Here is a 72,089-nt window from a genome sequence, read left to right as displayed (position 1 = left end):
CTGCCACGTCAGAGCTCAGGGCTAAGCTATCAGCGTGACTAAAATAAACAAGAAGTGTCTCAGCCTTCTGGCAGATGCATCAAACCCTCTAACGGCTTACCACAAAGGCCACTTGTCTGTAAAAGCCCAGCATCTTTCAACCCAGGGAACTTGCCTCCATTCCCAGGCTTGCAGAGTCCAGATCCCTTCAGGAGCCCTGCTGCCCCCCAGCCAGGAGCCCTTCACTTCATGGTTGCTGGGGAAAGACTAACTGACCAGTGCAGGCTCTGGACTTGTGTAGCTCCAGCCTGTGCTCTCTCCGGTCAGGTGAGTCCCTCATTAGCTCCCCCCTGCCACCGCTTGCACCCCAGTGCCCTGCTATAAACTGCATTGGAAATAAATTTATTTACTATTTTCAATAATGACCTTCATACAAAAAGTTGGAATATGCTAATAAAACATTTCATGACACAGTATTGGGACACCTTGTCCCAGTGAACAAGATCAGATTATTATCCAACCAAAGAACCAAGCAACTTTTGGGCTTGGAGAGCTAGTAATGGGATGAAATTGGAAAATCCCACTGGCGTTGAAGCTCTCTGGAAATGTTCAAACAAAGTGGACAAGCTTTAAACAGAACTTTACTTGCATCTGGAAATGATGAGTTGCAGTAAAAGGGAGAACCACTATAATTTATCTTTTGTTTGACAATAGCTTCTTATCTGAAGTAACTGAGCTGTTTTACAGTTTTCACTTAACTCAGGCAGATGAGGATAACTTTAAAATGGTATTAAAGATATCTGAGGAGTTCAATATTTCCCACATAAATGGAACATGAGAAATATTTTAGTTTTTAAAATATGGTAAAACCACAAAAAGGATGCGTGTCTAAAGAGAGACGTTTGCAGTTTTGTAGGGCTGAGTTAGTGATAAGAAATTGTGATTAGGAGCTAGAACAAAACACTCAGAGAAAGATAACTGGAAGACCGAGAATTAACCTTTTACAAAGCGATTCATATTTGCCTCACGTAGGAAATTACCCTGCAACCCTGTAATTTGGAGATTTGTACTGAGTTGGAAGCTATATTTTTTCAGGGATAGTTTCATAGTTTCATAGTAGCTGGGGTCAGGAGGGACCTGAACAGATCATCTAGCCTGACCCCCTGCCACAAGCAGGAATGAATGCTGGGTTCACAAGACCCCAGACAGGTGATCGTCCAACCTCCTCTTAGATCGTTCAATACTTGTCTTTTCAAGAATCTACTTTGCTGAGTGTCTGATTCCATCTGACTGTGGTAACAAAAGCTTGAGGTCAGCCATCTAGAAACTCAGTTTGGGAAGCTTACCCCTTAATGGTACAATCCCCAACACCACAACTGGGATGGAGGGGTTTAATTCATAAATCATCTGGACTGAGATAGGAGCTTCAAGCCAATTCAGTAGCAGTAGGAGCACATGGCTTAGACAAGAATCAGAACCCAGGCATCAATGGGTTTGTGAAGCAGACTGGCATCTACTGCTGCAGCATATCACTAAAACGTAGGTGTAGGGAACCTGAAGCAATCATCTGATCTATTGCCCTGTCCTGAGGCAGGGTCATATACTTGAACTAACTCTGACAGATATTAGTCAAATCTGTTCTTAAATACCTCCAATGAAAAAGATTCCACAAATTTCTGAGGGAGGTTTCAGTATTTCACCACTCAACAGAAAAAAAAATCATAATACACAGTCTAAATATTCTTTCCTGTACACTAAGCTAATCCTTTGGTCCTTCCTTCAATATTCACAGAGAACAATTTATAACTTCATTCTTTTTAATAATTTTTTACATGTTAGAAGACAGGTAGCATCTTCCTGCTCAGTCGTCTTTTTTCTATACTGAATTAACCCAACTCTGATGCTATGTTGATTCATATGTGACTTACTAGTGTCCCTGACCCTGTGCTGCAGGACCACTGCCAAACCAATTATTCCCCATTTAGTATTTGTGTATGCAATTTCTCCTTCCTAAGTGTAGTACTTGGCACTTGTATTTGCTGAACTTCATCTTGTTAACTTTGAATTCTCTCCACTTTAACCATATCATTTTTCATTCTGATTCTGTCCTCTAATGTTCTTGCAACCCCTGCCAATGTGGTGTTATCCATTAAGTTTTTAACTGTATTTTCTATTCTATCATCTAAGTCACTGATGAAAATATTGAATAGTACCAAACCCAAGATAGAGCCCGATAAGACCACACTTCTGATGCTCTCCTGGTCCGACAGTGAACCATTTGAGAGCAACTTTTTTTACCAGCTGTGCACCCACCCTCAGTTGATAACATCTAGATCATATTTCTTTAGTTTTCATATGTGGGAAAGCTTTAAAAGCTTTAGTAAAGGCAAGAACTATCACACTACTGCTTAATCTTTAGCCACAAGGAGAGGCGGGTGAGGGAGCTCCAGGAGGAGGTTAGCAGCAGGGCTGTGCAAAGCTTCAGACAGAGCTTTGGATCCGGAGAAGCTTCAGACACTTTGGGGTCTGAAGCAGCACATCCAGGTCAAAGCGCTGGCCTCGTTTGGCTTCCTGGAGCGGTTCGGAGCTTCCAAAGAGCTTCGGAGCCGCCCTGGAGATCTGGCCATAGGGTATAATGGGGAAACAATAAAATATCTAACTTTATTGTTTTTTGTCTGATTTGGATTGAATTTTCAGGGACGGTAGACTCTGCAGAGGCCATGAAGCCTACCAAGTTTCAAGATAGGTGCAGGGGTTTGGGGGGAACTGCACCCCAAATTTTTGAAAGCAAAACTCATGTCACATCTATGTGTTACAACACAGGGGGGTCAAAGCTGCAGGGCTGGTAGCTCTTACTGAGGCCACAAAGCCTGCCAAGTTTCAAGGGGATAGGTGCAGTGGTTTGGGGTGAACTGTCCCTCAAGCTGCAGACAAGCAAAACTTGTGCCATGGGTGCTGTGGGACTGACTGTGTCTGTCTTGGGGCGTGGAGGGGAGACACTACTGCAGGCCTGGCTGCTAAGCTGCTGTGTTCCCAGTTACCAATCAATCAATCATGATCCACTCAGGGACCAGGGACTCAGGGACCAGCTCAATACACAGGACCTAGCTGCTACATAATGACTTAACGAGCATCGATTAGCACCTACAAAACCAGGCTCAGGAGAGGAAAGAATCAATACAGACAATCAACTGCCCCAAGACACACACAGTCTTGGCATGAGTTTTGCCTGTCAGCAGCTGGGGGTGCAGTGCCCCAGACCCCCCCTGCACCGATCTCCTCCACAGCTAGCAGGCGTCACAGCAGGGGCCACCATCCCTGCAGCTGTCACCCCCACTGCACCTTGTCGCGCAGTGTTGCCCATGGCACGAGTGTTGCTTGTCCGCAGCTTGAGGTGCAGTTCCCCCAAACCCCTGCACCGATCTCCTTGAAATTTGGCAGGCTTTGTGGCCTCAGTAAGAGCTACCAACCCTGCAGTTTTGACCTCCCTGTGTTGTAATACACAGCTGTGACATGAATTTGGCTTTCAAGAATTTGGGGTACAGTTCCCCCCAAACCCTTGCACCGATCTTCTTGAAACTTGGCAGGTGTCATAATCTCAGCAGGAACTACCACCTCTGCCCTCTGCCAGTTTCATCCAAACTGAACAAAAAACAACAAAGCTATAGATATTTTATTGATTCCCAATCATACCCTATGGCCGGATCTCAGAGGTGGCTCTGAAGGTTCGGAGCCACTTCGGCTGGATTGAGGTGGAAACCCAGTCTGGAGCTCTGGATCAGATTGTGGCCATCTGAAGTGGATGGCTCTGCAGCCAGATCAGATCGCTGCCGACTCGCACAGGCCTAGTTAGCAGGCTGAGGGGGATCAGGGAAGCAGAGGATGAAATTACCAGGTATTTCCTTTCCCTGCAAGGCCAAGCACCAAAGGGAGAAGAACCCCCAGAAGTGCCCTCCACAGTGGAATGGCAGACAGTTCCCTCCAGAGCCAGGGCTGCTTCTGGCAGTGCAGTACCAGTTCCCCCAGTCCAGCTGGGGAACAGGTATGAGGCCCTGGTGACATTGGAGGAAGAGGAAGGAGAGGAGGAAACCCCTCGAGAGGAGGCCAGTCCATGCGCAGAACAGGCTGAAGGAAGCAAGCTGATCTGGAAGAAGAGATGCTAGGTGCTCGTCATAGGCAACTCCATCCTGAGAGGTACAGAGGGTCTGCCCAAAGTGAGGGTTCAGAATGTGATGGAGATGATCCTGGCCATTATCTGGCCCGCTGATTACTATTCTGTGGTCCTTATCCATGCAGGCACTAATGATGCAGCCAGGAGCAGCCCTGATCACCTGATGAAGGACTGCTAAGCTCTGGGGAGCGACATGAAGGAGACGGGCACAGGTCCTTCATCCTTCCAGTGAGTGGATGCGGATGATGCCATGGGACCTGCATCAGGGAGGTCAACCTGCAGCTTCGGAAATGGTGTCTCAAGGCGGGCTTCAGCTTTTTGGACCATGACCCATACTTCAGGACAAGAGACATGCTCAGGTGGGATGGGCTCCATCTCTCCCCAAAAGATAAGCGCGTGTTCTCTTTCAGGTTGGCCAAGGTCCTCCAGCAGGCTTTAAACTAGGCTCATTGCGGGAGGGGGAAGATGGGGACAGAGGGAGCCACGGAGCACTGAACCAAGAGCCACCCACAAGAGCAGCCCAGCCAAGACAGGCAATGAGCACCAGAAATATCCAGGTATGAGACAGGGGCCCAGATAGTCCTGGGATTAGGCAGGTGGTGCATACACCTCCAGGAGGCCTTAAATGTCTCTACACTGATGCTCATAGAATGGGGAACAAGCAGGAGGAGCTTGACCTTCTGCTAGCTAACACTCACCCGGACATAGTGGGGCTCACCAAAACTTGGTGGGATCCAGTGCATGACTACATGGTGAACATCAAGGGCTATTGGCTGTACAGGAGGGAGGAAAGAACAGGGAGGAAAGGTGGGGGTGTGGCGCTCTATGTCAAAGAGCAATACACATCCTCAACAAATAGCACTAGGTCAGAGGAGGGGCAGACTGAAGTGTTCTGGGTCCGTATACAAGGGGGCCAGGGGGAAAGGGACTTAACGTTAGGGGTTTACTACAGACCACCCAACCAGGGAGAAGAGCTAGACCAGGAATTCTCAGGTCAGCTCGTGAAGGCAGTTAAGTCAAGGGATGTGGTCATCATGGGTGACCTAAACTACCCAGACATCTGCTGGGAAGAGCAGTCAGCCAGGTCTGACTGATCACGTAGGTTTCTAGCTGAGTTATCGGATCTCCATCTAACCCAGTAGGTGCACAGTCCCACCAGGGGAAAAGCCTTGTTGGACCTGGTCCTGCCCATGGGAGACAACCTGGTGAGGGGACTGAGGGTTCTCAACCACCTGGGCAACAGCGATCATCGCCTACTGGAATTCACCATCCAGCACAGGGTGTCAAAGGCCTGCAGAAAGGCACAGCCCTAGACTTCAGGAGGGTGGATTTCATTGAGCTAAGGAGACTATTCGGGGAGGCACTGAGGTCCGGGAGGGGAGGGGACTTGGGAGTCCAGGAAGAGTGGTTGTTCTTTAAGGAGACAATCCAAAGGGTGACAATCGCAATGCGGATCAAAGGGAGCAAGAGTGCTCAAAAGCCTCCATGGCTCACCAAAAGCATCCAGGAACATCTCAATGCCAAAAAGGAGGTGTACACCCAATGGAAGGGAGGGGCCATCACCAGGGAGTTTTATACCTCCATTGCTCAAGGAGGGCTGTTAGGAAGGCTAAGGTGGAGATGGAACTGGGACTAGCGACCTGGATCAAGGATAACAAGAAGTCCTTTTTTAAATACATAGGGGGAAAAAAGAAGATGCTGGGTAATGTAGGGCCGCTGCAGGATACGCTAGGAAATCTAGTGGTCACACCAGATGACAAAGCTAACCTATTTAACAGTTTCTTTGCCTCCATCTTTTTGAGCAGGGACCAGGGCATCTCCCCACATTGGGATCCCCAACAGACCCAGAGGAGGTGCTTCCAGGCCCAGGGTCAGTGAGGACCTAGTCAGGGAACTTCTGGAGGCACTAGATGTGTTCAAATCAGGAGGTCCTGACGATCTCCACCCCAGAGTGCTGAGGGAATTAGCAGAGGTCATTGCAGGACTCCTGGCACAGCTTTACGAGCACTTGTGGTGCTCTGGTGTGGTGCCAGAGGACTGGAAAAGGGCCAATGTGGTCCCCATTTTCAAAAAAGGGGGGAAGGAGGACCCAGGAAACTACAGGCCCATTAGTCTTACCTCAGTCCTGGGGAAACTCTTTGAGAAAATTATCCAGGAGCACATCTGCAGGGGAGATTATGCTTAGGGGCAATCAACATGGGCTCATTTGAGGCAGGTCCTGTCAGACCAACCTGGTAGCCTTCTACAACCAGGTCACAAAACCCTTGGATGCAGGTGTCATGGTGGACGTAGTCTTTCTGGACTTTAGGAAGGCCTTCAACACTGTCTTTCACCCCATTCTCATTAAAAAATTAGGCAACAGTGGCTTCAAAGCCTACACAGTCTGATGGGTCGCAAATTGGCTGGAGGGTCACACCCAGAGAGTGGTGGTGGGTGAGTCATTTTCGACCTGGAGGGATGTGGGCAGTGGGGTCCCCTGGGGCTTGGTCCTCGGGCCCGCACTGTTCAACATCTTCATCAGTGACTTGGATGAGGGGTGAAAACCATCTTGTTCAATTTCACAGATGACACAAAGATGGGGGAGAAGTGGGCACGCTGGAGGAGAGGGACAGGCTACAACTAGATCTGGACAGGTTACAGGGGTGGGCAGATGAGAACAGGATGGGATTCAATACTGACAAGTGCAAGGTGCTGCACCTGGGGAGGAAGAACCAGCAGCAGACCTACAGGCTGGGGAACTCCCTTCTCGTCAGCACAGAGGCAGAAAAGGATCTTGGTGTCATTATTGATTCCAAAATGAACATGGGCCGCCAATGCGGGGACACGGTCAGGAAGGCTAACTGCACCTTGTCATGCATCCCTTCCCCCTCTATGCGACACTGGTCAGGCAGCAGTTGGAGTACTGCATCCAGTTCTGGGTGCCGCACTTCAGGAGGGATGTGGACAACATGGAGTGGCCCAGAGGAGGGCCACCCTCATGATCAGGGGGCAGCAAGGCAGGCCCTACGAGCAGAGGCTATAGGACCTGATCCTGTTCAGCTTCCACAAGAGAAAACTGAAAGGGGATCTGGTGGCCATCTACAAACTGGCCAAGGGGGGACCAGCAGGCTATGGGAGAGTCCCTGTTCCCTCGAGCACTACTGGGAGTAACAAGGAATAATGGTCAGAAGTTGACTGAGAGTAGATTCAGGCTAGACACCAGGAGGCAGTACTTCACTGTCAGGGCAGCTAGGATCTGGAACCAACTTCCAAGGGAAGTGGTGCTGGCTCCTACCCTGGGGGTCTTCAAAAGGAGGCTAGATAATCACCTAGCCAGGGTTGTTTGACCCCAGTACTCTTTCCTGCCCATGGCAGGGGGTTGGACTTGATGATCTGCTCAGGTCCCTTCTGACTCTACCTGCTATGAAACTATAAAGGCTAGTTTTCCTGCCATAGAGGGAAATTAGATTGGTTTTGCCATAATTTGTTCTTGAAAAATCCAAGTCAATGTTTTAAAATGATCTTCTTATCCTCTACATGCCCATCTTCTCTCACTCTCTCACTCATATCTTCCCATTGTAAAATTATCAAATCATACAATGAATTTAAGGTATTCAGTCACAAAGAGAAGTTTCCTCAAACCTTCTCTACAGATGGTGCCAAATATCTGTATATTCTGCCAAAGGTGCAGTAGAGATCATTGTTCAGCTCTGTGCTTTTCTTCTGAATTTGTTGTGCATTGGAGATCATGTTTGTTGTTCTTCCTTCTCTGAAGTCTTGTGGGCTACTGGAGAAAAAATTCTCATCTAAGTAACAAATGAAAACCAGTTTAGCATGATTTTTGCAAGAATCTTGCTGGCATGTGAAAGATGATAGAAACATTTTAAAGAGTATTTAAATGCAAACCTAAAACAATGCAGTGTTGAAGTTCTGAGCTTCGAACAAGCTCATCAACACTGGATATGGTATCGAGTGGTCCATTATGGTACAACTGGCTCTGAGAGCCAATGAAGAATGCTAATGCCTGCAACAAAAGTCTTCATATCAACATCAGCCCTCTTGATTCACCTACCATTGTCTACCCAGTCTGTAATATTTTGTTCTAGGTAAACATTGGGGTTCCATGTCACCAGAGAACCTGTCACTGAATGTCTTGATCATGAAATGAAATGTTGCTCCCTCTCCTCCCTTTGCCACCTCCCATTTGGAAACAGAGACAGGCTGGGAGAGAGGAGGGTTGTGGCTAGGAGAAATGGGCTGCAGGCTTGCAACCAGAAGCTAGATTTCTTTTCCCCCTGGAATCAATGGTGAACTTCTGTTTGTTCCAGGGATCATTATAACTCAGAACACTTCCTGCACAGCATTCGAAGGTACAGTGGGGAGCTGCACTTCTGTTACACAGTATATCAGACAAGTCAATCATTATTTTCCCTTCTGGCCTTAAAAACCTATGAAGCACAGTATTATCCTCATACTTGTCAACCAACCTGAGATTGTGGGACTTTATTTCAGGTTACACTAGGTGTGTCTATACAAGATGCTATGTTGCCGTAGCAATGCAATACGGCAATGCAGCATTGGGGGTCACAAATCCTGGTGCCGCAGCTACATCGTGCTCCCTATGTGCATTGCTATTGTGACACAGCAGTGAAAATAAAATATGTGCACCCAGCATGGCACTGTATGGGTTGTTAGTGCTAAAAGGAAGTCCTAAATGACGGCACAGTAACAAAGGTGTCATAAGGACATATGTAGACGCGCTCACTGAGGATAAAATAAATAATAAAAATCTATGCCACACTCAATGTGCTCTAGCTCCCAGAATCAGCCCACATCTGACACTGTGGGAAAGATCATCTGCTGGTAAGAACTCAGGCTTAGGAAAAAACCTGCAAGGACTCATTCCTATATTGCAGAGCTATGCCCTGTGGTTTTGGGTAAGTAATTTAGCAAGTAAATTTGACCACAAAAGTTTGGATGCTTCCAATCTTAGGTGTTTCCATTTGAAATGCTGAATTAAACTGATATTCAGAAGTATTAAGCAGTTAAGAGTACGGCTCATAGCCATTGTATCCCAGTGCCTTCCATTACCTACTCCAAAATTAGAGAAAGCTATGTTAATCTGAAGTTAGGCAGAAGACAGGGCAGGGTGACCATAGTTGTATTAATGAACAGGCAAGCTGGATACAAGCCTAGGGGCCCCTACCAATTTGTGACCCTGGCCCTGGGATCCTCATCAGCAGGGAAGCGAAATTTTTGGCACCAAGTTAAAAACTGTGGCTTTCACCTTTGCTTCCCTGGGAGTGGGAAGCAGGGCCCCTCCACCAATGGGGTGGAGTTGGGCCAGGCTGGGAGTGGGATGGGAGAGCCATACCGTGCCTTGGGGAGGGGGGCAGGCATCACATCTGGGGGGGAGGGGGCCGAGCTGGGCTGGGAGAGCTGTGCCCCACCTGATGAAGGGCAGAGATTGGGGCTGGGCCAGGTGTGCTGCACCACACTGTGCCTTTGTGGGCAGCAGTGCTGGGAGGGCCGTGGGGACTAGAGACCCCCAGAATTTATCTTAGCCCCCAGCAGCCACCCCTCTCAGCACTGCTGCCTGCCCTCAGAGACACAGCACTCCCTGCCTGGCCCAGGCCAGTGGGCCCTCTGGGCAGCAGCTGTGTAACAGGGGCCAGGCGGGGAGCGAGACCAAGTCCCGGGCAGCTCACAGCAGTGGGGCGGAGGGCTGCCTCTGTGTGATCGAGAGTGCGTGAGGAGGAAGGTCCTGTGAGGGGAAAGTGTGTGTCTGTGTGCCTGTCTGGATGCATGTGCATGTGTGTCTCTGTGCGTGTGGCATGTGCCTGTGTGCGTGTGTGCCTGTCTGTATGACTGCATGTGTGTGTGTGTGTGTGTCCATGTGCAGAGAGTGAGAGTAGAGTGTGCGCACCTGTGTGTGTGTATGTTCAGCTGTAGGGGGGTGGGGAGCAGGGAGAAGAGGCAGGCATGTGCCCCGCAGTCCAGTGGGATCCACCCAGCCTCCCCCACCAGCACCAGGAGAGGAAGGGAGCCCTCCCCCCAACCTGCAGCCCAGCTCCCATAGGGGGAGGAGGCCTCCAATTTTGTGCTTGCCCAGGGCCCCAGTACACATTAATCTACCTCTGAGGGTGACACCCTGCCTTGCCTTCTATTGCAAAATTAAAATGGCAATGTGCTGGCAGCTGCAAATCTAAGGGGCCATCTCTAAGTACTGCTTATACAGGTTTCCCTCTTTATGCAGGTTCTGTATACACAAATTCACTCTTATGCGATAATCCTTTTTGTACCCAAAGTTTGTTATATGTGAGGTAAATTCACTCTTATGAGATTGGGATAGGTGCCCCCCACCAAGCAGGTAAGACTGTGGGGGGAGGGTAAAGGGCTGTGGAGCCAGGGCCAACTCACCCCAGCTCCTGCTGCAGCTGCTCTGGAAGCAGCCAATGCCAGCTGCCTGCAGACACTGGGCTGCACCATGCCCCAAACCCCCTGGGGCTTGTCCCCACTCACCCCAGCTCCTGGGTTGCACCATGCCATGGTGCAAGCAGGTAGTATCGCCTGCTCCTGGGTCTACTGCAGCAGGAGCTGGAGTGACTGGGGACAAGCGGAGCCCTGGGAGATTTGGGGCATGGTGTAGCCTAGTGGCTGCAGGCAGCTCGCGTTGGCTGTTCCTGGGGCTGCTGCAGTAGGGGCTGGGATGAGTGGAGAGAAGCAGAGACCTGGGGCTGCAGCAGGGAGCAAAACAGAGGGAACTGTCAGTGGGTGTGGGATGTGTCTCTTGCTGCAATGTGCACCCTGGGAGGGCTGCAGGCTGGAGGGCTGTCCTGGGCTCTTCCTGGGGGGCATGTGCCCCTGGAACTGCACATGGGACGAGAGCAGGCTGCTACTGCAAGCTGGGGCCAGAGGTGGCACCGGGCTCTTTCCGGTGCTTGACGGTGGCACTGGAAAGGCAGGTTAGGGGGGCTACAGAAAATTCTGGGGTGACAGCAGCCCCCTACCCAGTGCCGCCCCCTGCCCTGAGTGCTGGGAAGACCCCAGTGCCCCACTGTCCCCAGCCTGCAGTGGCAGCCTGCTCTCGTCCCATGCTTAGATCCAGGAGCGTGTGACCCTCAGGAAGAGGCAGCAAGAGCCACACACCCCCAGTCCTGCACCCTGCACCCATTGACAGTTCTCTCCACTTTGTTTCTGGCTGTAGCTGACAGGCTGTGCCTCACTCTTCCCCCCACCCCTTCCCTAGTCCCAGCCTTACTCCCTCCTTCCCTCACCACAGTGGGAACATATCCCTATTTGTTACATTGTAAACTGGGTTCCCTTTATGTGAATTCAATTTATGCGCTGTTTTCCAGGAACACATGTACCACATAAATCAAGGGAAACCTGCAATGCTGTTTTTAACATCAGGGTATACAAATCTCAGTCTAGCAATATTCAAAGTTAGGACATTCTTAGGACATTCCAAGTCCTAAGGTAGCTACCGTGTTAGAGGAGAGTCCTTCAATAGGCACAGAGATTGAACAGGGCTTTAATGGTGTTCAGAGTCAGGGCTAGAGTATTTCTTCATAGATGCATGTAGTGGGGATTGGCTTGTATTTGCACACGGTTGCTGTGAAGGAATAGCAGTTGGTATATGTATAGGATTGTCCAGAGGCTATAATTAGGGAGGTCCATGGATGCATACTTAAGATGGATATCTGCTGTGATTATGAGATGGAATATGTTTGTAGGAATGTGTCAGGTGTGTATAACAGTGTGCTATGAAAGTACAGAGATCTGAAGGAAATGTGAGCTGGACTGTATTTATATAGGTTTTTATGGGCCCCTCTAGATGCTCAGGTAAAGGCGTAATAGGATCTTATGTGTGATCCACACAATCACACCTCCTGCCATTCCACATGTGCATGGCAAGATACATAACTGTGTGATCAAGCATCAGATCCTATCATGCCTTGGTGGTGGCGCAGGGGGAGCCCGTATCACAATCCAAGGCTCTCCCTGTACCAGCTCCCACTGCTATGAGCCCCACAGCTGACAAGGCTCTCAGTCATGGCAGCATTCCCCCTGCAGCCCTCACTGTGAGCCCTGCAGCTGGGGAGTCTCTCACACTGCCACCACTGTGAGCCTTGTCAGCTACAGGGCTAGCAGTGAATGGGTGATGTACCCTTGTGCCTTGGAAGCCCCTCAATTGATGGGGCTATAAAGTTATTGCGCATTTTTTGTGGAATTATTTTGTAGCTTATTACTTGTTTTATCATGCCATTAATTGGTTGAATGTGTAGCTGGGTCATAACTTAAGGCAAGATTAACTGGTTAAGTGTAACGTGAAGATGGGGCCTATGGGAATGTCAACAGTATATTTATATAGAGTGTACATGGGAACTTTTTTAAAAACAGGTTGTCTGTATGGGTGATTGTTTTAGTGGGGTTGTGCATATATGTGCATAGGGAACTAACTGTATGAGGCTGTGTGTAGTGAGATGCCTGTGTGAACTGCTCAGAAGTGGTGCATGTTTCAGGTTGAAGAGTAGAATTCAGCAGTAGAGGGGTCCTTAAGGTGTGGATAGGTGTTATAAACTATTGGGAACAAAGCTAGGTGTTCTCTGTATAGAGTGTAGGATTGTGCAGGGGTAAGTGCATTTCTGTGGAGTAGAAATTGTCATGTAATACAGCACAGTAGTTGTCAATAGGGTAACATAGAGGGAATATTTAGGACATAACAGGTGCTGACATAGAAAGGTATGTATGGATGTTTATCTATGTGGGGTATGAATAAGGGGTTTGTGTGTGTCAGGTGTGTAGGGTTTGAGGTTAGGTAGATGTACAGGACCTGTTGTGGGGGGTGTACAGTTGTATGTTAAGAGGAGATAGGGAGGGTGTGTTTGTGTCTGTGGAAGGGGTAAATGGGGCTTTGTGTGATGGGTATGAGGTGGGTAGGATGGCTAAAGATAATACGGTGGTGATGTGCAGATAAGAGGGTGTTTTGAGTAGTGGTGTGTGTTTGTGTTGGGTAGTTAGGCATGGCTAGGGTAATGTGTGGGCACTATGAGGGTTGTGTTACTGTGGGATGTGAAGACCTGTGTGCAAAGTTAATGTTAGAAGGATGTGATGTTGTGCAAAGGGGTTGGGATCATCAGAGGGGAGTAGGGCTTGTGGCAATTGGTGATGAGAAAACTTCATTAACAGAGAGTGAAGTTAACCCAGCAGTATCTCATGCCCTTTCAGAAATTCAAGATCAGCAAAGTTCAAGCAGACCACGAAGAGTGAAGGTACACACCTGTGCAGCCTTAATTCTTTTCTCTGGAGCTGACAGTAGCCACCAGGAGTTACCTGCAAACACTGTAGTTGGATTCAGTCTCTCAGATGTAGTTTATGGAGCAGCTGAGAGATTTGCTGGAGCATGGTGAAACTGATTGTGATATGAGGTGATCTGGTTGGGCTGTGTCCCTTGGGCGGGGTGTAAGCCCCTCTGCCTGACCCCATATGTGATTGAAGGAAAGAGGAGCGTGTGTACTTTGAGAAATCCAACCTGTCTCATTTTAGTGATGCATTGTGTAACGTGTGTCAGTAGCAGTTGTCTTTTTGTTGTTGTTGTCAGCAGAGTGAGTTGAGTGTGGCCGGTAAGTTTTAACGATAGATAAGTGAAAGTATAATATTAGATGGCATCATGGGGAATCGGTGAAGGGTTTGTGAAGTGTTAGAGGTGTAGTGTTCTTTTAAGCTGTGTTTACTGTAAGGCAAGAATAGGCAGCTCTTGTCCAGTGCAATTTAAAAACAGAGTAAGCATGTTATGGGAAATCATATGGTTGAAGTTGCATGGGTGTGTACTGTAATGCTGTATTTCTCAGTTCTTCAAAGTTTGGATTTTGCTGAATTCAAGATTCTAGAAAGACAATGACACTAAAAGGGAACCTCACCTCTATGTTAACAAGGGTTTTGTTGAATTTCTAAGGAATTTCAACAGAAAGAGCAATGTCACTGTCACAACCCAAAGTTGTGATTTTTTGTTTGTGTGTGCTTCGGCGCTGCTAAATTATGTTCCTGCTAAATTGCAGCTTCCTTGCACGGTGGAGTTCTCTGCTGCAGAAGAGAACCCCGGTGCAATGAGGAATTTCTCGCCAATTTGTAGCTTTCTTTGCATGGTGCATTTCTTTTGCATCTCAGAAATGCACGGTGCAAATGAGTTCCCGCCATTTGTATGAAGATTCGTGCCACATTATTGGCCGATTCTAATACATGCACACATGGCGGCTAGCGACTGGCTTGCTAGCCGTATAAAGAGCTTGAGTGGTTTCCGCCCAAGTTGGAGAACTCCGAGGAGACCCCCGCAAGGGAGGACTCCACGAACACCAAGAGGAGGAATTAGAGAACTCACCAGGAGGAGGAGACTTTGCGCTGTGTGAAGATCTCTAAGTGCTGTGGATCCTTACGGACCCGACGCATTTCTTAAAAAGGCAACAGAGGTCTAAACAGCCTCTGGCCTCTCCCCATCGCCGAGCGGAGTCCTAGACGTATCCCTTTCCTATATACTAAGGATTCGAACCCAGGGAGCTTTAACAACTCTGCGGCCAGAGAACCGAACCGAACCCATGGAGCTTCGACAACTCCGTGGGAAAGAAATTACCGAACCCGCGGAGCCTTAACAACTCCAGGGCCAAAGAACCGAATTTGTCGTAGTCCTCCAATGAGGATTTAAGCGGAGCTGCACCTGGAAACTGTCCAGCCTACACTGCGACCATCTTGGGTGTAAGTAAATAATCTTTAAATCAACCATTATGCCTCTGTAACTAATTCTAGCCCTTGCGTGCCTTGCCGCCGCACGGTCCTTTCCGGCCCCGCGTGCCCGGGCTGCTGGCCACAGCCCGTGTGTGCAAAGACGGGCCCGGCTCGCCCCCGGCCCACACAGTCACTTGTATGATGATTGATGCAGTTGTGGTTATCCTTTTGCAAATGAGATGTTACGTGGTCTAGGACAGTGGGGGCCAATATTTTTAGCAGGTGTGACATAAATTAGCCCCACACCGTTCCTAAGTGCTACCTTGATTTACTCTGCTTCCTGCTTCCTCCCCAGTCTACTGCTTTGCTTCCTGCCCTATGTGCCACCTATCCCTTTTCTGACCTCTAACATGCCACACACAGAAGCTGCATATGCCACTTGTGGCAGGTGTGCTCCAGGTTGCCCATACCTAGCTAGGTAAAGGGATCCTTTGTGATTCCTAAATACTCCTCCTCTCCTTATCTGTAGATTTTGTTCTAGTGGAATGGTGATAAATTGATTGCAATTTTAAAGTTTTGGAGTATGTGCTTATTTATTAAGTTTACTAATAGAAGTCACAGTGTTCAAAGCAGACTGGTCACCAGAATCTTCCAGCTAGGGATATTGGAAAAGAACTCCAGTTCTATTTTGTTAATTTTGAGAACTGGGGCTATGACTGAGAAAGGTGGCCAGGGGCATTTGTATGGGGCTGGTAGAGGTAAAATTCTTGGGTGGTGTAAGATGAACTATAGTAAAAGAATTTGCCAAGAACTTTGTCATTAATTAAATAAAAACCAGAGGTTCAAAGATGATCAGATAGTTCTGACCATAAACGATGTCAACTAGGGATCTAGGGTGTTGTTTCTATGACCTGCAGGGAAGCTTCAGGAAAATCAAAGTCTTTGGTGCTGGGGGAGTATGGCTGCAAAATGGAAACTTAAAGTAATTGACAGAAGAACATCACCAGGAGTGGAGCCAGTGGCTTAATTTGACTCACAACAGAAAACCCCACTGGGAAAGAAGGGTGGCAAGGATTGACAGATTGATAGCTTTTTCTGGATTGTGTGGGTGGTGCTCTTAATTGATGGAGGGTTGGTTGCTTGTTGTAGCCCTGTTGGTCTCCGGACATAACCAGACAAGGTTTTTTGGGTAAATATGATATCTCTTATTAGACCAACTCAATAGTTGAAAAAAAAAGTTCTTTTTAAGCTTTCGGGCACAAACATCCTTCTTCAGGCATAGGGGGAGTCTGCTGGTGTTGTCTTCTCCACGGTGAAATAGAAGTCATTATTACACCATGGAGAACACACAACACCAGCAGACTCCCCCTATGCCTGAAGAAGGGTGTTTGTTCTTGAAAGATTGCAGAGAACAATTTTTTCAGCTATTTAGTTGGTCTAATAAGAGATATCACATTTACCCAAAAAACCTTGTCTGCCTTAGTTGATGGAGTGATTTGTCTGCTTAATTCCAGTAATGAGTGCCATGCTAACTAATGCCATGCCCCCCCAGCAGTCAGCATCCAGCTTCTGAGAGGGGAGTAGTGTTCAGCTACCTGAGACTGAGCAATGTCCCTGGAGTTTAACACTTGTATTATAAGATCGTTATTATAGTAATGTTAAACAAGTGGAGAAGAGTGGAGTGGCTGGTGTCCCCTGCTGCAGGTATGTATTACAGGCAACTCTTTCCTGAATAGTTTCATCTCTCACTTCCTTGGGTGTGATAATCCCGGCTCCATGCATGCCCTGTTAGCCTTTCCCCAGGGGAGTGCCATGCAGATGCATATAGTTTATATCACTTAATGGTATATATCTTAACTGTGTGTTTCCTGGGGTTCAGTGGTTTAAATGCAGATTCAAAAGTTTGCTTAACTCTACTCCAACTGTGCAGTTGATCCAATAAAAGCTGCTAACCCCAAAAACCGTTGTCTCCCAATTTCTGAACCATCACGGCAACACCATCCCTCTGAGAGCGCTTCCCAGCCGAGGTGCTGTGCCAGGCACCCCGAGGGGCCTCGCGAGTCTTCCGGGGGCGCAGTGCAATGCTAGGTGTAGCAACAGGATTCACACGGTAAACCCGGAGGTTTCAAACGGGCCCCCACCTGCTAAACGCATCCTGACCCGCTGTGGGCTGAGTGCGGTGCCGCTGCAGAATTGCTCTATGGAGTCAAAAAGGAGCCGGCACGTCCCGAGGGATGCGGGTGCCCTGAGCGGGGAGCGGGCACATCGCAGCAGGGCGCTCGGGGCTCCGTCCTGCCGCTTGCTGTTCCGGTCCCGCTGGGCGCTGGGGAAGGCGCGCCGAGCCCCCGCCCGCCCGCGCCTGGGCGGGCTGTCCCGGCCCCGGGGAGGGGCGGCCCGGGCTATATGAGGCGGCGGCCGGGGCCGGCGGCGCTCGCGCGATGCCGTCCTACACGGTGACCGTAGCCACGGGCAGCCAGTGGTTCGCGGGCACCGACGACTACGTGTACGTGAGCCTGCAGGGCACGGCCGGCTGCAGCGAGCGGCACCTCCTGGACAAGCCCTTCTACAACGACTTCGAGCGCGGCTCGGTGAGTGCCCGGCCGCGGGCGGCGTGTGGCCGCGCACGCCCAGCCCAGCCCAGCCGCTCCCGGTGCTGCGCGGCGGGCAGGACCCCCGGGAGCGGGGCAGGCAGGCGGTGCACGCGAGGGGCGCGGAGCTCGCAGCCCGGGCTTGGCTCCTCCGTGCTGCTGCCGTCCCGCCGGCTGCTGCTCGCCGCCTTTTCTCTGAGGTGCGCGCCGAGGTTCCCCTCTGGGAAAAGGCTCCTTCAAACGTGCCGAAGTGATCGGTCCTTTGGGTCAGTCTGGGATCTTTCGTTCGACCAGCTACAATAGTGGGGAGAATCCTTCTTTCGGGTAGGAAAGCCTCCCTCGACCCTTCTTCAGGCAGAGGGTTGTTTTATTCGCTGGTCCAATAAAAGAGCTCGGATTGACCCGAAGAGCCGTGTCTGCCGGTGTCCGGAGACCAACGCGGCTACAACCTACAGGCCTGAAATGATTTAGGAGCCTTAGTTCCCCATTTCACTAGTGACTGACGGGGCTGGGGTGCTTGTGAGTGCCGCCCCTTGGCTGTCGCCTCGCTGGTTCGGCAGACGCCGCTTCCCGCCGGATTTGCAGGGGAGAGGCGCGCGCCGCGGCCCTGGCAGCCAGGCAGGCGCTTCCCTGCTCAGGTGTCTCCTAATGGCAGGCTCAAAAGCCAGTTTGTGGGAGGGCAGCGGTGCTTGAGATTGCCAAGGGGAAACGACAAGGGGCGCAGGGAGGAGGGGAGTGTTTTCCAGCTCTGCCCTTTAAGAGAAGCCCGTCATGCTGGGTGAGAGGGACTGTGAGTCAGTTGTAAACCCATTAATGCTAGGCATCTAAGCTAGGTTAGCCGCTTTTTCTTAAAAAAAAGAAATAAAAGAGGGGGAGACTTGTTATTGCATTGTGGCTTGATGGCTCGAGTGCTCACCTGATTTGTGATGGACCAGGTTCAAATCCCTTCTCTACCTCATTCAGGGCACTATTTTGAACCCACATCTCCCTCTTTCCAGGAGACGCCCCTGACCACTGGGCAATGGTGTATTCTGAGCAGGGATTGGCATCCAAGCCTACAAACCCCTGTAAGGTCATTTGTCTCTCTAGCTAGAGAGAATATTTAAGTATTTTACACAAAATATTTACATATTTTATACAAAATGAAACAGCTTCCTCAGGAGAAAGTCAGGGAGTGCCTGACCTCAGAAATCCTGAAAACCCAGCAGCGGGTACCCTCCTGGCTGGTAGAAAAAATCTGGTTTAAATCCATGGTGTAAATCAGGCACATTTGAACTTCTGTCTCCCACAAGCAGAATGAATCTCTTAACCATTCAGTTTTTGGCTGTGAGATGGGGGTTCTGCCATTATCTGCTTTCATATGAAATTACCAAATGGTCTCTTGCACAATAGGAGCAGGGGGTGAAATCAGGATTGAATCTGTTGCGTGCGTGCCTCCTGAGAAATACTGAGGGGTCTAGGGGTCTTTACTTGCAGAGCAATAGGGTACATCTATACCTTGTTCCTGGCATGTCAAAGGTGGGACTCTCCTGAGTACACCTGGCCCATCTCTACCTGCTTGCATGCACAAAAACAAAAATTGCATCAGTGAAGCTGTCTTCATTTTCACTTACCAGACCTCCTCCTTCATTTCACTGTAGGGACACTTCTATAGCAGTTTCACTGCCACATGGACAATAAGCTGATTATGAGCTGGCAGTGTGCCCTTGTTTCAAGAAGGGTAACGGCATACTGGACTGCATTGGTAGGAGCATTGTCAATAGGTCAAGGGAAGTGATTATTCCCCCTCTTCCACATCTGGAGTACTGTGTTCAATTTTGGGCCCCCCCACTACAGAAAGGATATGGACAAATTGGAGAGGGTCCAGCAGAGAGCAACAAAACTGGTGGGGGGGCTGGGGGACATGACTTCTGAGGAAAGACTGAGGGAACTGGGCTTATTTAGTTTAGAGAAGAGAAGAGTGAGGGGGGATTTAATAGTAGTCTTCAACTACCTGAAGAGGGGTTTGAAAGAGGATGGAGCTAGGCTGTCCTCCATGAGCGACTGGTGCCACCTTAGTCGGGGGGGCATGTGCCTCCCCTGCAACCAGTCCTGCAGGGGTCCCCCCGCCGGCAATCCTGCAGGTGGGGGGCGATTGGCACCCCCATGCACCCCCTATGCCTTGCCACTGCTGTTCTCAGTGGTGGCAGATGACAGAACAAGGATCAATGGTCTCAAGTTGCAGCAAGGGAAGTTTAGATTAGGTATTAGGAAGAATTTTCTCACTAGGAGGGTAGTAAAACACTGGAACAAGTTACCCAGAGAGGTGGTGGAAGCTCCATCCTTGGAGGTTTTCAAAACCTGGCTAGACAAAGCTTTGGCTGGGATGATCTAGTTGGGGCTGGTCCTGCTTTGACCAGGGGTTTGGACTAGATGACCTCCTGAGGTTCCTTCCAACCCTAACATTTTATGATTCTATGATTTCTGAGATTGAGGTGTGTGTGCATGTCTGCAGATTTGTTCAGAAGCATCCCTCTGGGAACAGACTGGAGATGTGGTGCAGATGACACTGGAGTCTATAGAATCATAACATCATAGAAAATTAGAGATGAAAAATGGTCCTCAAGAAGTCATCTAATCCAAACTCCTGCTCCAAGCAGGATCACCCCTGTCTAAATCATCTGAGACAAGTGCATGTCTAACTTATTCTAAAAACTGCACAAACAACCCACTTGCACAAGTATTAAGCACAATGCTCCAAAACGCCAAGAATATCTTTAGTTGCCACAGGTAAAAAGCAGGGGGGATGAGGATACTGTCAGTGTGGATTCTGGGGCTCCTGTTATTAAGATACATTTGAGAAATCCCAGGAAACGGGCCGTGCCCTCCATTGCAGAGGAAGGCAAAAATTCCCACAATTTCTGCCAATCTGACTATGTGGTAAAATTCTTTCATGGCCCCACAATGTGGCAGTCGCTGTGACCCTGAGCAGAGAAACAAGACCTAACCAGGAACCTCTGGGTTTTTAAGTCCCCGCAGGAGTATTGTCATGCCTGCAGCATTAGAAGACAGCTAAGCAGGGTTACTATGAATGTCAGTGTTAACTTAATGATGTAGTAAAGCACAAGAGGGCCTTTGGTATATAGTGCCTATTCTTGAAAAGTTTACCCATCCTATATTTGATACAACGTGCACCTTCAGGGAGGATAGAAATTTTCTGTCTTTTGTTACATAGTTATTGGGCACTTAGCACAATGACTGAAGCTTTTGGGTGCTAATGTAATGCAAATTAGTACTTTTCTCCTCATGCAAATTTACTTTTCCAAATAGTTTTAAATGTTCATCTGATACCACATATATGTTTCCGATTTTACAGCATGCATTTAATATATATGGGATATTAGAAACATTTATATAAGATGCTATGTTTGGAGTCTGCGGTTAGGGTTAGCATATTTTCATGTGAAGAACTGTGTGCAAAGATCGCAACATTTGTGTATGTGACTGTGAAGGGGAAAATAAAAGAAAAACAAAGAGACAGGCATAGAAAAAAAATACGTTGTGATAGAAAAATGCTTGCTTTTCAGTACATGGTGAGAAAAATTCTACCCCAATTTTTTTTCCAGGAAATCCCTTTTCTCACAGCAATTCATGATTACTCCAAACAGGGTAGTCACAAGCACAGTCTGTAAAAACAATCAGTTTGGTTCTTAGAACAAAAGTTGCAGGGTATAGTCCATGATTCCTTGTGACCTCACCCATTTTTACAATTTCTTTTCCATTGGTGGACCAAGTTCACTGATTCTGCTGTCTTCATAATGTTATCCTCTGCATTCATTAGGTGTACAACACATGAGGCTGTGGATAAATTCTGAGCAAAAGATTTGCATGCCAAATATTCAAAGAGGGTAAGGGGCATGGGATGCTCAAAAGCCCTGTAAAATGAACACCAGATTCTGATTTTCAGAGGGCTTACTCTGTCTACTGGACACACACTATTCATCTTTTTTAATAATGATCTTTTTGAGTAATTTCTTGTTGGTGCATTGCCCCTTATTCCATATTTTATTTTTATTTGCAGCTTAAGCTGGCTCTTTCTTTGCTTCTGTTAAGAGAACTACCTTATGAGCATGTCCAGAGAAGAAATGCATTTTTCCAATCTAAATTTATATTTGCAAAAGTTGTTTTTTTTGTCATCCCCTCAGGAGTTGTTTGGACATAGGTCCTTGAGAACTCAGTCAGTTGTGAGTATATTTCAAGCCATGCCTGACAGAGCCAATAAACTGTTTGTTCAATAATTTAATTCTGAGTTTTATTGTGTGAAGGCTTTTAGTTCCCCATGCACAAGATTGTCCCCAGTACAAACAGCCTTAAAATAACATGGTAGCAGCATGTGCAAGAAGAAGAATAATCAAATTGCACATCTGGCCATTTCTACAGCTTGCTGAAACCCACATATGGACCACAAAGAACTGATATTCAGACAGACTTACTGTAATCACATACATCCACACTACGTCATAGATATAATCTCCATGTATGCAGTCAAGTTACCAAGCACAAATGAAAATATTGTATCTAAATACCCAATCTTGTACACTTAATTTACTGCCTTCTGCTTTGGAGTTCAGCTTCTTAAAATGTCCATGGGTACAGTTTAGTGTTCATGGGGACAGTATGATCATTCCCCTAGGTTGCATACTTTGGAAAGTGCACGTACCAGGAGAATTCACTCAATACATGTGGATGTAACAACTCTGAGCATTCAGTTTGGGAGCCAAAGCATTTACCATAATTTTTCATCCCCCCCCCCCGATAAATTAGCTTATTGTCTTTTTTGATGTACTTTAACAATGATCACAATCAGCTCACAGAACCAAGGGGGGAAGAATAAAAGAAAGATGAAAAGACTGAGAGGCAGAAAAAGGGAAGTGAGAAGACACTGATGCTTATTACAGAATTTGGGTTTTCATTCCAGTTACATTAAGTACACACCCATATTGTTCTGGAGGAGAGGAAGCTGGGTTTCCATGGTGTGAAAGACAACAGAGGACTGAGAATAAAGTGGGGCATCCTGAGGAAACCTTTGAGGCATTGGGGTGCAATTCACTCTGCAGCTTTGACAACCATAAAAAGATTAAAAATAATGAGATTCTTTTTGGATAAATGAGTAGCTCTCAATTGCCTGGGAGACCCCTTGCAGTCTTATGTTTCTAGATTCCTATTTCTGGGATGGTGGGATAGAATTTTATTATAGCACTCCCTCTGTAAGAAGAGTTTATCCATTAGCTGAGTGATTTGCCCCAATGGATCAGGCATGGTTGTCCTCTTTTCTTTTACTTGTGTCTGCTTTGCATTGGTCTATCATTTTAAGATTTTGATCCTCATCTTTATTTTATGTAGCATTTTGATATTATGGTGATGGATCTATTGTGCTGGGCACTGTGTAAAAAAAAGAGATACTACTCCTCCACAGAACACGCAGTCTTAAAGAACAAGACAAGAAAGAGGAGGGGGCATCTGGCTGGCACATTCTACCAGGATGTGCCCATCACATTCACTGAACGTTGCTGACACATTTAGCATGTGTGTGCTGCATGTTCAGCTTCCTGGCACTGATACTTGGCTGTACGTGGTATCATCAGCCATGGACTTGTCTGTAATGTTTGTTATAGAGGGATCCCCACTTATACATCTAGGAAGGGATTTTATTTAAAAAACCCTCACTTCTTGTTTTCATGACAAGAAAGAGAAAGAAAGAGCAAGACAGAGAAAGAGAGAGCGAGAGCAAGAGACAGTGAAAGAGAGAGAGTGTGAGAGAGAAAGCCAGCCAGCGTCCAGGGCCCAGCATCACCAGGTACAAGTCAATAATAATAATAATAGCCACAATTCGTATCGTTTGCGATAATTTAAAACTTGGCTAGACAATCTACTTGAAAATTAACTTGCAATTACTGAAGGACATGCAAGAAGGTTTGAAAGGCCTTCTCCTATCTTTAACTTCTATAAGTCAGTTCTCATTATATTTGGCCAACAGTGGTTATGGTCTGACAGTCGCATGAAGTGGATTGTGGGAGAAGTATATGCCACCAGCTCAGTACATAATGGACAGATGTTCTCATTACAAAATTACCATCCCCAGCTGATATTAATGGACATTCAGTGGTCTAGTATTGCAGTGCTCAGGAAGAGCACTGAATATTGGTGCTGAATGAAGTGAGGAGGGAAGAGGCTTCATGGCTTAAATGCTTCCACGTGTTGGTATCAAGATTGAGTTCATGTTGCATGAATTTGAAAAATAAATGCAGTCTGAAGGCCTTTCAGATGTTACTATTTGCTTTGGCTTTTCTTTCTCTGTTTTCTACACTTGTATTTTTTTAATTTCATTTTCCTTTTAAATCAATATAGTAATAATGAGAGTGGGCCTGACCACAGTGACTATATGTTGATGGGAAGCATTGGTAAGTGACAGAACAAGAAATGTATGGTTAACCACTAGTGGGCAAAATGACAGAATCCCTACATGCAGCTTAACTTCAGAAGGCTGTGGCACACGGAGACATTCAGCATTTTGACTACAGCTGGTCAGTTCCTAAAAATACTAAAAATGTTCAAAACCACAAAAGAGGAAAGCACCATCTTGCAGCCACACGGATTTGCAAATTTAAATGGACGAACAAAAACCCTTCTGTTCCAAAAAGCATTTAACAACCTCATGCTTTGACTAATTGTCTCTGTGTAATGTTACAATGCTCTGTATTAAAAAGATCTTTTGCTGAAGTGCTTATTCTAGTTGACTGGGCTCTGGCTTCTAGTTTTATAACTCGGCCAATTCAGCAGTGCCATGATATGGAGCCTGATGCTTCTTTACCTCATACCTTTGTAGCCTTTATGGCAATACAAAGGATGTGCCAAATACTGCTATTCTGACTCACTAAACAGATCCCAGTTAAGGCTTTGTCTACCCCTTTGCTTCCAGAACTTGTGCTAGCAGCTGCCACAGGTAAATCTGTAAGAATGTATTCACATCTGCACAGCTCCTGGTGGCTTCATGTAGTTCTAGTAGAGTGGCTGTAGTAGGAGTAGGGCAAGGTACATCCTGGGAAGGCACCAGCTGTCAAAGGGAAAACAGCAGCTGGCAGAAGACATGGGTGTGTCTACATGCACCTTCTGCTATCTACTAGATGGCAACAGAAGCTTTATTTTGGTCAGAGAGATGGTGTTTCTCCACTGTTTGAATGAAGGGGTTCTTCTGTCACAGAAGAGTTCTTAATGGAGACACCCACAGTTTTACTGGCAGAATCTGAGTTCTGCAGGTAAAATTCTGCAGTATAGATCTGATCTAAAGCCAGAGCCCCTTATTTTGAAACAAGGGAAAAGACGAGAGGTGATTTGCATTTTCCTCTACTCATATACCTACGTTTACTCCACAGTAAGTAGAAGCTAAAGTGGGAGCTTAGCTTTGAATGGAATAGAATAGATGTCACAGAGCAGGGTGGGCATATCAAGTTACCGTTGGGGGCAGCTGATGTGTGTTAAATCCTGTCCCCTTTTAACTTGTTGTGATCTGTACCCTAGTGTCTAAAGATAGAAATGTTGGATATGGACAAAGGAACAGATTACTGCCAGTATTCAAGACACAGGGACTTACTAGAGGTGAAGAAAGAGCTCCGTGGTAGTTCTTCCTGTGCTTACAGTTTGTCCTGTGGGATGTGGTTCATTCAGAGCTAAGGTGTGCAGCTTTAGGTTTTACTCTGAGATGGGGGGGAAAAGTAGGCAGAGGGGCAGTTACTGCCGATGTGGAGGAAGTCACACACCATACATACCTGCCCTTAGTCTCCAGGTTTCTATTTTCAGAATAATGCTAAATGTTGACAGGGTGGAAAAATTCTGTCATAACCAGATCTGTACAGTCATCAAGGACTGGAAAAGGCATTTAGAGCAATGGATTTTGTTTTGGTGAGATCCATTTGGTATGCTTTCTTATGCGTACATAACCCAGGTTTGGAAATATTTTCATTGCACTGGAATTTTTGTTAAAAGGGCTTTGTTGCAATAATATTCCACCTGTAGTTAATACTTCTTTGCACCCTCAACAGATTAGTTTCAAAATTGCAAAGAGCCGTTACATCATAATATAGATTCTTCATCTGTTCCATATTTCTGGAATACTTGTATTTTGCTCTTCTTTTGATTTTGTTCTGCCCATCTTTCTATTCATTTGTAGTCTAAAAATAACCCATTCTTTTTCTCTCCAGCCTAAAACAAGAAAGTTCCTTTTTACTTGTATCCACATAATTTAAGGGTGCAGAGGAATGGTAAAAGGTGCCATTTAGATTTGGTTGTGCCTTCTGCGCATTCTCTAGGTCACAGAGCACATCTTTTCTCTGTAGGTTGACTCCTATGATGTTACTGTGGCAGAAGACCTGGGAGAAATCCAGCTGATAAAAATTGAGAAGCGAAAGTATTGGTACTTGGATGATTGGTACCTTAGGTATATTACTGTGAAAACACCAATAGGTGACTACCTGGAGTTTCCCTGTTACAGATGGATCACAGATGAAAAAGAGATTGTCCTCCGAAATGGAACAGGTAAGTACCGCAACAGAATGTACAACATGTAAAACACAGACTCTTTTCCATCTTTTGCTCTCCTCTTGTTGGGATCCTAGCCTTCTTTCCAATTGCTGTTCCCTTATTTCTCAGTTGCAAACCCAACGCACATGCTTGACATTACTTCCTTTCCTGACATTGTGGGATAGGCTTTTCCAAATGTTCAGGCCCCAAATGCAGATTTATGAAGCGTTTGCCCAGTCTGGAGTTAGCAATCGGGCTGGGTAGTTTTGAGAACATGGGACATAGGCTAGGAAGTGGTTCTAGATGTGGGGATCCTCAGCACACTACTACTGCTTCTTCACTGCTGGAAGACCTTTTAAGTCCTTGCACAAACATTCCCTTGTTGCTTAACCTTGAGACCCTAAAGCATGCCAGTTCTCTAGGTATTATCCACCATGAAATTGTCCTACTTTCTTAGGGTTCATTTCAAACCCAGGAAACTGTTGCTTACAATGAAAATCCAATTTGCAGAGCATCAGGGCTAGCTGGCAATTAGATTCACCAGAAAAGAGGTGTCTTTATCCTGTAAGAACCAGGAAAAAGGATGACAGGGTTAAATGTAGTGAAGTGAATGGTTGGTATTGTTGGTGGCAACTGATTTGATCTGGGACCTATGCTTTAGCCTGATCAGCTTACCACTGCTCTTCCTTTGCCATTCCAGTGGCCCCATAGTTGTGCCTCTAGCAATGTCTACACTGTGGCAGCAGGGTCACACCGCTAAGGGAATAAACTCCACCCTCCTGCTTCATGCACTTTAACCTTGGAAATGCAACTGTGAGGACATCCCAGGGACACCCAGGCTCTGAGCATGCTATCAGGCTAGGTAGGTTACAGGTGTGCTGCTGACTAGTTACTGACAGGAGAGGCAGGCGACAGTTCTATAGCCTGGCCTTCGACTGCTTGCACCTAAAGCAAAAGACGCACTTAATCCAGAGCCTCTCTGGCTGCCCATTATAGTAGGACTCAACTGCTTGCCTGCCCCTTGCTAGGGGCAGACTGGTGTGGGGAAGATGGGATTATGCCAGGATCAAGTCCTTTCTGGGACTCCCTGGGCTCATCTACACATTCATTAATGTGCTATAATTATGACGCATTAAGTTTAGTACCTTTGGGCATCTATACGTATGCTCCAGGATGGAGGGGGCTGCTTTAATTAGAGTGGCTCTGAGAGCCATTTGAGTTAAAGCACCTGCAGCGTCTTGTGTATTCAGGGTCCTGTGCTTCAAAATGATGGTGGGGCACTTTAACTAAAGCTCATCAAATGAATACACGTGATGTAGAGACTGCTGGAGCATGCTGATTAGCATGCTCTAGCAGACTCAATTAATCATTTAATTGAGTCTGCTCTGACACATGCTAATTAGCACGCATTGGAGCAGAGGTCCGTTGTGTATAGGTGCTCTGTAATAACAGGTACTAAACCTAATGTGCTATAATTGGTGCTACTGTGCATCAGTGCAAATGGATGCTTTTTTGTGATGCTTAATGCTCATTGGACTAAGTCTACTGCACATTAGTGTAAACAAACACTTTTTTTGTGATGCTTAATGCCATTTGGACTAATCTGTGCATTAGCACATTAGTATGGTTTTTGCCACCTGTACTAATGTGCAGTAGAATTAGCGAAGTATCTCATGTAGATGCTCCCCCTCTTCTCTATCTCACCTTCCCTTTTGCTCAAGCCCATATAGAGATACATTTAGCTCTAGCACACATCTTCTGATAGGCTGGTTTCACTTCCATTTGTCTGTCTGGTGCTTCTGGGAATCCACCTAAACCACCCCTTTAGTGACCGTGGAATGTACCAACTAACCAAAACTTGTCATTGTGAAACTGAAGGGAGGCTTTCTTATCCCTTGTTTTATTGGCCTGGAGTGTTGTCTTATTCTTTTCCTGCTTTCCTTTCCTTATCTTGTGGTAAGAAAAGATAAGGAACTGCCTGCCTTTATATTTATCTGAAGCTTCCAACAGTTCAAGAAACCTAGCATAAGCATATAGATACAATATAGCAATGCATAAACTACACCAGGCTACACAGTTTACACATCGTTATTAATATAATAGATAATAAGATAATATAATAGAGCACATGTAGGCTTTGTAAGCAATTTTGTTATTCATCAGTCCATTAGTAATTAAACCTGATGCTAAGACCTTCTAGCAAGTGGTTTCTTGTTATACCTGTCTTGCTAAACCTAAATTACCATTTGCTTAGTTGGCTACTGTATTTATTTAAAACACGCTACTGAACGTGCCATTTGGAATACTTGAAGTACTCATGCTATGATCACTTGAGAGGAAGTTGGGGCCTTCTCTTCAGTTGTGCTCTTGCAGCCTGTTTGTGCCTTTAAAAATGGCCAAGACTGGTTTCTGGCACCTAGGGCATTCTCATCACCTCATTTCCTTGAAAGCATGAGGTATGGGAGCTGGTAGGTGCACATTCCTCAGTGGCATGACTGAACACTGCTGCCCCTGCATAGACATACCATCACTGAAGTTTGATTGCTGCAATGTGCCACAGAATAATGAACCACTAAAAATGTTGGTCTTGTGCCTGAAGATATTGTTGGAAAGCTGGGCTTTCATTTAACTGCTATCTCTGCATTTAGCTCACTGAGTGTCTAATTAGGGATACACTGAGCCTAGGAGTTTGGTTTTCAGTGGACATATCTGCATGTGGAATTAATGCACCTGAATTTTCTTTTCAGAAAAAAATCCAGCTCATTAAAGTGTTCTAGGGCGTAGGTTTACACATATACCCCATCCAGAGCAAATGGCTCCTGACAGGAGCAGCCTAATCCAGCGCTGTTTCTGTCCTGCTCTGGCCTCCCTGCAGCAGCCAGGGGGAACTCCAGGCTCCCCCAGGTGTCAACCCCAGGGCTGGCAGGGGGTACAGGGCCAGTCCCAATTCCCATGTGACTGGGAGAGTTGTCCCCACTGAGTGGGGACACTATCTGCGAGCCATGTGGGAATTGGCAGGGTCCCAATTCCCACATGGCCGGGGATGCTGTCTGCCAGCAATGTGGAGATTGGGAGGGTCCTGATCTCCCTGTGGCTGGCAGGCAATGTCCTGCCAAGCGGGACAGGTCTCCCTGCCCCCTGTGGCTTCTGCTGGCTAGGTTGACCAGGATCAGTTTGCTCCCAGTCAGCATTTATACAAGCACTACTGTGCAGTAGCTAATGTGCCATTAATCTAGTACCTGTAATTGTTGGTACCAGCAAACTGTGCATTAGCTTAATTTACTGCACAGTAAATCCCACACACGTGTAGATGCTGACACTTTATTGCACATTAGATTAGTCTTTTGTTAGATGCACCCAGTATGGTTAAGGCCGTTAATGGTCTGGGCCAAACTTTCTTTCTCAGCTCTGGCTTACTGCAGAAGTTCTTCTCTTTAGGAGCATGGGAAGGGCTTTTCATGTCTATTATTTTCAGGACTGTCTTTCAAGGACAAAAAGCAGTGTGTGGCTTTTGGTATGTGAAGAAATAAAGGATTAAACTACTGAGATCTTGCTAATATTAGCAAGTTTGCCAGCCATATATAGATTAGGTTGTTATCAGCTGCATTACTTCTGCCAGCATTGTCTCTGAACCTTAAACAAGCATTTCCTTAAGAGTGCTAGTGGCTGCATTCACATTTCCTTTTGTGTATGTAAAGTACGTTGTCTGCTTTGCTTTTCCTTTGGTCTGATCCATAAACTTATCTTTCCTAAATGTTCCATTTATTTTAATTGGTCTCTACCTTACTGAATAACATCAAAGCTACATGTTCAGAGCATCAGTCCATCAGTGATAAGAAGTCTGTCTTTCATTCTTCTCTTCCTTATTCTCCTACTATTGTTTTTCCAGATCCATAAAAGACCGTGTGATTCTAGGATAGGCTGCCTTTTTCTAGAGCCATTCTTCCATGTGGAATGTTTAACAAGGCTGTCGTTGAAGCAGAGAACTCCACTTGTGTCTGACATGCAAAATCAATTCACAGATACACTACCTATGAAGTTATAAGGAACAGTATAAGGACTGTGCAGTAGATCTGATCTATTTAGATTTAAGCAAGGCATTTGAGAATGGACTTCACAGGAAATATTTAGTTCAGCTTCAGATGAGTAGCTGGCTAAAAGCGAGACTACAACAAGTTATAGTAAAAGGACAGTTACCTGATCAGAGAAAGGTTATTAGAGGTGACTTTAGGGACTGGTCTTAGAATCTATTCTGTTTACTACTTTCACTAGAGAACTTGGCTCAGGAACTAGATGTGTCCTTATGGACTTTGTGGATGACAAAATTTGGGACATACTGCCAATACAGAGGAGGAACAGATTATTATATAGGAAAAAATAGATAATCTTGTGAATGGAATAATAGAAATGGGATAAAAGTAATGGTATGAAGTGCAAAGCCACTTAAGGACTAATACAAAGAACTTTTGCTATAAGCTACACTCTGGTTGGAAGTGGCGGAATACATTGGTTACGTGTGGGATGACCGGGAGCTGCAAATGTGAAACAGATGTGAAAAAGGCTAATGCAAATTTAAGGTGTATTCTGTGGGATATTTTTAGCAGAGACAGGGAAGTATTCATATCTCTGTGCAAGGCACTGGTTAGACCTCATTTAGAATACTGTACATAGTTCAGGTCACCTTTATTTAAAAAGATGAGCTTAAAATGGAGCAGGTGCAGAGAAGGGCAATTTATAATGATTAAAGGAATGGAATATTTATCTTAACTTAATTTATCTTAAGAGAGACTAGTTTGTTAGCAAAATGCAGGTTGAGAGGGAATATGATTACTTTCTGTAAGTACATTTTGGGGTGATATCAGGGAGAGAGAAGAGCTATTTGAAGTAAAGGACAAAATCGGTACAAAATTAAATGGGTGAAAACTGGTCACAAAAAGTTTTAGACTATAATGTAATTACAAAGTTTCTAACAATAAAGGAGTGAGTTCTGTAATAGTTTCCTGAACAAAATAATGGAGACAGGGAAACTGAATTATTTTAATATGGGGCTTAGTAAGTTTATAGAAGGGACAGTAAGGCAGGCACGCTCCTGGAATAGTAATCAAAGCGTGGGATATGAGGTCTGTGAATGTTTGGTATCTTCATGACTGAAGTAAAAGGAAACTTGATCACTGTTTGAGTTGCTAATATATGTGGGAGGTGCTTGGGAAACCTGTGCTTCAGGGCTTCTGTCACTTGCAGCAGAAAAGAATATTTTTCTCTTTGAATGAATTATTTAGCTTCTCACTGACCCCACACTTCCTCTAAAGCTTTATACATTGACTGTGGCTGGAGGTAGGAGATAGATTTGGGTGTGCTGGTGTTCACTGACTGTAATCTTGCAGGGGTCTGCATGGTTTGGACCATTGGTGTTTTTGTTTTTTCTTCCCTGGTAGCCTGGGGCATGGTCCACTTCTTAGGATCATCTGACCATGTGCTAGCCTGACAAATACCCTGTTGTTACAGTAGTCAAGGCATTGTTGATGCCTTTGTCTCCCCAGCTCTCTCCCAGTGGCACACTGTAGAGATTTGTCTATACTGACTTCTTTTGCACACCACAACCACAAAACAGTTTTGTGGTTGTGGTGTGCAAGAGAAGCCAGTATGGACAAAGTCTTTCTTATCTTGCCTGCAGTCACAGAATCTGGACTGGACAGCCTGGATGGTTCATTCCTATCTTGTGTAGTTCTAGGGCTGGAAACAGCCCACCTGAAGGTGTGGGCAATGAAGAGATCTCACATCACAGTGTGCCTCTCCTTCATTTCACAGCTAAGCTGCCCCGGGATGACAAGATCCAGATCCTTAAACAGCATAGACGCAAAGAGCTTGAAGACCGTCAAAAAATGTATCGGTGAGTATCTTTTCACATCCCTGCTTTGCAGTGTGCGCACCCAGAGAAGCCCCATTCCCTTTCTGGCAGCTGAGTGCTTGTGGCACAAAACCATGGAGGTGACTGTCACAAGCTGGCTGTCTTGGCAGTGAAGCCAAGCATTGAAGCAAAACTGTATTCCCCTGGAGGTCAGGATTAGAGCAGAGGGGAAGGACAGCATCATGGTGTTTACTTTGCTGAACTGGGCCTGTTCATCTTTTTCTCCTGTTGGCTGTACACAACTTTCGCTGAGGCTGGATTAATTAAAGGTATAGTCCACTGTTGGTGCTGAGAGTCAGCATAGTCTAGCATTGCCATTTAAATCTCAGGTAAGACCTTTCTTAGGAACAGAGGTATGTAGGGCCAGAAGAGATTGCTCAGGTCACTGAGGCCAGTCTCCTGTCATCGCAGGTAACTGTGTAATTGACAAGTCCAAAAGGTTCCACAGGAACATTCATTCCAGCCCTCCTGCATGCACAGCCAGGCTCTGTCTAGCCTTCCCCTAACCCCAACAAGCTTACGATCTTCAGAAACAAAAACCCCGAGCTTTAGTAAACTACAATGTACCATAAGAAGAGAGCAGGAGAGGCCAAGGGAACTCAGTGCCATGGAACCGTGCAGCGAAATGGAATTTGTTAAGTAAAGTATGCTCAAATATTTTAAACAGTATGGGAGCATCTACATGTATGCTTTAATGTGCATTAGCCTATTTAATGCGCATTAAAGTGTCATTAAAACTGTGCTATTTAGCTAATGAGCCCTAAAATAGGTTAATATGCATTAAGCATCCCTTAAAAACTGTGTTCTTTAGTTAATGCACATTCATCGATTCATAGATTCATAGATGCTAGGGTCGGAAGGGACCTCAATAAATCATTGAGTCCGACCCCCTGCATGGCAGGAAACAGTGCTGGGTTTAGATGACCCCAGCTAGATGCCTATCTAACCTCCTCTTGAAGACCCCCAGGGTAGGGGAGAGCACCACCTCCCTTGGGAGCCCATTCCAGACCTTGGCCACTAACTGTGAAGAAGTTCTTCCTAATGTCCAGTCTAAATCTGCTCTCTGCTAGCTTGTGGCCATTATTTCTTGTAACCCCGGGGGGTGCCTTGGTGAATAAAACCTCACCAATTCTCTTCTGTGCCCCCGTGATGAACTTATAGGCAGCCACAAGGTCACCTCTCAACCTTCTCTTGCAGAGGCTGAAGAGGTCCAGGTGCCCCAGTCTCTCCTCATAGGGCTTGGCCTGCAAGCCCTTAACCATACAAGTGGCCCTTCTCTGGACCCTCTCCAGGTTATCCACATCCCTCTTGAAGTGTGGAGCCCAAAACTGCACGCAGTACTCCAACTGTGGTCTGACCAGCGCCTGATAGAGGGGAAGTATCATCTCCTTGGACCTGTTCGTCATGCATCTGCTGATGCACGATAAAGTGCCATTAGCTTTTCTGATGGCTTCGTCACACTGCCGACTCATGTTCATCTTGGAGTCCACTAGGACTCCAAGATCCCTTTCCGCTTCCATTCCACCAAGCAGGTAATTTCCCAGGCAGTAGGTATGCATTTTTCCTCTCTAGGTGCAGCACTTTGCATTTCTCCTTGTTGAATTGCATTCTGTTGTTTTCTGCCTATTTGTCCAACCTGTCCAGGTCTGCTTGTAGTTGTTCCCTGCTCTCCAGCGTGTCCACCTCTCCCCACAGTTTTGTGTCATCCGCAAACTTGGACAGAGTACACTTCACTCCCTCGTCCAAGTCGCTGATGAAGACATTGAAGAGTATCGGTCCAAGGACCGAGCCCTGTGGGACCCCACTACCCACGCCCTTCCAGGTCGATACCAACCCATCCACTACGACTCTCTGGGTGCGACCCTCTAGCCAATTCGCCACCCACTGGACTGTGTAGTCATCCAAGTCACAGCCTCTTAACTTGTTCACCAGTATGGGGTGGGATACCATATCGAAGGCCTTCCTGAAGTCTAAGTAAACGACGTCAACCCCTACTCCTGTGTCCAGATGTTTTGTAACCTGGTCATAAAAAGAGACTAGATTAGTCAGGCATGATCTACCTGCTACGAACCCATGCTGGTTTCCCCTTAGCATAATTTGTCCTGCCAGGCTCTCGCAAATGTGAGCCTTGATAATTTTTTCAAAGACTTTGCCAAGGATGGAGGTGAGACTGACTGGCCTATAGTTGCCCGGGTCCTCCTTCCTCCCCTTCTTGAAAATGGGGACCACATTGGCCCTTTTCCAGTCCTCCGGGACCTGGCCCGTGTGCCACAAGTGTTCAAATATTCCCACCAGTGGCTGTGCAATGATGTCGGCCAGTGCCTTCAGTACTCTCGGATGGAGCTCATCCGGGCCTGCCAACTTAAACGCATCCAGTTCCTCCAAGTGACTCTGCACCATCTCAGGGTCTACGCATGGCAGTCTGGCGCCTTGCTGCTGCCTCTCTACAGTCCCAGTGAGAAACTTGTCTTGCCCCTCACTTAGGAATACAGAGGCAAAGAACTCATTGAGGAGTTCAGCCTTGTCCCCCCTGTCTGTCACCAATTGCTTCTGCTCATTTAGTAGGGGTCCTATTCCACCCTGGGCCTTCCTTTTACTCCCTATATATCTAAAAAACAATTTCTTGTTATCCTTTACTTGGGATGCCATCCTCAGCTCCATGGTAGCTTTGGCCCGTGTAACTGCCTCCCTACAAGCTACATTAAGACAGGCTAATGTGCTTTTTCCTAGTACCTCACAATGGAGGTACTAGATTTAATGCACGTTAACTAATGCATGTTAATGCACATGCCCTATATGCCCAGTCCTATAGAGGAAGGCAAAACAAACCCCATGGTCCTTGCCAAATTGTCCTGAAAATTCGATCTTGACTCCACATCTGGTGAGTAGCTGAATCTTGACAATGTGAATAACTCCTACCAGCCAGTCCTCTGAGAGGTTTGTTAAACTACTGATAGCTGCCATGCCACACATGAATGGCAGGAGGCATGATTGTGGGATTGAGCATCAGATCCCATCATGCCATACTGCTGGTACAGGGGGACCGTCCAGGCAATCTTTGCACCTGCGGCTGGGGGCCCTGTCAGCTGATGAAACTCAGCCACAGGAGCGCATGATGCACCCTGGTGGCTGAGAGCTTCGATCACTTCATCAGTTTGAATTCCCATCCAGGGGAGCTCCACTCCCCCAGTTGGGACCCCTGATCAGCTGACCAGTGCTCCCAGCCTCTGGAGCATTTGCGAGTGTTCCCTGGAGGCTGGGACCACTAGCCATATATTCAATTAAAGTTGTGATAGGAACCAGTGACAAAATTATTGCACATATTTTGTGTAATAACTTCGTTTTTTATTCTTGGTTCTATCATACCATTATTGAGTAAATATGTGTCCAGGTCACTACTAAAATGTGATTAACCAGTCAATCACATTTTAAGTGTAATGTGCATTGGGGGCCTCAGTGCCACTATGAATACCATGGCTGGAGGAATTCAGTGGTGTAGTCTTTGTTTGACCTTCAGCACAGAGCTGAATTTCACCCAGAAGGAGTAGAGAAAATTTCCACCCCTCTCCCCCGTTTTTTTGTCCAATCCCTTTTAGGATTCTGTCTTCATTTGGTAAACTGGAAGAATGATGTGTCCCTTCCACATCAAAATCCTTTGCCATGAGCGTAAGGGTGAGAGTGACTTTTTATAACTGATAGATTAATGTTCCAAACTCAGGTCCTAGATGTTATTTAATCAGACAGAGACTTCCTTAAAAATGATGGTAAACCAACCACAAAGAGAAGCTAAAGGGACAGACTAATAGGCGAGTGATGCAGAAGAGCTGATTTACATATGCAAAGGAGATGCAAATATAGATCCCTTTAGAATTCTAAGAAAATGACTGTTTACCTTTTGGAAGTAGAAACAGCAGATGTAACACAACTGAGAATAAACAATAGAGTCTGGCAAAATCTTTTAAAATTCTTCTTGTATTTCAGAAATTGTCTGTTTTCATGTTGAAATTTAAAATAGTCACACTGGTACCACAAATCAAGCTTTGTGGAAGACAAAAAACATATCCCATTGCCATTAGGAAACACTGCTCTTTGGCTGAGGCTGAATTGCTAAGGGAGTGCTGTTTCTCTAGGGTTGTTAACTTAAGTCCACTTTCCTCTGGAAGGCCTGAGTACTTTCAGCTGTTAAAAATTCTGTGTGTCTTTTTGTGAAGACAGGAGGCAGGGTTGCCCTGGCATCCCAGGTAGGTTGCACCCCACTAAATGATAACCCTGGTTCTAGCTGGGTATGCTTCTATTCATCTTTCTTCTGGAGAAGCAATGCTATTTAGTACACTGAACATTAGATTGGAAGTCAGGGGCTTCTATGTACTTATTTCAATGCAGAGCCTGGGACATGTTACTAACCCATTTTATGTTTCCTTATTTGTAAAATTTGTAACTATGATTTAATAAAGTGTTGCATGTTAACCAAATCACAGCTGATCTTCTCAGTCATGGCTGCATTTTAGGGTTGAGTCAATGAGCCTTATACCTAGGCTTGGCAGGATTTGATTGTTAGTGATAGACATCGATAAACAATGATTTCACCAGGCAGTCACAGACCAATGGAAAAATATTTCTTTTGGTAATCATCAAAACTTACAAAAAGGAAAAGTAAAAAAAAAAAAAAAAAAAAATCTGGGATGGAGGTATGGAAATCTGGGGCAAGGGGTGTGCGCGCGCACACACGCGCACACACACACACACACACACACACACACACACACACACACACACAGAGGCTGCGACGGGGGCTTGGAGGGGCAGAGCTGGTAGCAGTGGGGAGCCCAGTGCTGCCAGCCACTTGCTCTGCCCAGGTCCCAGCTGTGGCAATGAACAAACTCCCGTGGAGGCCAGGCCGGGCTGATCCCACAGTCTTGATCTTGTGTAGTCATTTACCTTTGTGTGTGGCAGATATAGGATTCTATAAATTGGGACTGCTAACGTCTTGTAGCACAGGTGTAAGTCACTATACAGGGTAGGGAGGAAAGAGACCCACAGTGTGCTTATAAAACTCTTTGGCATCTTTCAGTGGAAGGAATTATTACAAAAGTCACTATCATTACCCCAGCCAATCTGCTGCAAGCATTGTCCATGGTACTGAGTCATACAATTCACAGAAGTAGACAGAACTGTACAGTTTATTTATGTTGTTACCATGACTCCTTTTCTTTTTAACTTCTCTGCCCAGGTGGAAGGAATGGCATCCTGGCTTCCCCTTAAGCATTGATGCCCATTCTCACAGTGATTTGCCTCGTGACATCCAGTTTGACAACGAGAAAGGAGTTGACTTCATTTTGAACTACTCCAAAGCGTACGTGTTCTTGGGGCTCTTGGAAATGTTAAAAAATTAATTGGGAAACTAATGAAAAATGTCATGCTTTGCTTTTGGTTCCTTTTTAAAATTTAAAATGAGAACTGTCATTGCAATGTCAATATATGAAGTGGTCCTACATTATTCAAATACCAGGAGAAAATATGGTGAAAAAAATTAATATGTTTTTTTAATTTCAAAATGTGCATCATTCCAACTTTGGATCTGGAAGACAGAGTGACTGCTGGGCCCAGGCTATGCTGGTCATGCCATGTGGAACACCTAAATCATAGCAAAGGACTAGTATGAAGCAAGTGGATTGATGGAATTTCTAGCTAACTTATTAGTGCTCATATCAGCTGTTTCTTTCATGAAACATAGTCCTTTTGGTTTGCTCTGAAGAATCTATGGATCTTTTTAACAGCATGAATGGGGAGTGAGACAGATTGGGGATGATGGACATTGTTTGGGGTAAACCTGTCCTAGAGTCTAATTGGGGAAAGGATGCCACATCCCAGGCTCTGGTTGAAAATTCTTGATGGTGTAACAACCATGACTAATGGCAATTCACGCTTGGCCTTCACCACCAAAAAGGAGATAAAACTTCCATTGCATAATTTGTGGAAGAAAATTTCCATAGGTTTTTTGAGTGTCCATCCCATTCAGCCCTTCTAATCCCTCCCTGCCCTTTTTTTTCCCTTCTAGGAACTGCTTCTCATAATGGAAGCAGACTTTGCATTAAACAAGGGGTTTTAAAACAAATACATGCATCTATTATTATAAGTGAAGAAGCTGTATCCTAATAGCAGTGAGTCATTCTAGGGTGTTCATGAAGAAGGACACTATATTTTCCCAGCAGCTGTAGGCATGTGGATCCAGCTTCCCAACCCTAAGGAGCCCCATTTCAGAGCCTTTGGCGTTATAACACAAGCATCCACATGTGATAGCCAGTGGCGGTGTTTGCCACATGATATTTAAAGTCTTGCAAAAGATATGTGCAGAGCATTTGAATTGGGGGGGTGGGGGGTGTCAGTGACAATATTCACAGGATATTCACTTGATAGGAACCCAAAACTTATTTTAGCATTCTGGTGGACATTCTCAAGAAGTAATGTGTTATAACAGCTCTTCTGAAGAAAAGCAACTGGGTGGCAGGGCAGGGCTTCCTTCCTGGCATGAAGGGGTGAGGAACTACTCCAAAGCGCATGTGTTCTTGGGGCTCTTGGAAACGTTAAAAAATTAATTGAGACAAAAAATTTGTTCAGATTACAGCTGAGATAAATGTAGTGGCCTTCATTTATGTATTTACCAGTTATCTTATATTTTCATATAAGAAATAAACCACAATGTTTGAAGGCTAGGGTTTTACCTTTGGAATTAAATGGTGCCCAGAAGTAGAAACCCCATGGGGTCAGTGTTCCTGCTGGGTGTGGTGGTGATGATGAGCTCACAGAGTTGGAGATAGACTGTTAAGGTACAACTGGGAATAATGGGAGTGAACCTGAACCAAGTGGAGATGTACAAACTTGTGGAGAAGGGTTGTGATGTATTCCTCATTGCTTGGGACATTTAGAAGTGAACTCAAATGCAGGAGAATACAGTGGGAGGGTGCCTGCTTGAGTGGTAGTCAACCTGTTTTGCTAGGTGTGCCACAAGTTAAACCCCCCCCAACCCTTCCTGAGTGTTGCTCTGATGCTTGCCTCCAGAGCCAAGCTCGATAGAATTAGCTCCCTAGCACGCTGGAATGGAGGCAGGGGGGCATGAGCCTTGAGTCATACAAGGTGGAGTGGAGTAGGGTGGGAAGATGCTGCAAGAGGGAAAGTCACTGCCAATCCTTTCCTGGCCCTGTAACCAGCACACTTTTATATTGGGATGGAGGATCCCAAGCCCTTTTAATTTGTCAGTGGCCAGGGAGGGGTTAACCTGGCTCTTGGTAGTGACAGTTGACACTTCCTCCTGCTCCATTCTGCCTGGCCAGAGGCTCAAACCCTTCTGCCTCCGTTCCAGCATCTCCCTTTACTGGGTGTCTGGGGCTTGCATGTTGCACAGAAGCTGCCCATGCCACTTGTGGTATGTGTGCCCTGGGTTGGTCACTTTTGGCCTATACTGACAGTAATCTGTTTCCTTGAGCTCACTTTATTGGGATAAGGTTCATCTAGAGTGTTTGGAGAGCCCGAATCCTTACCCTAGACTTGCTGTTGCAGATGCCTAGAGTGTATGGCTATGCTGGGCCAATGGCATAGAAGTACAGATAGCATGCATTTTGCTGTCTCTACCTTGCTTTTCTTTCCGGTGTGTGGCAAGGTTCCTATGAAATGCCTGAATTGCTGAATGGAGAATGATTTCATTCTGAGTCTTTTACAGAATTGATAAAAGAGAAGGAAGCATTGTGGTTTCCTTTCTTCAGAGTTGACTTTTGAGCAGCTAGACATGCTTTCATGCATGACTCTCACTGTGCTAAAGCAACAGCTAGTCTGAGATCCAGTATATGTGGAGTTGAGTAGATCTTAAGTCTCTTGTTTGATTTGATTGAGGTAACAGTCACATAAGCACCATAGGCTCAGAAGGGGAATGGCCATGATGAGTTCAGTGTATCATGATTTGCTTGAATTCAGTCCCAGAGAATTGGTGAGCCCAAGCACCTGCTGGCAGTTCTCTCACACAAGGCTAGCTTGTCTGGCTTCTCATTACACAGATAAATCCCGAGCAGTAATTCAGAGCCAAGCAAGTGTTCATTGTTTTATTTGTATTTCTGCTTTCCCTCTTGCTTTTTCTTAAAACTTTTCCATCTGATGAACTTCTGGGGAAGCACCCCTTCCTATTATCTGGCACATTTTCCATTCTTGATGCTCAGAAAATGTTCTTCCCTATGATACTTCTTGGTCTCTGAAGACAATGATTAGATATCTTTCTGAGTGTACTAGCCTTACTCCATAGCACACTATACTACATTGCTATATACTACTTGCTGCTTCATCTGGGCTAGGTGCAGACCTTAAAAAAGCCAGAGGCAGAATCAGTGTGTGATTTATGTGGTTAAGTTAAGTTATGTGGTTTTCTGCACACGGTGTAGTTTATATTGGTAGTGAACAAAACACACATTCACCTTTTGGTGGGAGGTTGGCAAATCTTAGGCTGGGTTCCATCATTTTTAAACTATTTTTTATTCTGTGCGTTGAACTTCTGGTCTGTTACGGGTATAGACCAATTTCTGATTGCTTATACCAGTAAATGTGTAATGTCTGTACTTGTTCCTGAAGTTGCTACTGATCTTACAACAAATGAAGCATTTCATATCTGTCTGGCTTAGGGTCAGTTCTCCCTAGATTCACGAAGAATTCCCCTCTTGGTACCACCAAGCACCTTTTATTGTTGCCCCCATATTCTAGGGCCCTCTTGCAAAGGATTACTCACTGATACCCCTAGCTCTTTCCTGCAAGATTTTGCTTCATATGTTCCTGTTGACTTCTCAGCTCTTTCTTGACCACTACTTACCCCTTTCCTCTTAGTGTTATCTGCAAACATTAACTCAGCAAACCAGGAGTGCCCAGGCAAATCCCCTTTCTCATTTGAATCTATTCCAGTCTCTCTGGATTTTTAGTAATATTTGAGGTTTGCCTCTAAGCAGTGCTTTACTAACAGCTAGTCACACTCACGTGAGATGGGCAAGTATTATCCCCATAGAGGAGCATAGGTTGAGGTACAGGGAGGTGAATAACTTGACCCAGACTAGAGAAATTTCTGTCCACAGTGGAATTAGAACTCAGACAATTTTGACTCCAAGTCCGGACAGTCTCTTAGTCTTTATTCAGATTATTTAGTTTCTGAGTTTCCAGTTAAATGTAGTGGAATATCAAAGTATATTCAGCCACTTACTGAATATAGTGAAAAGCTCCAAAGTCCTGATTATCTCCCCATTCTGTCTCATCCTCATCCATAACACTATGTTTTCATATCCCACTTTTTATTTATCTGGTCATTAATGCAGTTTACCAGTCTGGCCCTGGTCTGGTTTGACCATTGACCTTCCTGTATATGTTATTGGATATTTCAGTAAAGCTCTCAGAGATTTCACCCCCAACATTATCCCGTCCTCTCTCCCATAGGCAGATCTAGGATTTTGAAAAGGGGGGTGAAGATGACGTGGCATATCACCACATAACACAACACACATTTTTTTTAATTTAAATAGAAACTAGAAGCTTTATTAATATGCTAGGGGGCTAGCAGTATATAAGGCAGTTTAAGATCAAAGCAAAAACATATATAAATATTGGAATGTGCACTAATTTGCTAGAGTATACAGTTCTAAAATTCACAACAAACTAGGCAAAAAAATAGCCAAAAGATATTGTATCATTAATCCTGTATTCATTACAGTTAAATGTGCATCTCTTATTCAGATTCATAAAACAAAATCTAGCCTTCCTGTGTGTTTTGAAAGTGTCTCCAACACTTCCCTGTCAGTGATGCTACACCTGAGTTAATAATACTACACCCAAGTTAAGATTTTTAGCTAGAGCTAAAAACTGTCTGCACTGCTGTGAAATGGTGGAGACATTAGCAGGAATGGCTAACATACAGCAAAATTGCAAAAGAAAAGATAGTTTGACTAGTAAAAGATCAACTACATTCTCCCTGGATTCATCCCTGTCTTACTCAGGGCTCAGATTTGTCTGGTGCTAGGTTTGGGGGTTATTCTCATAAGCATTTTAAAGTGGTATGTAGCAATCTAGGATTTCTCACACCAGATTAAGACTTGTGATCCACTGAGCCCAGTGTTCTTCTTCCAACCATTGCAAATGCCCGTTCTAGATGGAGGCAAAACAAAGTGCTAAATATTCCTATTACTCTAGCACCATCCTAGAACTTCTGGCCAGAGGCCCTTTGTGCTAGGTGTTTTATAAACTCCTGACAAAGGGCGTTTCTACACTGCCTCTGTGCCATACCTGGGACCACTACCAAGGGGCACAGCCTGCCCTCTCATTCCGGCCCTGCGTGTACCAGATCCCACAGATAAGGCAATGCAGCCCCATCAGAGAAGCCTTGAGCAAGCACCAATAAGCATGCTGGACACAGAGAGTGCAATAGTGTTGCATGCACCCAATAGTGTTGGGTGCATGCTCAGTACTACTCAAAAGAGGCTACCTGCCCACATTTTAAGGAGTTGAAGTGCCTGGAACTGGGCATGCTTCATGGAAACACTCCTACCCAGGGCACAGAGGCAGTGTAGATATACCTGGTAGGCCTGTGCGAAGTGGCTAGTATTTGCTTCGGATTCGGATGATTTGGGGGACAGTGATTTGATTCGGTGATTCGAATTACTGTCCCAATTCGATATGGCCAAATCTGATTCGGAGATTTGGTGGCTGCTGAATCTCTGAATCAGCCAGGCCTATCTTCTACCCGCTCCCCCAGCCTGGCAATGGCTGCCCCACCCACCCCTACTCCTGGCACTTTGGAAAAAAAAAAGCCCCAACTCAGCAGGTGCAGCTGGGGGAGGGGGTGATGCCCGCTGCCCCCCACTGCACCACGCTGCATGGGGGGGCTCTGCATGAATGCCCTGACCGCCCCCCCCGCCACTGTCCCAGGTCCTCCACGGCTGCACCGCCTGCTGCGGCTCCAGCCCTTTAAGGGGGGCGGGGAGGGGGAAAGCCCTAAACTCACCCTTCCTGCCAATGTGGGGAGGCGATCCCCACTGCCCCCAACTGCCCTGTGCTGTGTGTGGGGATCTTCCATGAGCCCTCCGACTGCCCATTGCCCCCCCCAGCCCTCCCATGGCTGCCCCACCTGCCATGACTCCAACCCTTTAACAACCCCCTCCAAAAAAACCTAGAAAACCCCCAGATTCACCAGTCCTGCTGGTGGGGGGGGGCGATCCCCACTGAACCCACTTCTCTGCACCATGTGGGGCACTGTGCATGAGCCCCCCAAAGCTCCGAGACTGCTGCAGGAGCAGTGGTTCGTTTTTTTGTTTTGTTTTGTTTTTTTTTAAGGGCTGGAGCTGAGGTGGGTGGGCAGACATGGTGGGGCTGGGGGAGCGAGGTAGGGGTTGGAGGGCTCATGACAGAGTCCCCCATCCAGCATGGGGCAGTGGGGGGCAGCAGAAATTGCCCCCCTCTGCTTGGCAGCACCCGGTAAGTTGGGCTTTTTTGTAAAGCACTGGGAGCTGGGGCAGTCAGGGCAGCCATGGGGGGGCTGGGGGAGTGGGCGGGGTTTGGAGCCTGTTAGGGGTTCCCCCATGGTCCCAGCCTCTCTCCCCCACTCCGACTTACCAGATCCAAGTCCGGCTGCAGCTCCATGCTGCAGCCACGAGGAACTGTCCAAATCATCGAAGCTCTTCGAATCTTTTCCGAAGATTCAGAGAGCTTTGAATCGATTTGGACCTTTTAAATGGTCCCCTGATTCGATCTGGAGACTGAATCAGGCCAAATCTCCTCCGACCTGAATCACCACCCGAAGCTTCCCACAGCCCTAATACCTGGAGACAGTCCCTGTATGGGGGTGCTCTTGGTCTGCAAGTGCAACAGGCAGGTGAAAGTGAGAAATGTGTGGTTTGGGAGGGGAAAGTAATAATACAGGAAAGAAATGGCTAGCAGAAAAATACATAATGATCTGCTGTGTGATCTGGGAGGGGGCAAGATCCATTTGGGCTCCTCCAATGATCACCCTGGGCCCAGACATGCAAAGTTTAGATGCTGTACGTACTTATGAAGAATGAGTGTGATTGTCATGTAAATGTAATTCCCCAGAAGACAGCTGGACACTACATAAAAATCTACTCCTACAATCAGCGTCCTGCTTGGGAGTCGCATCTGGGAAGTCAAGTACTGAATTTGCTTGAGTGAACTGCTTCTCAACCATAATAGGTTCCCTGCACCCAATGCCTCAAGGTCATTGCCAGAGCACTGCGGGGAACCTTGCATCGCTGACATGGAGATGAGTCTGGCCCAGGTTCTAAGACGAGAAGGCTGGCTTAACACAGAGGGATAAGACTTAGGGAACCTGATTCATGCCTTTGTTCTAATACAAGCTTCCAGTGTGACCTTAGACAGGTCACTTAACCTCCATTTGCCTCCATTTTCCTCCTGTAGAATGAGGCTAACAACACTCCCCATCTACTTTGGATGGTGAAAGGATATTTAAATGCATTAAGAGCTCTGCAGTCCTCTGATACTGTGGGAATGGGACCATATAACTATCTTGCATAAATTAAATCTTCTCTTCAAGAGGGTGTTTTTGTTAGTTCTACCAGTGCTCCCTCACGCTAGCAATGACTGGAGCCCCAAAATACTCCCAACACAAGTGTTTTTAATAGTAATTCCTAGTTCTTACAACATTTTTACCCCAAGGACATCTTGACAGAATGGAGCTTGGAAAGTTTGTGTAGGACTATCTAACGTGGTACTGGGGACAGAACTTGATCATCCATCCATACCCCTTCTGGTGCACTGTGCAAAGGTGCAATCTATTGTGTGGATAATCTCACACATTTTACCACAGGAAGTTTATTATTGGTGGGAGGGGGTGAAGTGTTTAGAGGAGCTGCTGAGAAAGCAAAATATGATTTCCTTTTTTTAGCACTTTGTTTTTTTCTACAGGATGGAGAATCTATATGTCAATCGTTTCATGCACATGTTCCAATCATCCTGGAGTGACTTTGCAGATTTTGAGAAGATCTTTGTCCGAATCAGCAATACAATCTCTGGTAGGTTTATCTGGTCACGTTTGCTTCATAGAATAACTAATCATTCATTCACCATCTAATTACTGGGTGGAGTGGAAATGGCTAGCCTTGAGCTCCTAAGCAATTCTGACCTACGTATGTAGAAATTACCCAGAAACTACTTGGTTTCCAAAAATAACTGAAAATTAGTTTCATTTACTACATCTACTCACAACCAATGTTTGTGGTTTCACAAATATAGTCATCTCTTTTTAAAAACTTCTCTCCCTTTTCTGCTGCGTGAGAAATCTACATAAGCTCAGGAACCTGCTCCAACCATAGAAGAGAAACAACCCTCATTAAATAGGGACTGTTTGATGTGATGCCTGTGATAACAGAGGAGTAAATTCAGTGAGCCAGGCAGGCCCATGTTCCAGTACAAAGTGATTCTATACAAAGAGCTGACAGAACCAATGCAGAACCCTTTTTTCTCTAATCCATTTTAATTAATTACAGCAAACTTAGCTGTTACTTGAAACAGTTGTATATAAAGGGTATTCAGAGAAACTGATGGTGTTCTTCTAATCTCCTTTATGTGCTAGATAAGACTTTTTAATAAATATCAGTTCCTTGAATCTATAACATTTTTAGTTGGACCTAGAGGGATTTAACAAGAATAGAAGTACCTCTTGATCTCTTAAGACTTGAAACAATGGCCCATGGGACATGCAGAGCTGTTAAAACTGATTACAATAATTTGATACATGTAATGAGAGTATTTCTTCAAAGTGCAATTAGATGAATTGCAGATGTAAGCCATTCTAACTTAACTGATAACATTTCTGTCCTGGTAAATAGGGCTCCATTTAATGCAGACAGTTGCAAATTCTTAACTTCAGACATCACTTCCAAATCAGTGTGACTATTCACCTGTTTACGCATCAGGGTTGGCAGAATTGCAGCTAATAAAAGATCAGTTCAGTTTACTTTTCCTTTTGCAATCCCATGGTTTCTGCCCAAGGATGAGCAATGTTGACACACTCAGCATAGACTTCAGGAACAGCTACCTTACCCATCGTGTACTTTGCAAATATAGTGCAAATATGAATTCACAGAAATCCCTAACCTTTTAATTGTGTTACAGTGTAATTATGGTCTGATGATAAAGTACTTTTCATTTAGCACTATATTTCCATATGCCTCTTGTCTTCCTGCTTTGAGATAGGGAAGAAAGCAGCAGCTTTCATTAAAAAAGTTCTGACCTGGCTGAAAATAGGAACTACTGGAAAGCAGGGTTTTTCTTTTTTTCTGCTATAAGGCATCTACTCGATTTTCACTGAGATTAAACGTATTGAAATGTGATAATGCATTTGCCTATTTCAGATGTCATAGACTGAAATGGCAAAGTGACATTATAAAATCAGCAACACAGTGTAATGGTGGGAAACACATAAAGCTACACAAATGAAACAGCGAAGTCAAAAAGTAACTAAATGTAATATTTTGTTAGTTGTGTTTATCTGATCTAAGTGTAAATCCAGAATCTCCACTAATGGATATTATTCGTTTTCACATTTAATTATCTCCTTAATACCTTAAACAATGCCACACAGAGCATGCAGAACTGTTAAAACTGCTTACAATGTTTTGCTGCATATAATGAGATTGCTTCCTCAAAGTACCTTATAAACCACCTTCATCCAAAAAGTTCCCTGAATCTTTGGCAGACTTTCTGTACCTAAAAATTGCTTCACCGCTCCTGAAATATTGGCTTCTCAGTGCAGGAATACAGTTGTTGTTTAATAATACATTTGCAACAACTTAGAAAGAAAGTTATGAACGTATTATCCATGTAAGAGAAAATTTTAAATCCCTACTGCACAAGGCTGTAAAAAAAAGAAAAGGATACTGAACCCCTCCCCCCCGCACATTCTGACTTTCTTATTCACTCATTGAGATGGCCGTGCACGCAAACTCCCATCCTATAGAGTGCTGTCATTTTGTTTCTTTTTCAGAATATGTGATGCAGCACTGGAAAGAAGACTTTATGTTTGGATACCAGTTCCTGAATGGTTGCAATCCTGTAATGATCAAGAAATGTACAGAGATACCCAAAAAGTTTCCAGTTACCACAGAAATGGTAGAATGTAGCCTGGAGAGAAACCTGACTCTGGAAGAGGAAATAAAGGTGCAGCCTTGAATGATTTTGGGCTTGTTCTTTCTCTTTTCATAGTCATAATGCTCCAATCATTGTACTATATCTAAGAGCATAGACAGATATGTAGATATCTGCTGTAATTTACGTCAGTTTATATTCCAGTGTAAATTATACTGACATCAGAAATGGATAAATATGCAGGTACCTGAGGGTAGCTCACAGGGTTGGCAGCTATGATGGCATCTCTTTGTAAGGCAAAAGGGTAGCAAGAAATAGTCATTTTAGCTGGCTCAGAGTGGATGGGTTTTCCCTTGATTCTTCAAGGGTAAATTCTCCCCCAGATTTGGTAAAGTTACCCTTTATCTTCAACTTTTTTTTTTATTTTTTTAACTAGAGTAAATGTTATGCCTGTTTTAGCCCTGAGCAGAACTTTGGTTACTTTTTCTCACATCATTTGTAAAGGTAACATTAACTTACTTGGATGGATTTTTTTTTCACTTAGCAGAAATTTCAGCATTTGTATTTTAGGTTGATCCGAATCCAACTTCTATTAGACAAATATCACTATTGCAAAAAAAAAAAAAAAAAAAAGAGCACTCTAAGGGCAAAGGATTGAGTGGGCCAGGTCAGCCAAACTCCATTCCTACTCTGTGGGGTTTTACTCCCCTTCACATTGCCAAATCAGCAGAGATGAGCCCTAGTGGCAAAGTATTGAAGGTGGATAGGCTCTAACTTTCACTCTTGAAGGAAGGTTGTCTCTGCTTGACCAATGGTATGACGTGAAGAAATTTGTGTCACAACATCATGATGGAAGTTCTTGAAAGGCTGGTAACTCTTTTGCTAAAACACTCAGTGGGCATATCTACATGAGATGCTAAATGCACAATAGTCAAATAATATTGCTCAGTAGCATGTCACAGCATAAAACAGTGCTAATATGCTACTGTGCAGTATTATTAGGCTACTGTGCAGTATCATCACTAAACAGGTGTGTGCTACTGTTCAGTAGCACCAGTTACTGTATATTGATTTAGTACTTGATTATACAAGCACCAAACTTAATGCGCAGTAACTATGATGCATTCATGAATGTGTAGAAGTGGCCAATATTAATTTCTGCAGATTCAAACCAGTTGCTTCTGCTTACATAGTCCATCTATATAAGGCACAATATAGCTAAGAGCTCATCTTCCAATTCACTATTGCAGGGCATAAACCAACTTCTAGCTGAGGAGGTTAGAAGAAACTTACCCTATCATGGACTATACTGGGGGTGAGGGGGTGGGATCTTGCACCTTCCTCTAAAATTGGAGACTGACAAAGTCTATATCCTGGACTAGATAGATCACTGGCTTGTTGTGTTCGTTTTCTGGTTTCCTTCCTTTCCACTCTGTGTCAAAACATGTTGCTTCCTTTTCACTTTCTGCAGCAAGGTAATGTTTTCATAGTGGACTATGAAGTGCTCAGTGGAATTGATGCCAATAAAACAGACCCATGCACAATACAGTACTTGACTGCACCCATCTGCTTGCTTTACAAAAACCTGGAGAATAAAATTGTCCCCATTGCAATCCAGGTAGGTTTGTTGCCTGAGCCTCTAAAGGGCCTCTGTATATTGTTGTGGGTAGTATATTAAAAAAGTATTTTTTAACCTTTTCAGCTCAGTCAGGCTTCAGGACCAGACAATCCCATATTCTTCCCTTCAGATTCTACATATGACTGGTTAATGGCCAAAATTTGGGTTCGCTCTTCTGATTTCCATGTGCATCAGACTGTGACTCATCTCCTGAGGACACACTTAGTTTGTGAAGTATTCAGCATAGCCATGTTCCGGCAACTGCCTTCTGTGCATCCCTTCTTCAAGGTAAGTTCTTGCTTTATCTTGCTGGGATCCTATGACCCCAGCTGACTTCCTGCCCTTTGGGCAGGGGGCTGGACTCGATGATCTTCCGAGGTCCCTTCCAGCCCTAATGTCTATGAAATCTATAAAGAAAGAACATGAACGTGGGCATTAGAGGGAATCTCTTTGGTTTAAGGGGAGCTGGCTTAGATGCTGTGAGCCAGTTTATACAGAGGTTTGCAGCTTTTAAGCCAGTTTTCTGTTTTCTGTGAGCACTCATGTTCTGAAGAACCAGGTGAAGACATACCAGTTCTATTGATAATACACTGGGTTGCATGGCAAGGTGTTGTGGTGTCAGGGTGACCACTTTTAGGTCTTTAAACTTCACACCCATTTGCCAATAGGTTAAGTTAGAGAAGGTGACTCCAACTGAACTCCTTTCTCATTGTTCTTCTGTTGCCCAGCTCCTGGTGCCCCATATGCGGTTCACCATAGCTATCAACACCAAAGCCAGGGAGCAGCTCATCTGTGAATGTGGTCTCTTTGACAAGGTGAGGCATATACATCTGTTTTGCATCTCCTCCTTGTTCTTCATATTACTCTGGGAATTTTGTGGGTCTTGCACTGTTTTGTTTTTTTCGTTTGTTCTGCCAAAGTATTCTAAGTACATGAAACTTATGTGTGCCTGCCCTATGCAGGCAGCATGAAGCCTTTCATCTCTAAGTCGCCAATTCAGAACTGGTGGAAACCAGTAGTAGCCAAATACCAAATATGCAATTAATTGCCTGGATTTTATGAAATGAGCATTCACAGTTTATATAATATACAAGTGCATTTGCGTATATCTTTACAATTGTCATGTATGTCCTTTTGTATATAGAGCCAACCATTTGATATATTGTATATTTACAAGGTTATAGGGTAACATTTTCCAAAGTGGCTGAATTACTTGGGAACCAACGTTCTACTTGTTTTAAGTCACTTGAAAAATTAATCTTAGGCTCCTAGGGTGTTGGGTATAGCCGTGTTGGTCTAAGGACATTGACAGACAAGATTCTTTGGGTAATTGTGATACCTGTTATTAGAAAAACTACATCTAAATTTATCTAATAAAAGACATCACATTTACCCAAAGAACCTTGTCTGCCTCTTAGGCTCCTAATCACTTGATCCCTTAGGACATTTTTCTTACAGTTCTTGTATGTCTGATGCATAATAACATTGCTTTGTTAATTATGTGCCCAAACATTACTTAAAAGAATGCTTTACTGGATTTTTGAAGTGTTATTTGCATTAGGATAGGATCGTGGCTGAGAAGCACAGTTTCTGATAACAAAAGGAAATAAGCCAAGTATCATTAGATACCCTCCTAAAAGGGGGTGATGAAAGCAAGATAAATTTCTGTGGGCCACCAATCCAATGCATAGACCTCGACCACTGCTTCCTTTGGTTGCAGTGAACGGAAGATCTACAGCTTTATGTTGATGAATGCTGGTTCTGTTGCTGTTATCAGCAAAGAGCCTTTCTACTGTGAGCTGTATTAATATCACATCTCACAAAGTAAACAGCTTGTCATGGACAAGCAGAAGCCTTACTACTTCTTTGTACAGAAGATTTGATACCATATTTCATAGGAAAAGAAATTCTAATCCACTTGCCTTGATCCCAATCCCAGTCCTGGGTAATTGCATGCTTCTTGTCTAAACCACTTCAGAATGTGATGCAGTATCCTTCTTCACCTCTATCCTAAACATTGTTGTAGCTTTACTATACACTGTTAAGCAGCTAACAAGTTCTACCTCAGAAGTGACTGTGTTAAACTCCTAAGAAGAGTTAGTGCTCTGGGATCCTTGTCATGATGCACATGTAACATACTATTAGGAGAATGCATAAATGGGGAACAATCAATCTAGGAAAAACAAGGTAATCCTTAAAATGGGGGTGTGAAGATCCAAAACCAGGTGCCCAGTGTCACTTGATTTGGTTATTTCAAAACTATTTGTGCAGAAATACTGGATTCTTTTAGAACAATGTGGGTGGTGGTCTGCTGGCATACCTTCAGCTGGGGATCTGGAAAGCCAGATTGTGAGATCATAGCAGCCTCCTTCATTTAATACTCCTGTTTTCCATATCTCAGGCGAATGCCACAGGAGGAGGTGGACACGTGCAAATGGTCCAGCGAGCAATGAAGGACCTTACCTACAATTCTCTCTGCTTCCCAGAGGCAATCAAAGCCAGAGGGATGGATAGCAAGGAGGATATTCCCTATTACTTTTACCGGGATGATGGCATCAAAGTGTGGGAAGCCATAAGGAGGTAGGAGAATGTATATGTTGGTGACTGAACTCTAACAAAGATCCACTTAAACCTCCTGGCCCAATGTGGTTAAGGCATACTGTTTCTTAGCCAATAGCACATAAAAAAATGGTGTGACTGGCATCACATCCAGCTGCCTTTGACTCCCCGTCCTAAAGGACCAGGTGCCCATTACTGCTGGGAACTGCATTTGGCACTAGGCCAGAGCAGGGCTTGAACTGTACCTTTGGAGCACTTGAGCAGTCACATGCTCTTCAGTAAGACCCAACAGGGTTAAATGTGGATGCAAATGGACCCTGTGAGAACTTAACAATTCTGTCAGCCATGCACAAGCCAGAACAGAACCGAGCTCCTGCTCCCAGAGATATTACCTCTGCAGAGCTTTTGGAAGTAAGACTATAAACCTTCTCCTCAGGAGAGAACTGTACTCAAAATCCAAAGGAAGTCTTGTGGAGCCTCTCTTCTAGTTTAAACAAATAATGTTTCAGTTCCATTGAATTAATCCATTCTTCATCAATCGGTGTGTACCCACAGGAGTTTACACTGGCTTAAAACTCAGTATACGCTGATGTGCTGCAAGCTGGAAAGGCCTGAGGTTTGTGAGGGAGACCAGTGATTCTGACCCTGGGCAGGACAGATTACTGAGTAAGAAGTGCCCCTCTTCAGGCAGTATTTTTGAAGGCTGAATCACATTCTCAGAACTGATGGATTCATCACATGGCTCTTCCCTTTGGCCGTGTGTAGACAAAATGAGTATTTTCCTAAGAGAGAGAGAGAGAGAGAGAGAGTGTGTGTGTGTGTGTGTGTGTGTTAATTAGTGCAGTAACTTTAAAAGCATATTGGTATCTCTGATCGCATGACCTTTTAAAAAGTGAATTCAGTAAAGGGCATGCCTTTGTATGTGAAAAATATCAGTGCTTATCAACAATACTTAGAAACTCTGTCATACTGCTATCTCCCATGCCGAGCTCTGGTTTTTGCTATCTCCCATGCTCAGCCATGGTTTCTTTCTGCATGTTTCCCAGAATTGCTGGAATTCACCTGAAAGAAAAGGAAGTCACGTCTTTCTTGTGGCTGTTTTTTTAAATGCACTCTCTCTGTTTCTGTTCTGTTCCTTTCCCTTCTCCCCCTTCCTGTGTTATCTTGTAGGCCTGTGTGAGTTGGCAGTGATCCGATCCAGCTTCAGATCCAGCCACTTTGAATGGCAGCGATCCAATCTGGAGCTCCAGAGGGGGTTTCCACCTTGATCCGGCCGAAGCAGCTCCGAAGCTTCGGAGCTGCCTCGGAGACCCGGCCATAGGGTATAATGGGAAATCAATGAAATATCTATAACGTTGTTGCTTTTTGTCTGATTTGGATGAAACATGCAGGGATGGTAGCCTCTATGGAGAGTATGAAACCTGACAGGTTTCAAGAAGATCGGTGCAACAGTGTGGGGGGAACTTTACCCCAAATTCTTGAAAGCCAAACTCATGTCACGGCTGTGTGTTACACCACAGGGGTTGAAAACTGCAGGGTTGGTGGCCCCTGGTGATGCCACAGAGCCTGCCAAGTTTCAAGAAGATCGGTGCAGGGGTTTTGGGGGAACTGTACCCCAAATTCTTGAAAGCAAAACTCCTGTCACATCTATGTGTTACACCACAGAGGGGTCAAAACTGCAGGGCTGGTAGCTCTTACTGAGGCCACAAGGCCTGCCAAGTTTCAAGGATATAAGTGCAGGGGTTTGGGGGAACTGCTCCTCAAGCTGTGGACAAGCAAAACTCGTGACATGGGTGACACTGCGCGTGTTAAGGCGCAGCGGGGTGACAGCTGCAGGGATGGTGGCCCCTGTTGAGGCCACGACGCCTGCCAGCTGTCGAGGAGATCGGTGCAGGGGTTCTGGGGCCCTGCGCCCCTAGCTGCTGACGGGCAAAACTCGTGCCATGGGTGCTTGTGGGACTGATTGTGTCTGTCTTGGGGCAGTTGATTGTATTCGTTCTTTCCTCTCCTTAGTCTGGTTTTGTAGGTGTTAATTGATGGCAATTAACTGGCTACATTAGCTAGGTCCTGTGTATTGAGCTGGTCCCTGAGTGAATCATGATTGATTGGTAACTGGTAACACAGTAGCTTATCAGCCAGGCCTGCAGTAGTGTCTCCCACGCCCCAAGAATTTGGGGTGCAGTTCCCTCAAACCCCTGCACTGCTCTTCTTGAAACTTGGCAAGCTTTGTGGCCTCAGCATAGGCTACCACCCCTGCAGTTTTCACCCCCCTACGTTGTAACTCCTAGACGTGATATGAGTTTTGCTTTCAGGAATTTGGGGTGCAGTTTCCCCCAAATCCCTCCATCAATCTTCTTGAAACTTTGTGGGCTTAACTCTCTTTGCAGAGTCTACTACCTCTGAACATTTCATCCAAATCGGACAAAAAAGAACAAAGTTATAGATATTTTATTGTTTCCCCATTATACCCTATGGCCGGATCTCCGAGTCGTTTCGACCCGGACGTGCTGCTTCGGACCCCAGAGCGTGGGAAGCTTCTCCGGATCTGAAGCTCTGCCTGAAGCCTCGCACAGCCCTATTATCTTGCCTTTTTGGATCTGATATCTTTATGAATACAGAGTAGCACTTGTATTGTACTCTGTATTATAAATTCAGGGTCAGGGTGGATTAATTTAAACCAAGTTGATTTTAAATAATGATTTAAACCAGCAAGCCCAATTTAAATAATAATTTTTTACCAATTTTCCCATTGCATTTTTGTTGTTGTTTTCTAAAGAAAAGGGTATTATCATCGGTTGATATAACAATTAAAATGTTGATTTACAACTAAATACAGCTTTTACAGTAGATTTTGGACATATGCTTCCTAGGTATGCAAACATATATAGCTTAACATATTTGGATTGTTAGACATCATTAATTTTAGTATGCTATAAAATGATTAAATATACATTTCTTATTTGATAGATGATTAACCTTTTGCTCATATTTGTATCAAGCTGCATTAAGGTGGCAACTTGAATTTAATTAAACAAAATAATCACTTCAAATTTATTAAACAAGACTAATATTTTTGAATACAGAAACTTTTTATCAGAACATGGTGAACATTTACAACTAACTAATGTAGTCAACACTAGCATTAACTCTTATACTATTACAAGTATGAACTGTGTGGTTAGCGAATGAAACCAATTATATCACGCTGGGGAAATTTTTCTAAAATTCTTGGGTTATTTGAGCTTAAGTTCCTACTTGCTTAATTTTCTTTAAAATGAGACCAGTCAATTTTTACCTATTTCATAGATTTCATAGACATTAGGGCTGGAAGGGACCTCGGAAGATCAAGTCCAGCCCCCTGCCTCAGGGACAGGAAGTCAGCTGGGGTGATAGGATCCCAGCAAGATAAGCATCCAAATTTCTCTCGAAGGCGGTCAAAGTAGGTGCTTGAACCACCTCAGGTGGCAGGCTATTTCAGACCTTTCAGGCTCAGACAGTGAAGAAATTCTTCCTTATGTCCGGCCTGAAATGGTTTAACCGTTCGACCTCGTCATCCCTTGGGGCGCTCTGGTGAACAAACGTTCTCCCAGATACTGATGGTCACCCCTGATAAACTTATAGGTGGCCATCAGATCACCCCTGAGCCTGCGCTTTTCCAGGCTAAAGAGCCTCATAGATCTTGGCCTGTCATCGTAAGGTGTTTTCCTGACCTCTGATCATGCGCATGGCTCTTCTCTGGACTCTCTCAAGCTTCTCCACATCCTTTTTGAATTGCGGGGCCCAAAACTGGACACAGTACTCCAGCTGCGGCCTCACCAAGGCCGAGTACAAGGGAAGAATGACGTCCCGGGATTTGTTTGAGAAGCATCTATGGATGTGAGCCAGCATTTTGCTCACTTTACTAGCCGGAGCATCGCATTGCAGGCTCATGTTCATCTTGTGGTCAATGATGACCCCCAAGTCTCTTTCTTCCGTAGTACTAGCCAGCGTGGCACTGCCAAGCCTATAAGGATGCAGCACGTTTTTCCTCCCAAGGCCTTGCATTTTTCAGTGTTAAACACCATCAGGTTCTCATCCACCCATTTTCTGAGGCTGTCCAGGTCAGCCTGGATCGCCCTCCTGTTTTCAGGTGTGGATGCTTTGCCCCAAAGTTTGGTGTCATCGGCGAACTTGGCCAGTCCGCTTCTGACTCCAGTGGCCACATCATTAATGAAGATGTTGAACAATATGGGTCCAAGGACAGAGCCACTGGTCACAGGGCACCATGATGATTGACTTCCGTCAATTACCAGTCTCTGGGTCCGACCACAGAGCCAATTTCCCAGCCAGCAGATCATGGTGGACCCAAGGCCACAACTGGCCAGTTTCACCAAGAGGTGATCATGGGATACGAGATAGAAGGCTTTTCTGAAGTCAAGATACATGACATCAATCTCTTCTCCCTTGTCCAGGTGAGAGGTCACCTGGTCATAAAAGGAAATTAGATTGGTCAAGCAAGACCTACTTGCAACAAACCCGTGCTCCCTATCCCTCAGGATGTTGGTGTCGGCCAGTCCATTAAGGATGACCTCTTTAATACACTTTTCTAAGATCTTCCCCGGAATAGCGGTCAGGCTGATGGGCCTATAGTTTGCCGGATCTACTTTCCTCCCTTTCTTGAAGAAAGGCTGATCATATTGGCCTTCTTCCAGACTTCGGGTTCTTCACCAGAGCACCAGGAGCTCTCAAAGATGCGTGCCAGAGGCTGGGCTATGATGCTCACCAGCTCCTTGAGTACCCTGGGGTGTAGATTGTCAGGGCCAGGTGACTTGAAGGTATCCAGCCTCTCAAGGTGTTCCTTTACGAGGTCTGCATTGATGGAGGACAAAGGATCTCCCTCACCCGGACCTACCTCCCTGTCCCGTAGCGGGCACGGGCGTCCCATGGGACTGATGAAAGACCGATGCAAAGTACCCATTTAATAGGTTGGTTTTTACCTGGGCATCAGTTGTCAGTTGTCCTATCTGGTTCAGCAGGGTCCAATGTTGCCCTTGCTTTTCCTCTGGCTCCCCACATATCTGAAAAAGGACTTTTTATTGTCCTTGATGCTCGAAGCTAGTTGGAGTTCAGTTGCAGCCTTGGCTTTCCTGGTTTGCTCCCTGCAGGACTGGACCAGTGCAGAATATTTCTCCTTGGAGGTGAATCCTCCATCCCTTGCAGGCCTTTCTTTTTAGCCTCAGGAGGTCTGCTATATCCCTGGAGAGCTGGGGGGGGTGGGGGAAGAGGGGGGGGGGGGAGAGGGGGGGAAGGGGCTGCTGTGCCCTCTTGCTGCTGTTTGTTTTGAATAATTTTACCCCCTTTTTTCCTAGTTTTAAAACTAAAAAATCTCATCTTCCTGCTACCCCCACCCTTTTTATTCATGGACTAGAAGAGGGAAAAAAGCTTTCTTCCTTTTTCAACTTCCAATAGATTTCTCAGTTCTGAATGAACAAGTACAAATGAAGAAAATATTCTTTCTGAAGACACTACTGCTGGCAAAAGATGGTTTAGCACTTCAACACACTCTGGTTCCAGGTGCTTTACTAGTGACTTCCACCGGTTCACTGGTGGGACTTTTTTAAAAACAGCCTTAGCAAGCTTGTGCTGCTTAAATGGTTTACCTCTAGCCCAGAAATTGTTTATGATTAGCATGACTGATGGGTGATTAGTAGATGCCCATGCAGCATTTTCTTCTTTGGCAGTTAGGCATCTACTTTGTGTTAAGAATATTGGGAGGAAAATAAGGTGGAGTAAGTATTTGACCCATCCATCTTTACTGCCTGCAATTTAACTTTGATGTTGGGTATTTCTTTCTTTAATGTTTCTTGAAGTTCTTTCCAAATTTGAACAGCTTCCACAATACAGCAGCAATCCTTCTGTAGCGTGTCCAAGGCTACGGAGATAGCCTGTAGTGTTTTTGGCACATCTGCATTTCTCTTCAGTCCAATGTTGACTACTCTAGCTGTGATACTTCCATCAATTCTGTCATTTTTTTCTCCACAGATGATCATCAGAATAGGCAAGTTCTTAATAAATAGCTCAGTGCAGTCAACCACTGAATTTCATCATACATCTCTGGGGAGAATTAGCTTGGATCTCCCAGCTCTATTCAAACTGGTTGTTAAGGAAGTCTTTTCAATAACATTTTCCTTTATTTCTACTTAAATCTTGGGCTAAAAGATGCATCAAATGAGCACTGCACCCATAAGTTATAAGTTTCAGGTTTGCTTCATTATCTTCTTCCAAATTTCTTCTCATTTTTGCCACATTTGCAGCAATAGGTTCCAACACCTGCTATGACTCTGCAAACCCTTTGCATCCAGTAGTACAGACCTTGCATCCCTTGTACAGTCAAGCACCAGTACATGAAATATTGTGTCATATTCTTAAACCGTTTCCTCAAAAGTTAGATGTTGAACCCCCCTCATTTTTATATGGAAGAAAATCAGCCTTTAACTCCAGAGTTTTTAGGAGAGGCTCACTGACTCAACTTTTATTTACATTATTTTAATAAATTATACTCAATTTATACCTTAGCTAGTTTTGTATTAAATTCATATTTCATTTTAAGCTGATTTATTTTTAAAAAGAGAGATCAAATTATAATTTAAATGAAGAAATCTGATTTTTTTTTATCTACCTGTTCAGGGGGCTGTGGGACTGTTTGTAAGTGGCCACGGGTTGGGGGTCAGACTTCATCCCTCAGTGAGACACCTTTCACTAATGGATAGTTCAGCTGGTGAGTTCTATAAATTGTACATTTTAGAGTGTTTGTGACGCTGGCTGCTTGCAAATGTTAAAAAAAAAATGGCACTTTAAACTTGGCACATTCCCGCGCTGAGCCCAGCGCATGTCCAGAAGTAGCAGTGTATTAGTTGGACCTGCAGCATCCAATGTCTGCATACATCAGGCACTTTAGGTGGGCTTTTTTGGTGCTTTATCTAATAGCTGATTGGCTCAGCTTCAGATAAAACACCAAAAAGCCCCACTAAAGTGTGTGATCTATATAGACACTGCAGAGCCAGGTTGAAGTAATGTGCTGCTGCTTCCAGTAAAACACTTTTTGGGGTTCTTTTTAACATCTGCAAGCAGCCACTCATCTTTGACCCACTTGTCATAAAGGTGCCTATTCCCTCTGAACCTCTTAAATCATGGGTGCCCTGGATCCTCACATGGGACATGGGTTACATGGACAGAACAAATGCTTCTATCTCTGCTGCTTTCTCTGTAGTTAAATGGTATAGCTTTGGGGCACAGATATTGATCTAGGGTGGGGCAGGTGGGATGTAGTGCTTCATCTAGGGATACATGTCTAAATTTTAATAGTGGTACGGGGGCTTCTGATTGGTCAATGCACAGTGAGCACATTGACATTGGTGTTAACACCTGTCATTAGAGATGTGTTGTGGAAGGGGGCATGAACATTTGAATTTTGCAGATAAAGGGTTACACCACCAAAAAAGTTTGAAAACACTGCCATAGGGAACTTCTCCTGAGGTGAATTAGCCTTGGTAGCCTCTGCAGAGGGAGAGAATTTGAGGGAAAAGAAGGATGCCTCATGTGAGGAAGCTCTTGTTGAGCACCAGGATAGGAAAGAGCTCTAAGTGTAGGGGCCAGGCCAGGAAAAGAAACAAAGAAAAGGATACAAAGGATAGCTGAGACAAGGTGAAAATAGCATTAAGAAATGAGAGCAGAAATCTAGGCAGAAAGAAAACCTCAAAGAGGAAGGTAAGAAACACTTGACTGAGGACAGTAAAGGAAATGGATGAGGTGGTCAAGGAAGAGGATGTTGAGTGCCATCAGGTCAGAGGTGAAAAACTTAGAGTTGATAGTTGCAAATGAATGAAGGCTGGTGATAGGACTCCCCAGCTAAGTTGTGCTGCTACCAGAGACTATCCGGTGCTCTTTCAAATCCCTTCTGCCCTGAAGGTTGCTGCCATGTCTGCCATTGTGTGTGATGGTCTGTATGTACTCTGAGAGGTTGCAGCAAAAGGTCACCAAGAAATAACCTGGGTTCCTTTTTTCCCCCTACCTGCCCTACTTCTTTTCTTTCTTTTGCTGTGACTGAAGCTTTGTAGAGGAGGTGATTGGCATCTACTATGAGAGTGATGAGGTGGTGTGTGAAGATGTGGAGCTGCAAGCCTTCGTCAAGGATGTCTATGTCTATGGAATGAAAGGCAACAAAACTTCAGGTGAGAGGCATTTGCCAAGCAGCAAGGGCTGCATTTTCTGTGGTACCAGCCACCATTCAAAGCCACTTGCATAGCAAGTCTTGAACTGCTGGAGATTTCCTTTGTGCTTCTGGGAGACACAATCTTGTGGGTGAGTCTCTGGACTGGGACTCAAAAGAATGAGCCTTGGTTCTTACTTCTACCCCAGATCTGCATGATTCAGGGCAACACCTATGATCTCTCTGTATCTCAGGCCCACATCTGTACAATGGGGTGACATCCCTTCCATTATCATAGATTCATAGATTCATAGATGTTAGGGTCGGAAGGGACCTCAATAGATCATCGAGTCCGACCCCCTGCATAAGCAGGAAAGAGTGCTGGGTCTAGATGACCCCAGCTAGATACTCATCTAACCTCCTCTTGAAGACCCCCAGGGTAGGGGAGAGCACCACCTCCCTTGGGAGCCCGTTCCAGACCTTGGCCACTCGAACTGTGAAGAAGTTCTTCCTAATGTCCAATCTAAATCTGCTCTCTGCTAGCTTGTGGCCATTGTTTCTTGTAACCCCCGGGGGCGCCTTGGTGAATAAATACTCACCAATTCCCTTCTGTGCCCCCGTGATAAACTTATAGGCAGCCACAAGGTCACCTCTCAACCTTCTCTTGTGGAGGCTGACAAGGTCCAGTTTCTCTAGTCTCTCCTTGTAGGGCTTGGTCTGCAGGCCCTTGACCATACGAGTTGCCCTTCTCTGGACCCTCTCCAGGTTATCCGCATCCTTCTTGAAGTGTGGCGCCCAGAATTGCACGCAGTACTCTAACTGCGGTCTGACCAGCGCCCTATAGAGGGGAAGTATCACCTCCCTGGACCTATTTGTCATGCATCTGCTGATGCACGATAAAGTGCCATTGGCTTTTCTGATGGCTTCGTCACACTGCCGGCTCATGTTCAACTTGGAGTCCACTAGGACTCCAAGATCCCTTTCCACCTCTGTGCCACCCAGCAGGTCATTCCCTAGGCTGTAGGTGTGCTGGACATTTTTCCTCCCTAGGTGCAGCACTTTGCATTTCTCCTTGTTGAACTGCATCCTGTTGTTTTCTGCCCACTTGTCCAACCTATCCAGGTCTGCCTGCAGCTGTTCCCTGCCCTCCGGCGTGTCCACTTCTCCCCATAGCTTTGTGTCATCTGCAAACTTGGACAGAGTACATTTGACTCCCTCATCCAAGTCGCTGATGAAGACATTAAAGAGTATCGGTCCAAGGACCGAGCCCTGCGGGACCCCACTGCCCACACCCTTCCAGGTCGAGACCGACCCATCCACCATGACTCTTTGGGTGCGACCCTCCAGCCAATTCACCACCCACCGGACTGTGCAGTCATCCACATCACAGCCTCTTAGCTTGTTCACCAGTATGGGGTGGGATACCGTATCGAAGGCCTTCCTATCTTGTCTGTTAATATTGTCAGCTCCATGGGACAGGAACTATTTTAATGAGTGACCCCCAGGACAACAGAGCTCCTTCTCGGGTCAGGGTTTATAACCTCTACTCTAAAACAAAGAACAATAAGTGTGAAAGTATCTTTGAATCATCTAAACCGACTGCTGCTTCAAACACAGAAGCCCCATTATGAATATCACTCTGCACATCACATTCCTCCAGGGATTAAGAAGCTGATGCCATGCTAGTGACCTGTCTGACATTCTGGAACCTGTGGTGGTCACAGGACTTTGAAACCATCATTTATCTTTGCTTTCTCCTCTCTCAGCTTCACCTTTCTTGGAAGTAGCTGGCTATATGTGGAAGTGCCCAGAAAGATAGAGCAGGATATAAATCTAAATAACAACAATGATGATGATAATAATAACCAGGTGTCTTTAATTTTACACCAAGGAACTGCTGCTCTACTGCCTTTATGACTTTGGCCTTGCAGACGTTTAGGGAAATATGTGCTGCTGGGAGGAGCATCCTGCAAAAGAGGAGGCCTTCCCTTCCACCCTTTATGGCTGTATTCCATGGAGGCTATCTTTATTTGGAAAGGTTTGCCTGATTTACGCCTCTCAAGGAACTTCCACAATCCCTGGTCTTTGGAGGAGCTGGGCTGTTCCTTAACCTAAGGGAATTCATTGTGACAGTTGTAGTTCCTCCTGTGGCTTCCCTTCAGAAGCCTCACGTTTTCATTTCCCCACTTCCCACCATGACTTCATTGCTGCTTCTTGGCCACTCACATTTCATTGTTACTCTTCTCACGTGAGTCACTTATTCTCAAGGCTGCTTTTACAAACAGTGCACAATGGTTTGTTGCTTTGGTGCCACACCATCCTACTTGGATTGCAAAATGAAGAGAAGGGGGGCCTTGGGGACTACTGGTGTCCATGGCTGTGGGGTACCTGGTCTGAGGATAATGTGTGGAATTAAAAAAAAAAATGTAGAACAGTGCTGTCCAATTGGTGGCCTGTGGACCACGTGCAATGCCTGATTTCCTGATTTGGGTACTGATGCCCCCATTCCTCTCCTGTTGCTGCCGTCACATCCTCAGGGGTCCTCCACCTCCTTCCTCCAGCTTCGGCTTCTTGCCCCCATCCCTGGGGGTGGGCAGGACAGTGCAGCCCATGGGGCCAAGGAAGCCAATGGCTGAAGGGCTCTGGGGGACCTGGGGACTCCACCTAGCACACAGGCACAGTATGTGGCCCAGGGGGCACTCACAAGTGGGACAGCCCTGCTGTAGAGTATAATTTTACCTTTAAATAAAACTTGTCCCTTGAGATTCTCAAAGCACTTCAACTTATCTTCTCTTCCCTCTTTTAGGATTTCCTAAAACAATTAAGACTCGAGAGAAGCTATCTGAATATCTAACTGTGGTGATATTTACAGCTTCAGGCCAGCATGCAGCTGTGAACTTTGGTCAGGTATGAGTTTATGAGTTTAGGGGATGGGTGCAGCTTACTTTGGTTGGGAGTGTACAGCTACAAGGGCCTGGACTGGGACAAAATAATTTTTACTACAGTACAAGGCTACACATGACATTGCCTTTCCATTCCAAAAAGACCCTTTAGCCATTTGCAGGCTCTAGCTTGCAATTTCCAGGTATACCTTTGGAAAGTCAGATCTCTTTTTTCAGTTTCTGAAGAGGGACCAAAGCCTTTGGACTAGTATCCAAAATTGGAGTTTTTTAGCTTTAATATTTAAGACTGAGCAAAAAATTCTCATTTCTAAAGTGCCTTAAAGTGATACAAGTCATGTCTGCTAGAATGATTAAAGTATCACATACACCACTGGAAGAAGGAACAGCATTTGGTTGGGGATTAGATGGCCAAGTGCAACTTCAGCATGGAGTGGGAGAAGTAGGATTTTGCTCATAATGACACAAACAAGAATGCTTTTCATAAGCACAGACCATAGTCACTAGGGCTGTGTGAAGCTTTGGGTGGTGATTTGATTCGGGGGAGATTCAGCCCGATTCAGTGGCTGAATCTCTGAATCGAATCAGTTGACCAATTTAAAGGTCCAAATCGATTTCCCTAAGTGCCAATGGTATTACAGTGATTTTCAGTGTGCCTTATTATTTTGTCTTGCTTTGCTCAGTATGATTGGTGCTCCTGGATTCCCAATTCTCCACCAACTATGCGCTGCCCACCCCCTACAGAAAAGGGCACGGTCACTATTGAAAAGATAGTGGAGACCTTGCCGGACAGAGGGCGCTCTTGTTGGCATCTTGGAGCTGTCTGGGCCCTGAGCCAATTCCAGGAGAATGAAGTAAGTCTAGGAACCTTCTCTAGTCTTTCTCTAGTCAGTTGAATTGTAGAAAATCAGCCCAGTCAGGGCTTCAGTCAAGAGGGTACAATGGGATTAGAGTTATTGACAAGTGTAGGAGGGCTATGGCAGAAACACACAGGCTTGTAAGTCAGGAGACCAGGGTACCACTGACTCGCTGTGCTTGAGCATGTCACTTTGCTTCTCTTTGATGTTTTTTCTCTTGTGTAAATTGGGAGGAACAGTAGTAACTACATCATGGGGGAGCTCTCAGACCAAATGTATCTGGGCATTTATACACGTATCTTTTAGTTCTCAGAGATGCTGGAGATCTGCTGCTTCAGAGCAGACTTGATTATTTGAGTCTGCTCCGCACAGGAGCTGATGTGCACTGCGCTGCGCCACTTGCAGTTGTATAAGTGGTGAAACGTGTGTCAGCATGGAGAAGATGGTGGCAGATGAATTAAAGCACCTCCAAGGTGTTTTAGTTCCAAAGTGCACCACCACCATTTTCTTTGCTGCTTATACAACTGCAAAGTGTCGCAGCACCGGGCACTTTTCAAAGCGCCCAGAGCTGTGGCACTTGCACGTGTAAAAATGCCCCCAGTGCCTGCAGAGCACTTTCTGAAATTCTTAGGCTGGAGATGCTAGAGGGAGGGAAATTAAAATGAAACCTCTCAGAAAGGAAGTAAGTCTTGACTAAAAAGACACAAGGGACACTTACGTATAGTGGCCTGAAGCAGGGAGTTGCATTTTGTTTCAGTCTTGACAGGGAGAATGTGGTGCACTGGAGGACAGCATAACAATTCTCACAGGACAGTTGGGTTATAGGGATCTCTTTGTGTCTTCCTCCACTAGCTGTTCCTGGGTACGTATCCAGATGAGCACTTCGTAGAGAAGCCAGTGAAACTGGCCATGGAAAAATTCCGCAAGAAACTTGATGAGATCGTCAGCTTCATTGCTGAAAGGAACAAGAACAAAAAGCTTCCTTACTATTACTTTTCCCCTGATCGGATCCCCAACAGTGTAGCTGTCTGAATGCCGCTCCATTAGAGTTTGAAGGATGAGGAAACTAATATCCGCTTTCCTGTGATATATGCTACTTATCTATAGACCTTCCAGGCTGAATAAAATGAGTAGTATAGACTGTCTCCCAAAATGGACCCTTAGCATCATCTGACTTTCAAAGTAAGTTTGGTTGCTACAACTAATTTTGCAAGCTAATTCCTATGAAAAGCCATCAGTTCAGATTGGTTCCAGAAGCTTAAATCCAGAAAAAAATTAGCTTTTCTGTATCTTAAACCCAATTGTGAATATATCCATTATTCCCTCACCAGTTGAAACTTGGATAAAATGAAAAACTGTACAGCGCAAAATAAATAATGTGGCCTTGTGCATGAAATGCCGAAAGTGACAGTGCCTAGATACAGGCTGAAGAAGAAAATGACTAGTCTGTTCATAGCCTGTGTCTTGTTCGGCTAATCGATGACAATAAACAGCTTCAGGAGCAACAATTAGATTTTACTTTTTTCCCCAATTTGATAAGTGCTAACAATATTCAGAGCAGAAAGAAGTAAATTCATGTTTTTAAAAAAAAAAATCAGATTTTAAAGAAAATGTTTAATAATTTCACTACATTCTGAAACATCCTGATAGAAGCAGAAATACAAGCAAAATTAGAAGTAGAAATAGAGGCAGAAATCAAAACAAGATATCCTGATAGGGATGGGGAAACTATTCTCCTTCTGTCACTTTCTTACTGTCCTCTATGGGAAGTGATACAATCTCACTCATGCAAAACAGGCGCTTTATATCCAGGTATTATTTTTTACATGAAATTTAAGCATTCTCTTTTCAGCCTGTGTCCACAGATTTTATACTATTATTGTACATATGCAAACTTTTGCTCACACAGCAAAAATGCAGGTTGAACACACTTTAACCAGCTTTATTTTTTATAAGAAATTGGCTGTTTTTTAGGGTTTGTTTCTTTTTCTTTTCTTTTTCTTTGGTGTTTGGTTTATGCACAGTCTGGCTTTCAGTCTTATCAGTACAAATCTGAGGCTGTGGCACATGATGCTTCACAAGTCCCAGGGTCAACTGCTAAGAAAGGGCTGCAGAGTTGAGCCTACTAAGTACAGTTCTGGACTATCTTCATTAGAATGGCTCTTTTGTTAAGTAATCATTTTTGTACAAAAGAACTTTTCCCTGTGCACCTTATATATCCAAATTACAGAAATGTTCTTGCACTGAAGTAGAGGCAGAATGCTCATAGAACGAGGCGATGGAGAATTTCTAAGTGTTTTACTTCTATGGTATTTTAATTGAAAACCTCAAATCTAGACTAGGGATCTTCACAGTATCTAAAACATAAATGTAATGTTTTTTAGTCTAGAGCTTTGAGTGGTGGGGAAGGAGGGATTTTTTTTTTAAGTTCCAATATTCATAGATTCATAGAGATTCATAGTGTTTCAAGTTAAGGCTATTTGGTGTCATTGAGCACATTTCTTCATCTCTTCTTTGCTCTGTATTGAAGTCACTGAGATCAGATGTAGCCTAGGTGTGATCTGGCTCCCAGTATGTTACACTATGTATTTTCTGTAATAGAAAATGAAGATGACAGGCATTTGTTTGAAAGCCAATGCTCAGATTGGATGGGTCAAATTTGTCCCTGGTATAATTTCAGTAACTCAGATGGGTTATATCCAGAATAAAGTTGTTTCAGTGTGTTTATTTAAAGTGATAATGCAAGTCAAAATGGAATTTTGGAAACATGGAAGGTCTGTGGTTTTGTTAGCAACACTTTTGATTATTTTGCCCAAACTTTGTTCTCTGTAAATATATCTCCACGGCCTGCAGTATGTGTTCCCCCTAGATAAGAGTTTCTTTTGCTAATGGATTAAAACTGAAAGATAACAACAATAAAAAAGGCTGACAATATCTTTATTTCTCTGTAATATTGAACAAGATCAACTAATTACCAAATATCCATAAGTACTGAAAATCTACAGGAACAAGCAATGCTTTCTGAATCAACACATCTCCTCTCTGGAGAAGGTCAGATTCCTACAATTAGAAAAGTATGGTCATTTTTATTATTAACCTGTTTCAGAAAATGGTATCATGAAAATCTATATCTGCCTCTATTACATATTCCCAGCTCTGATTCATGGAAGTGGAAAGATTAGTAGATTTCATGCATTTTACAGTACACCACTTTCTCCCTAGCTTAATAGTATCAACAAATGTGGAAAGTAAAACCATTTCATGCTTCAGACAGTTTACTTAAAACTGATATACTTTGTTTTTGACCACAGTCTATGAAAAAGTGATGACTGAAGGAGTAGAGTCATGCATTTATTTAGCAATCAGGAGGGGTTAAGTAGGAGGGGATCAGATATCTTTGCACGCACACCACACCAAGCAAACACCAAAAGTGTTTCACAACAAAATGCTGCAATCTGTATCCTAGCCCACTTCATCTGCATGCTGTTTCCTTACTTCTTTGGGGCTTCTCTCCTTCTGCTTATGTGTTGAAACAAATTGTGTGGTCAAGAATTCTATTTCTTTACTTTAAAAATATTGCAAGTAAATTGATGGGAGATGGGAGATCGCTGTCCCTCCTGTACCTGTTCCCTTCTTGGTGATGGGAGAAAATTTTATTGCTGTGTACAGGCAGAGCGCTGGCTCTACATTTTAAAGCTGGCCTCAGCAGTCTGAGTCAGCCCCAACAGGGGTTGGGCAGCAGGGGGAAAATTACTTTTAATAGGTAGGGAATAATGGATTTATAGGGTTGGAAGGGCCTTCAAGGTCATCTAATCCCACCTCTTCCACAGATGCAGGACGCACTGTTCCTAAACCAGCCCAAATACTAATTCTGATTCACTCAATTCCACAAATGAAACCAGTGTATTAAAACACTAAGTCCATGGAGGTGATAGACAATTTGCATGTATCCTCCGGTCCCACCCCCCACAGCTCTTCAGAGTCCACCAGGCACCTGCCTTACTGCAACGCTAAGTAAAATCCAGACTAAGGTTTTCCCTGCAACTGGGGCACAGGCAGGACTTCACTCCTCTGTGGTGACTCTGACACTTGGGAAGTGTGGGGCAGACACATTTCTTTCCTTTGAAGCTGCTCTTGTGATGGATTTTTTGTCTCTAATAAGCAGGGATCTGGGTTTTCCATTTGCTGCAGAAAAACACGGATTTTCTCATGTGAAGGAGAAAAACACGGATTTTCCTTTTCAAAGGGGAAAACCGCAAGAAAAGGCAGGTTTCTCTTAGCAGGCTGGCAGCTATCCAGCCTGCAAGGAGCTACTTGGAGTGACTGGAGGAAGGGGACACCACATGCATCTGCATGCGGACAGGTACATGGCTGTCATACAGCCAGGCAGGGTGGTGGAAGCAGTCCTAGTAGCTGCTTGCAGGGAAGTCTATGGGTGGCAGGAGTTGGAGGGCTAGGGCTTGGGGACTGTCTTGGGGGTTGAGGAGCATGCAAGTGTGTGTGGAGGGGGAGGGGATGGGTGCCTGCCAGCACTGGGGGAGGGTGTCTGAGTGCTGGGGCTGCACTGGAGCAGTGGAGAGGCACCTGCCCCTCCAGCAGCAAAAGGGGGTGATGGGGCTCTTTGGGGGCAGTGGAGAGCTGCATGGTTGGGCCTGTGGCACTGGGACTGGTGCCTGTGCTCGCAGGGGCAGGACAGGGCAGTTGGGAGATGCTGCCCAGGGAGGTGGAAGTGGGGGGAGTGAGGGGCATCAGCAGGGCCATGGGGCTGTGGCTTAGGAGTGAGGGGCACGGACATTGGCAGGGGCAGGGCACCAGCATAGCCCTCTCCCACTCCCACTTCCCAGTGCAGTGGGCAGACCACACCACAGGAGCAGCAACTGGGGACCTTTTTTAAAGTCCCTTAGGTGATGTCTTCCCCTGCACCTGTTCCTGGGATGGCAAGGAACACTGGGGGACTCAGCAGGGAGGAGGAACCGGCCTGCTGCTACTGTTGTCCTAGCTGAGCCAGGCTCCCTATGGATTCTAGCTGGAGTGGACAGGAGCAGCTCTACAGTTTCCTCCTTCCTTCAGGGCAGCTGGAGACATTGGCAGTGGTGGGCAGAGGAGTGGGGCAGGGAGAGGAGCTGCCACTCAGCCCAGAAGGGAAAGGGCAGGGGGAACTCTTACCTGATTTGCCAGCTGCTGCTCCCATGGTGTCATTGATTGAAAGGGTGTGTGTCTGTGCCAGTGCACCCCAGCTGGATCCACCTGTGCCAAAAGCTGAATATGAATTTTATAGCTGAGGCTTATCCAAGGGAACACTAATACACCTGTTACTACTAGGTGCATGATAGTGGAACAGATAGGTAAATGGGGACCTTCCCACCACAGATTTGGCATACACAGGCTATGGGAGAAGCAGTTTCAGACACTCAGTGGGACTTGTGTTTAGGAGTAAAAGTGCTTTGGTTTCATCTTTATTGAATTGTCCTCTAAACAAACATTGTGTATTACAAAGAACTCTATCTGCCAACATTACACAATGAAAAGGCAGGAAGTGAAGAAGAATGTTTTTATAGTGGCAAATTCAGAGGAAAATTTACATAAACAGGAAGACAGATTAGAGTTTGTCACGGATGTTCTCTTGAAACTCTGCTTGCTTTCTAGACATTGTGCTGGGAACTTTCATAATTGCAGAGGTCATTGGGGTATCTTGTTGCTAAATGTCCAAAAATTGGCACCTTCAGTAATATAGGAAATCATGGAGGATTTTTTGCTGCTGGCTTGGAGGAAAAAGTGGGGCTTGCTAAATCATTGAAAACACCTTTGCCAGCTAACAGCTGTTGTGTGTGGTTTCTCACATGAATGCTGTCTGAGTTGGAGTCTGCTGAGCTGATGAATTCTTCAGTCTGGAATCTTGTGTATTCGGAAGAGAGCTCTGTTAAAAGGGGTGTGTGTGTGTGTGTGTGTGTGTGTAAGAGAGAGAGAGAGAGAGAGATGGGGTTGGTTTTCCCTTTTTTTTTTGTTTTGTTTCTTTCTACTCAGGCCAAAATATTCAAACCTGAGAACTTATAAAGTTAGGATGTCACATTCACGTGTAGCCACCTACATAAGCAGCCTGTTTTTTCTGAGGTTTTGAGCACTCACAAACTCCACTGACATCCTTGAGATGCTCATTACCTCTGAAAAGCAGGCCACTATCATTTGGGTACCTAAACACAAATGTAGCAGCTGAACTTTAAGCACTCAGAGTTGAACATATGCCCTGTTAATATTACTGGTGGGAATTACTCTTTGCGTGTTCATACCACCTTTCATCCAAGGAGTCCAATGTACTTTACAAACAGTGATTCATTGGGCCACTGCCCACTCTGTGGTAGTTAACATTGCTATTTTATGGATGATGCAAGTGCAAGTGTTTGAAAACAAAATGCTCAGGAAAATATTTGGTGCAATACAAGAAAAAGGAGTATAGAGGAGAAGATATAAGTAAGAGCTTGTGGATTTTTTACAAAAGACCTGATGTCTTGAGCAAGATCAGAGTGCAGGGAATGAAATGGGCAGAGCATATCATGAGAACTGGCGAGTGAAGGCATGAGGCAGATTTTGGCAGCTGAGGTGGAGGATATCAGACCTCAAGGTAGACCAAGGCAATAATGGAAAGATAACATAAAAGCTGATCTGGAAGGAAAAGATGAAGATATGACAAGGTGCAAGGAGACTGCACAAGATAGGAGGAGATGGAAAGCTTTAGTTAAAATGGTTATTAGGGCTATGTAAAGATTTGGATGCTGATTCAATTTGGAGGAGATTTGGCCTGATTTGGTGGCTGAATCTGAATTGAATCAGGGGACCAATTAAAAGGTCTGAAATCATTTCAAAGCTCTCTGAATCGATTTGGAAAAGATTCAGAGAGCTTCGGTGATTTAGGTAGTCCCCACCTGCTGCAGCAGGGAGCTGGACCCAGACTCCGTGCTGGTAAGTAGGGGGCAGGGGAAGGGAGGCTGGAGGAAAGGCGAGGGGACCATGGGGGACCCCTGAAAGGCCCCATCCCCTGCCTGCTCCTCCAGCCCCTGCTGAGTGCCCCCCCAACCCCACCCAACAAGCAAAGTTTCTAACTTGATTGTTGAAGGGAGACAATCTGTTTATCCCGGCTTCTTGAGAACAACAGTGGATGGTGTCAGAGAGATTTTTCTTTGTTGAAGCATCCTGTTTGCTGCTTTACAGCTTTCTTATACCCTTAGTCCAGCCTCTTCAAAGCATTCTTTTAATTGTGTAAATCGAGAGGGTCCCAAGCCATAATCGACAGGGAAAATCCTGTTATATAAACAGTTTCAATTTAAATAAATTATCTTTTTCAGTGATAAGGGGTTATCTGGTTTGAAACATCTCAAGAAACTGATTAACAACTAGGAAAAACATTACGTTTTAAGGAGTAACCAGACACCTAGGAGCCAGCTTGAAGTTATTATGAATATAGAAGATATACTGGAAGGGATACCACATTGTTTCTTCTCAGATGGCCTACCTATGCTTGCAGAGTGAAGTCAGCATCAGTGTTTTGTATTTTACCTGTTGTGAATAAGCCTCAGCTTAGCATGACTTTAGATTTTACTGTATAGTCTTTTAACAGATTTAAGGGGATTACTTGGAGTGTTCAGAAACTTTGTGGGGAGGACATCCACCAGTCATCCCAGGAAAAGTATGACAGCATTTGTAGTCAGGGCTCCAACAGGCTAGATGCTGTGATGAACCCTTAACCACTGTTCAAATGTCACCCATACCACCTCTGACTCAGTCTCTTGCCTCAGCATTCCCTAACCCGGCAACCGAGTTTTAGTTAATCAAGTTTAAATAAGCCTCCCATACTGAGACCGGATGGCCTGAGGTGCCTATTAACATTTTCTTCTGCTTAGTTCTGGGTAGATGAGGTGTGTGGGGAGGGGGGGAATAGAAAAAGGCCTTTGTAAGTCCAGCAAGCTGGGTGCCCAGGCTCCCTCAGGAACACAGAACTGACAGGTAACACAGGGGGCACAACTCCATGTTTATATTGCCATGTTGCCAGGACCCCTCAACAGTCGCCAGGACCCCTCAACACGAGAGGTCTACTGCCTGCCCAGAGCAAAGATTCGGGATGTGACATAAGTAATGCAGGCCAGGATCAAGCCCACCGATTATTACCCCATGGTCCTAGTCCATGTGGATACTAATGATGCGGCCAGGAGAACCCCCGATCACCTGATGGCGGACTACAGTGCTCTGGGCGGCGTGCTGAGGGAGTTCGGTGCACAGGTGGTGTTCTCTTCCATCCTACCAGTGAACGGACGCAGAAGATGGCATGAGAACTGCATCAGAGAGACCAACTGGCGGCTTCGGCAGTGGTGTCTCAAGGCAGGCTTCGGCTTCCTGGACAACGACCCGCACATTACGACGAGGGACATGCTCAGTTGAGATGGGCTTCACCTGTCCCCCAAAGTTAAGCGTGTGTTTTCTTCTAGGTTGGTGGATCTCCTCTGGTGGGCTTTAAACTAGGCTCGCTGGGGGGAGGGGAAGATGAGGGCGGGGGAAGCTGTGGACCACCAAACCATGTGGCACCCACAGGACAGCCCAGCCTGAAGACGGAGAGCACTGGGAACCTGCAAGCCATGGGGTGGCCAGCAGTACAGCGCAGGTAAGCAATACCTTAAGAAGGTAAGCAATACCTTAAGAAGGTAAGAAATAAGGGGCCCCTTGGGATTCAGAGCGGGGGGGCAGCAAAGGCACCAGTCGCAGGGCTCAAGTCCCTATATACTAATGCTAGGAGCATGGGGAACAAGCAGGATGAACTAGCGCTCCTGCTTGCAGAAAACACCTATGACTTAGTAGGGCTAACGGAAACCTGGTGGGATTCGTCCCACGACTGGGTGGTACATATTGAGGGTTATAGGCTGTACAGAAAGGACAGGGTGGG

General features: G+C 45.2%; 1 protein-coding gene across 1 annotated transcript; it reads left to right on the top strand.

Annotated features, from left to right (window-relative positions):
- The first annotated feature begins 17,255 nt into the window (after positions 1–17,255).
- Positions 17,256–66,094, top strand: ALOX5 (arachidonate 5-lipoxygenase). Its single transcript, XM_006263694.4, has 14 exons — positions 17,256–17,439; positions 25,812–26,010; positions 31,804–31,885; positions 37,134–37,256; positions 44,858–44,964; positions 46,938–47,110; positions 48,510–48,656; positions 48,741–48,944; positions 49,385–49,471; positions 51,058–51,236; positions 59,304–59,425; positions 62,210–62,310; positions 62,987–63,157; positions 64,013–66,094. The coding sequence occupies exons 1-14, from the start codon at positions 17,290–17,292 to the stop codon at positions 64,190–64,192; spliced, it is 2,025 nt and encodes a 674-aa protein (XP_006263756.1). The 5' UTR covers positions 17,256–17,289; the 3' UTR covers positions 64,193–66,094.
- Positions 66,095–72,089: the final 5,995 nt, after the last annotated feature.

The sequence above is a fragment of the Alligator mississippiensis genome, chromosome 6 (genome assembly GCF_030867095.1).
Source record: "Alligator mississippiensis isolate rAllMis1 chromosome 6, rAllMis1, whole genome shotgun sequence".
NCBI lineage: Eukaryota > Metazoa > Chordata > Crocodylia > Alligatoridae > Alligator > Alligator mississippiensis.
This window is presented reverse-complemented; position numbering and strand designations above follow the sequence as displayed.

What these genes read in the sequence shown, in the direction of transcription:
- ALOX5 (XM_006263694.4), top strand. Translation starts at nt 17,290, where the DNA reads ATGCCGTCCTACACGGTGACCGTAGCCACGGGCAGCCAGTGGTTCGCG. An exon ending in ACGACTTCGAGCGCGGCTCG is followed by an intron (nt 17,440 to 25,811) that starts GTGAGTGCCCGG and finishes TTTTCTCTGTAG; the next exon opens with GTTGACTCCTATGATGTTAC. An exon ending in AATGTGGTCTCTTTGACAAG is followed by an intron (nt 49,472 to 51,057) that starts GTGAGGCATATA and finishes TCCATATCTCAG; the next exon opens with GCGAATGCCACAGGAGGAGG.